The 61,723-nt window shown below is 39.4% G+C and overlaps 2 protein-coding genes and 2 long non-coding RNA genes across 4 annotated transcripts; 1 reads left to right on the forward strand and 3 right to left on the reverse strand.

Annotated features, from left to right (window-relative positions):
• Nucleotides 1-1,917: 1,917 nt before the first annotated feature.
• Nucleotides 1,918-11,071, reverse strand: gpr157 (G protein-coupled receptor 157). Its single transcript, XM_047378283.1, has 4 exons — nt 9,697-11,071; nt 6,399-6,612; nt 4,914-5,108; nt 1,918-3,349 (listed from the first exon to the last, which is right to left on the reverse strand). Exons 1-4 carry the CDS (start codon nt 10,074-10,076, stop codon nt 3,125-3,127), a joined length of 1,014 nt encoding a protein of 337 aa, XP_047234239.1. The 5' UTR covers nt 10,077-11,071; the 3' UTR covers nt 1,918-3,124.
• Nucleotides 11,072-16,386: 5,315 nt separating this feature from the next.
• Nucleotides 16,387-26,322, reverse strand: LOC124873391. Its single transcript, XR_007039512.1, has 4 exons — nt 26,071-26,322; nt 23,673-23,892; nt 21,691-21,893; nt 16,387-17,099 (listed from the first exon to the last, which is right to left on the reverse strand). It is a non-coding gene; the product is annotated as an uncharacterized LOC124873391 (long non-coding RNA).
• An 18,539-nt stretch (nt 26,323-44,861) lies between these two features.
• Nucleotides 44,862-47,976, reverse strand: LOC124874282. The gene is made up of 3 exons (XR_007039749.1): nt 47,841-47,976; nt 45,467-45,571; nt 44,862-45,196 (listed from the first exon to the last, which is right to left on the reverse strand). It is a non-coding gene; the product is annotated as an uncharacterized LOC124874282 (long non-coding RNA).
• Nucleotides 47,977-47,996: 20 nt separating this feature from the next.
• On the forward strand, nt 47,997-59,650 carry spsb1 (splA/ryanodine receptor domain and SOCS box containing 1). Its single transcript, XM_047375571.1, has 3 exons — nt 47,997-48,153; nt 53,894-54,768; nt 58,280-59,650. The coding sequence occupies exons 2-3, from the start codon at nt 54,075-54,077 to the stop codon at nt 58,405-58,407; spliced, it is 822 nt and encodes a 273-aa protein (XP_047231527.1). The 5' UTR covers nt 47,997-48,153; nt 53,894-54,074; the 3' UTR covers nt 58,408-59,650.
• Nucleotides 59,651-61,723: the final 2,073 nt, after the last annotated feature.

Below are 61,723 nucleotides of genomic sequence, written 5' to 3' on the forward strand. Positions count from 1 at the left end.
CAATGGTATTTTTTGTCTCAGACGATGGCATCGTGAGGAGACATAAGAGGGGGGTTATTCATAATCCTACGACTTAAAGAAAACCAAGATCTATTGCAGTAAACAGTCAAAGAGCCATATTATAGTCACTGAGGTTATAAGTTAGTTCGGTGCCATTGTCTGTGATGTGTTTTATTAAGTTTATACCCTCCACTCGGGTCTGTTTTCTCATTTGTTTATGTCCGGCCAAAAGGAGCCTCTAGCAGCAGGGGTCAAGGGAGACGTTCAGGGTCATGAGCGCAGCTCAGGTTACAAGGAGGATGACATGTGATGATCGTTCATGCTTCTCCTGACCACAATGACAGCCATGATGAAGGTGACACGTCACACTGAGGAGGTATTTTGCAACTGCTGCACTAAAATGTGTTGCAACTACCCCGTTACATAAGACGCTTGGAGTTTTAAATAATAGAAAAGCAGAGAAACAGAGCCTGTGATTAGTGCAAAACTGTTTTTTAATTTGGTGTTTTTGTTGTGTTTAAACTGAAAACCTGAAATATTTTAATAAACAAATTGTTTTAAACAGTAAAAAAATATGCTTGGCTATGTATTGCAGAACAAATTTCCACAATAGCTTGGTTTAAAAATCCAGATACTTCATGACCATCTTAAATGCTGCAGCGAGTTTGAGTGAATGAACTCACTTGAGGGAGTACAAACGGTGACACTTATACCACAGCATCAATTTCTGCTTCAGCATTTTATGTCACAACTCATTTTTAGCTAATACTGCTTCTATCAGTTTGTTTTCAAGATTATTTCAGCGACCCTCACAATAATTGACAAATTTGGTTAAGAGAAGCTAAAACTTGGTGCAACTTTGATGCGATGGCATAGTATTACACTAAGAAAATGAGAAAAACACAGAATATTTATTTGATTATTTATTTATTTAAAAGTTTGATTAATAATTATTTTAAAATGCACTTGCTGGTATTTCTGCTACTTTGTTCAACCTGTTTAGAGAACAGGACAGCACATCAAGATAAAAAACACCTGTCTCACTTGAATGTCATGTTCTCTCTTTCTGTCTCACATCATCTTGATAACCCCCAATAAAACCAGAAGTCACTGTTTCCTTAGGACACTCACAGATCAACCTAAAAATAATTGCTTCAGGTGAATGTATGGAAAAACCATTACATGTTCAGAAAGTGTATCAATGGTGATTCTTTCTTATTGTGTTTTATTTAGCCCCTTGAAAATGTACTCAAATTAAAGGGTTTTTTATTCTAAAAGCTTTAATCTTAAGGCTTTTGAAACATCTGACCGGGCATACCAAAACACATGAAAGGCACTGAAAATTTAAAGTGTCTCTTTTTGAGAGAGAATCATACTATTCTTAACATCAAGTGGAAGAAGTATGTCTGTAGCAACACAGGGAGGGTAAAAGATGAAGAGGAATCTGCTACAAAATACTTGTTAAGCAAGAATTAAAGCTTGAAACATGTTTCTAAATATGGGGCTGCCCAGGTGCAGTTGTTAGCACTGCAGATATAAGGTCCAGTGCCTTCTGCACAGTGTGCATGCTCTCCTCGTGCATTCGTGGGTTCTATCCAGGTTCTCCGTTTCCTCCCACATCAAGAAAGATGACGGTTAGATTAACTGGCCTGTCTAAATTGCCCAAATAAATTAACTGTGATGGACAGGTGACCAGTCCATGATGTACCCTGTGTCTCATCCAATGACCACTGGAGATAGGTACCAGCACCCCTCCCCATCCAAGTGTCCAAATATATTATTGGAAAGCAGAGTTTAAAGCAAAGCCCTTGAAATACACCATCATAGCCTACCAAATACTGCATCCAGGTGGTCTTACACACATCGAGATATTTCACACATTGACACTGATGACAATTGAGATATATATTGTGCAGCTCTAGTAAATAGTTAATTTTTTTAATTATAGTGTACAATTAAAAAAATATATGGTGAGAAACAGCAGAAATTTATGACAATAGAAGTACAGTAAGACAAGTATCACACTCAATAGTGTGAACAGTTTTGTAAAACTATGCAAAGCAAAAACCCACACAGACAAGATCTAGAAACTCATCTAGATCTAGAGGTTCATTCCCCACTTTAAGGAAAGTCTTAGTTTTTCTATAAGGCAACTGAAAATAACACTGTGCAAAGCAAAGAAGAAAAGGACTGTGGATATTAAATTGTCCAGAGAAAATACCTGATTTATCTCACTGAGGAAAAAAAAAAGGAAAGCCAGAAGAAAAACCAGTGAAACCAGTAAAATATTTAGCAACTTCGATCCAAACAAGTTAGAAAACACAGTACATTTAAAAGTCTATGAAGTGTTCTTCTGAGTTTCCAAATACTTACAGTGAGTTGGTAAACTAAGACATGGTGCAACATCTGCTGATATCACGTTATCATGAGGCATATTTTTATTCAGTTCAGTTAATCAGTGCTAAAAAACGACCAAACCCACAAGCAGACATGTTACATTTTACATCCCAGCATGATTTTTCTAGTTGCAGAAACATGTAATCAAACACAGATTAAACCACCATGGAAATTCAGTACCAAAGATCCTGCTGCAGGACTGGAATAAGAACTTTTAAAAAGAGGAAACAATATTTCCTTCTGAAAGGTTCAGCTGAATTCAAACAAACCACATCTGCAGTAATGTGTCAAAACCTTCTATGAGGCAACATTAACAGCGTGAAGATGGAAGCTCATGTTAAAGGACAAGGTTTACATTTTATTCAGGACACAAAGTCAGCGATTACATTTTTCTTCTCTTCTCTAAGCACAACCAGCTGCTCAACTTCACAGTGGTAACCTAGTAACAGTACATGATAAATAGAGGTGCTACAGTCAACTGTCCTTAATTTGGTGTAACAGAACCAAGAAACAGCAGAGGAACTATAGGTGAAACGCTGCTTAAGTAAGTATCAGTGAACTTCAGGTAATATCAACCCAACACCGAAAGTGCAAGAAATGTAACAAAGACGATGCAACTGCAGCATCTCCAACTCATGCTTAATGAGGCTTCCTGCACGATAGAAACCTCCACTGCTTCCTTCACCACAGCTATCCAGTCCAAATTCACTCATTACAGAGCGAGGCGTCATCTGTCTGTCTGCACTCGACTGGTGTCTTCTTCTTCTTCTCTCTGAGTGGACGAGTCCTGTCTCGCCTGGTGCCTCTGTGGGGTACCGTCTGAACGCTGCGCCTCTGCTCGACATTTAGAGCAGCAGCAACAGAGCGCAGTGCATAGGCGAGAGCGGATGGGTTGAGTAAACAAAACAAACATCACACAGTTGGCAGCTCCCTGCGAAGTGTTGCCGATACCCTGATGGGACATAGAAAATAACCAGACATTTAGGTTTTTTCTTGCCTAACAATGGTAAAATGTAACAATATAGTGCTTAAAAAAGCCAAACAAGTAAAGTGACAGAGGTGTTTACATTCACTAAATTACTTCTTGGCTTTTAATGATGCATTTGGCCATTCTTTTTACAGCTTTGAAATGTGATGATGTCCTGCCACAGAACCCATAGCTCCACAAATTTTAAACATGGCTCAGTTAAAGGCCATTCCAGAAGCGTGATATTAGCCTGCTCTGTGCTTTGCAAAACCAGTGTTGATGCATGCTTTGAATCAATGCTCAGTTAAAAACACCTAAATGTGTCCAAGTTTCATCCATCTGACCCAAGCTGTCACCCTCACATGAAAGGCAATTGGTTAGAATGGACAAGGAAAACCCAGAAGCCTCAAAATCTCAAGCTTATTGTAGTGTCGTTATCCACAGTGAAGCCACATTAACGTCAGCATGGACTGAGAGAGTACCAGTCATAAAGAAAATTTTTATCCACATGACCAAGCCAAATGGTTCCTGAAGAACTGCTTTGTGATCGGAGGAGACAAAGACTGGGCTCTTTAGACACAATGATAAGAAATATGGTTGGAGGAGTTGATGTAAAATTTTCAAATCTAAAAACAAACAACTGTCAAGCATAGTGGTGGTGGTTACATCATGCCGAGGAGCAGTAGGGCTGCCCAATTTATTTGCAAATATATTATTATTGAAGTATGATTGTACACAATATCATTACTGTGTACAGTATTATAGCAAAGGACTGCAATAAGAATGCATTCAGGCAACTGCGTATTCAACCATGACAGTCGTCCTAAACACACATCAAAACTGGTGTAGGAAAGGTTGAAGCAGGCTGACATTAGGGTTCAGGAATGACTCCAACCTGTATCCTACTGAACATTTGTGAATTGTAAAAGACGAGTCAATGCCAGTTTAAATGAATTGAGCCAGTTCTGATAAGAAGAGTGGTCAAAGAACCTTTTTGATGGCTACAAAAAGTGCAAAAACTGTTTCTCTACAAATTACTGAGGGTCATCTGATCGAGTCTTAGTATGTGTTTAAGCATGTATTGTTCAACCTATATTGATTACCGAAAATCCACACCAAATTCACACTTATGCACTAGTTTTTTCCATTTTTTAAATCATTGCTCATTTCACCCTAGTTTTTTGGTGAAAGATCCCTCTCTGTATCTGTTCAAGGGAATTCATTACAATCCCACAAATAGTATAATATTCATGCTCTTGATGAGTCTGTGCACACTTCTCTTCTTCGCTACATGTCTTCTGTTAGTTCTGAAGAACGGGTTAGGATTGGACACTTCTTTAATCACAAAGCTGGTTTATACAGAACCACAGCTTTAACCACATCCTCTATTACACTCACAAATTCAACAGCTCATCAACTAATGGTGGCACACAGATACTCCCACGCTGACGTGTCATTTGTCAAACACAGCAGACGATAAATGAAAATGACTGAACATGAACACAACTCATCTCCACTAAAAGCAGCCATTTTCACATTTTAAACTCACGTGTAGTGTGACCAACACCGGGTTCTGTCTGACTGGAGAGTCAGCCAGCAGCAGGATGAAGCGCACCGTGCTCCAAATGCGCAGGACGATGAAAATAATGGGGATGAGAGTTAGCTTCACATCTGCCATGGACGAGAAAGACTGCGACGGCGGCCTGTTGGCCAAGATGGGACGGTACTCTGACAGGGCCATGTGCTGCTCCAAACAGAGGACACGGACAAGGGATGACTTACACAAGCACAGGAAATACAAAACAATGCAACGTACCAGCAGAAGCTACGGATCATTTTTCAGGACACAGCAGCAGAACTGAGGCAAATATGATTTTAAAAGATCAGGATTACAGCATTAATTCAGATTTCATAAACTAAAACAACTGCTACAAATCTGAAATGATAAAACCCGATATAACCATAGTGATCTTTTTACAGTAAAAAAAAAAGGTAGTTATTTATTTAAAAAGCAAAGCAAAGAATAGACACAACACCTGATTATGAGGAGGAAAAAACAAAGTGGCTGAAAAATGGTAAATACATGAACGTCTTTTTTTCTGCATCATTGAGACATAAAGTTTGTAATATTCACAATGTCTCATACATGGTCCGCTTTTATAGAACTGGTTCCAAGACGAAGATTTTCTGACAGGTTGCCGTTTAAAGTCGGACATTGGAGGGTCCCTGCTCATGCCTTAGTAGAGCCAATAGTTCTGTCCATCAGTCAGAAGAAGTGAGTCATGGTCACTTAAATATCTGTTCAGACCGGTTTGACATGTTTTAATTACAACTAAAATTACAAATTTACTTTGTTATCAATGTTTCTCCTTTAATCAGGATTCCTACACATTTTTAAAGTCAAAATTCCCTACTTAGTCAAATTTCCAATGTTCTTTAATAATGGTTTGAATTGTTCAATTATAAATACAAAAGCTCATAAGGAATTGTTTCACAGGTTTTAAATCGGAACATAACAGACTACAAGGAGGGATGATCTAACAGATAGAAGAATAGACTGGTGCATGAACGGATTGTTGGATGCAGAAATGCGTGGCTGTCAGATTCAGGAATGGAGTTTTGGATGAAAGGATACATGACAAACAGATGTATGGATGTATGAAAATAAGATTGACAGACGAATGGCCGCATGGACGGACGGTTGGATAGACGGGTTGACTGACAGACGAATGGTCGGATCTGGTTGGATCCAGAAGAATTGACGGATGCATGGATGGATGAATCCCTTTTTTTTACAATTTTCTTTTTTCATATATTTGTTTTTTAAATTCTTAAATCAGATTCTGTGGTCTAAGAAAAATGATGGTAGATCAATTAATAGTGTACCTCTCATCATAATAATTGCTGAAAGACAGTAGATCTAATTTATTCATGATGGACCCCTCTACCTCAGTTTCAGAAATTAGTCAAATGAAATTTAGCTCAGTTTAAACAGAAAAACGTGTATGGGATAGCAGATAGATGGTCCCCTCACTGCTTTGTGGATATGCCTCTTGATCAAGATGTAGAGCACAGGGAGAGTGAGGTAGGCCAGGAACTCCCAGATCTTTCCAGTCAGCAGCATCCACAGGACCCGATCCGGAGCGTGTATCCTGACCCAGCACCAGCCCACAGACACCTCTGATGCATCATAGCCGATCTTGTTGAGACACACAGCGGTGACAGTGATGATCAGAGGAACACCCCAGCTAGAAAACCAAAGCAAGATCCAGTGTTAGTTACCTCAAAGTTCATTCCTTTCTCTTATGATCATCCATGGTGGGTACAAGATCCAAATATACAGCCAAGATACGTGACACCAAGTGAAAGATCATTTCTTTCCTACTAAGATTGATCTGTGTTACTGAGCAAACTGCAGACAGTGCTGCTAGTTTAGTTTTGTATTATAAAACCACAAAATTATTTATACTTTCTGAAAAACAGCATTCACCATCTTCACCTCAAGCAACAGCTCTTCTCTTAAAACACTAAATTGAAAAGATACTTTATTTGAATATTATTCCACAATAAAATAAAGGCAGATTGTTATAAATGCCAAAATGCTAAAGGCTTATAGTTATGTTTCTATGCGTTATATGGATCCTTGCATTATTAAGCATTGCACAAACACAATTAGGACTCCTCCATATGCAAGGAGGCGTACTCAGAAAATCAATTCCCTCCTTATCTCCTCAAAAATCACAGCCTGCTAATGTGCAGAAGACAAATGCAGAGGGTAAAATATTCAGCATGAGATGAAGCAAGGTATAGTGACTGAAGTCCAGTTGACGCAAAACATATTTTCTCATCAGTTCTGTAAACTTTTAAATAAAGCTGTTGCTTTGCATTACAGACGAGTAATAAAAAAATACTCTATGTATCTAAAAGTAACACTTTCTTTGGTAGCTGAATCTGAATAACCCGCCTAGGTTTTTGCACAGATTCCTGTGTCTCATTGGTGCCTTTTGTCCATTTGAATCATTTTTTCCTTTCAAGAAAATAGAGATATAATTTTGTACTAAGATGATTATGATGATTCACCTGCTGTCTAACAAAACCTCAATGTGTGATAAAAATGAAAATGTAAAGTCAGAATATATCTTTGTGATTTGTCCTTGCCTGAAGAAATGGTAGGGATAAACTAGTAGAAACAAAGCTCCTATGAATCTTATACTTCAGCTAAAACATAGATTTAATCTTAACTCAACAAAAATATTTTTATTTCCAAAGCACTGTGTATCTTTTTCATATCAGTGTATTTTGAAGAGGAACAAAAAAAAAAGAGGCTAGGGAACTATCCAGGAGTACAACCCGCCTCTCACGTGACTCTGAACAAAATTAGGCTGAACAGGTTGAGCTCCATCACTACGGAGACCCTGAACAGACCCTGTCGTCTTATTGGCTGCTTCACACAACAAGTCAACAAACAAGAAAAACTTGTTAGGAGCTGCAAGGGACATGAGGCTTTGCAGAGGTTCTCCTTCCAGTAGGACGACACTATACAGTCAGAGATACAACTAAAAGTTCAGATCAAAGTATATTTGTGATGTTGAATGGCCCAGTTAAAGTCCAGACCTAAATCTTAATATGAATCTGCGGCAAGAATAAAAAAATGTTGTTCACAGATGCCCTCTATTCCGTGTGTTTTAGCTTCTTTTTATTTTATTTTATTTTATAAAGCATAACAGGCAAAAAGGTCTGTTTCTAATTGTGGAAGCTAGATGAGACATACCCCAAAGGCCTTGCAGCTGTATTTGCAGCAGTGGTTTTACAATGTACTGCCTGTGAATATTTCGCGTCATTTGTGTGCTGTTGCTCGCTTCATATTCCGCGTGAACTCCGCGTTGCCAAATGGCAACAAACGGCATCGCTTCGCCGCGTCATCAAATAGGAGGAGCTTCTATCTGCTGCTTGCTGGTTTCAACTGAACATGGCGGACATGGATTTCATGGATAATTACGGTGTTTTACCTGTGCAGAGCCGAAAAACGCCGTCGACGTCCCTGGGTTCACCAGATTCTTCAGGGACGTGAACAGTTCAGAGATTACCACCACCTACTCCAGGAGCTGCGTCTGGATGACGGTCGATTTCAGTGGTACTTCCGTCTAACCAGGACCCAGTTCGAAGATCTGCTGTCCTGCGTTGGGAGATTAATCGGCTTCCGGGACACCAACTACCGGCGCTGTATCCCCGCTGCTGAACGCCTGTCCATCTGTCTTCGGTGAGTAAATAAATCTCGGCTCAATAAAAAAACAGCCGATTTCTAATGTCCACATCTCCTAAATATAAGATATTTGTGCCTAAACATAACCAGGCCAGGTCCTTTCTGTACTTGTCTCGGTAAAAGTAATTAGTTGAGTCATACAACTCTGGCTTGCCGCACACCGCCACTATGATCTGGTCCTCCATCTTCACTGGCAACCGCTTCTTCTCCGCTGCGGTCTTTCACCCTACGTCATAGCCACATCCAGTCCCTGATTGGTTGACGCGACGCGAATTTAGGAAAATGTTCAGATTTTTCAACTCGTCCATCGCTCTCGCTCCGGTCCCGCTTCGCTCGGCGCGCCTTCCGCACCGCGTCCTTCGCCACTCCGCTCCTGAACACGCCTCTACATAGGGATAGCATGTAAATCGGCCGCTCCTATCGCAGAATCTGCGTTCGGTGTGAACGCACCATTAGGGGGGCTGAAAAAAAAAAAAAACATGCCACACGTTTCAGATTTCTAGGTGTAAAAAAAAAAAAAAAAAAAAGAAAACCAAAATTTTCCTTCAGATTTACAATTACTTACCACTTTCTGCTGGTCTATCACACAAAAACAAAACAAGCAAGTACACTGACGTTTCGGTTGTGACGTGTCAAAATGTGGAAAAGTTCAAGGGGTGTAAATACTTTTGCAAGGTATTGTAAGTAGATACCTATTAATAATTTTTTACTTGAAAATAATATAAAAATGCAGCATAGCTTGAAATAAATAATAAATTAGCCGGGGTAAATTTTGCCTTATTTTCTAAGTGTTTCCATGGAAACCGTTCGCTTCGCGCTGGAGTTGTTGCGCTTTAGGATGATAAAGTTAGTTTCCGCCGTCCTAAAGTAAAATAAATAAAAACCCTTTTCCTTTTTTTTTTTTTAAACGGAGGAAGATTTTAAGTAGAAGTTTCCCAGTTGGTTCGTGATATTTTTCTGTTTAACAGCTTACCCTAAACTTCCCAACATGCCTCGGGCTGCGCTCGGTGTCTCTTTGAAGCTACTTTTTAAAAGCTAGCTAGTCATATTTATAAAGCGATTTACATACCTGACCAGGTGGAACAACAGTACCAGGCTGTCAGCAACCCTTTGGCTCGACCTGACGATGAACACGTAAAGGTACACGGCGATGGACACGGTCCAAAAGAAACTGCTCGTGTTCGCGAAAGTGGATATGGCTCCCTGAGCGACGCATTCGGGCGAGTCGGTGCGGAAAACACTCCAGACTCCGAAGGCGTAGGAGACGGCCGACAGCCAGTCAGTCACCGAGAGGAAAACCAGCAACCTCCGCGGGGTGGTCCTCAGGTCCGTCCAGATAATGTGTGTGAGGATGATCAGAGAGGAGCCTAGGAAGGACAGAGCGCAGGTACACAACACCACCACCTGCTCAGACAAATACAACTCTGTCTGATTCCCGCTGGCCATCATATTTTAACAGCGAAAACGGGCTGCTAGATGAGAGTTTCCCCTAACACTTCTTGGAGCAGCAAATTTGAACTAGATGTTGTCATGATTTCCCTCAAAAGCAGGCGAAGTTTAAAACTCCCAATCCAGACGAGGCAAACACAACTTTTTTACTCTGCATTTAAGCCCTCCCTCCCCGCCTACGTTTGCACCAACCGGAACCCAAAGCAGAAGTCAGTCAGCTGGCAAAGGGAAGAAACAGGTTTATTTTTGTCCTTAGATTATTTTTTCTCAGCTAGTGTAGCAGCTGTGCTGTCACAGTGTGACACATGACATTAAGGTTAAAAACATATCTAAAAAGACCCACAGATCGAAAAAAGTTAACAAAAATACTTCATATTATCCAAGTAAAAAACTACATTAGAAACCTCTCACAGTTTCACATTTTTGCAGTGGCGCTGCCAAAGGGGGGCCTCGGGGGCAATGGCCACCAATATAACATATGCCATTTTTCATGCCTATTTTGATTGTCCGTCACTCACTCAGACCACTGTTGATTTTTACGGCACATACTTCATTTTTTTTTTTATGTTTTGACTAAAATGTTATGTGGTTCTAGTTGCATTTTTTTGTCATCTATGCTCATATAAGTTTCATTTGACTAAATCTCACCACATTTTTGTCAACGATAGTCATAGAGGAATGCTCATACACCTTTAGAGAAAATCGTTTTTTAACCTACTTGGATATAAATGGAAATAAAGTTATATTTTACAATACAAGGAAACACAAACACTTTTTAAAGCAAGTTTATTTGAATTTTCTATTTGATAAAATAAAAAAAATAATGAAACGTACGCATGTATTCAACATGACAGACAAAATACACAATGTTCTTCATACATGTTTGAATTTCCATTAAATGTTTTTAGAAAGTTTTTTTTCTGGAATCACTATGTTGCTGCCAAATAATTCAGATTAAATGTTCAGACACGTTGAATCAAAAAGACTTAATATGCTCAGGGATTTAAAGTGAACAAATAAATTCTGCACACCCAGGTAACCTACACTGAAAAAAAAATGCATTGGATTTACTTAATTCAATAGTGGACATTGGTTGCACACAAAGGTTTTACTTTGGCAGCAATCCACACTGTTGTGTTCATTTAACACAAAGTTGTTATATTCAGTAAACACAAGTATTTTATGTTGCTACAAAATGATTGAAATGTGTTTGAATAAATTAAGTTCTGGAATCATTTAACTTTTGTCATTTGACTTCAATACAACTCAATCATTTTATTCTAACACAATTTGATTACTTACATTTAACATTAATTTTATTAGCTAATGACACCTTGATAATGTTAATACTTTAATAGCATATATTTCAAAATAAATGTTACTCTAAAAATATACATTATTCTACGTATCCCTCCGCTTACAGGGTACCTGCTCTCAAGCCTGAGCCTTTGGTGATGGACAAAGCGTCTTTTTCCCGCCCCTTACTAGTATGACTGCAGCCAACATTAAATACATGAGCTAACGAAAATGTACTTTGCAGCATTCCATTAATGGGCCCATTAAGTAATCTCTGTACTGTCGGAAAAAATGGCCAAAAACATTAGATGTGCTCCTGGTTGTCCAACAACGCTAGTCAACTACACATCAAATATTTGAGAGCAGATGCTAATTTAGCAGACAGCATTAGCATGGTGAAAAACTACGCCAATAGCTTTACGAAAGCCGTTGCAACAGCACCTAGTATGGCGCACATTATTTATACAAAGTCATTCATTCTGCCTCTTCATGTCCTAGTCTGTTAGATTTAACAAGTTAGGAACATCTAGTTAGAAACATAAAGTTAGCTTGCACAGGAAGTGGCGCATTTAATAATGGCAGCTGAAACGCTGGACATGCCCATTAAACAGCGCAACAAGAATATATCCCTTAAAAACTGGTCTTCGATGTTGCTATCCGAGAATATATTAAATATTGCTGCTTAGTTAATACTGAAATAGATTCCATACTTACCGAGCTGAGCTGCACCGTGCACTTGTTTCGTTGGGGATGTGAAGGAGTCAGATACCGTTGGGCGGGATTTTCTTTTAAACTTTCTCGTTTTAGGAGAGCAATATCGCGAAAGTGATTCACTTTATCCCAAGATGAATTGAACATGTTAAAACACAAACTATGTATATTATGTATTATCTACACAATGCAATTAAATTTTCTTTCAGTAAATAAAACAATCTTGTTAAAGTTAATAAAAGCGTTTACATAGATTCAACAGATGCCAGTTTCCTTTTTTTCAGTGTATGATATAAGAAACGCCTGCTTCTTGATGTTTCTTTAAGTTTATTGTTTTTCTGCAAGCTATTGCTTTAAATTGAAAATCTCTTAATTCTGTTGTGAAATCTGAAATATTGTCATCCACATGCTTTTTGTTTTCTTCATAATGCCAGCATTTGTTTTCCCATGGGTTCTTCAGACCTTAGTGAGAATCTCTACTGGAGACATGTGACCTCCACCTCGTGCTGGACACAAACCGTCATCCACTTCCTGCCGTTAAAGAGGATCAAGTCTCATTGGCTGGTTTTTTAGCTTGCCCTTCCTTTCTGCAAGACTAAAATTAGATCAGATTGCTTTTCATCTCCCACAGTTATATTGGTGTGTCATTTTTATTTGTTGACAACAATGTTAATAATGTTTGTCGTGTTTACCATCATTCTAAATAAGTTTTTATTCAGTTTTTGTCATGTTTTAATCCCTAAAAAAGTTGTTGATTGAAAACTATGACAAAATTATAGTTATTTCATCAAAAAAGGGACAACCTCGTAATAAAGCCCCTGTAATGGCTTTTGGTTTAGATGTACCACCCAAAGATCGGAAGTGGTCCCCATCTGGCCACCCCTTTGAAAACGTTGTGGACACAGACCAGCAACGTTTTCTATTATCAGTGAAAATATTGCGATAGTTTTTATTTTTACAGTTATAATAATACACATTTACTGTACTTCCCCAGATGTGGTGGCTTAAAAAACATGGCAGTTGTTTAAAAATAATAAATAGCCAAAACAACATTAACATTATGAACTAAAACCAAATGCCATCAAAAGTTTTGTCAATTCTTTAATGTATAATGATCTGATCTTAACTGGGTTGGAAAACTATTTAAATCTAACAAAGGTACAAATCCACACATCACTGATCCCACCATGCCATTATTTATTGAATCAAGATGAATCCAAAATTGAAAGTTTGTAACCTTTTAATTTAAGGGGGATATACTTTCTGTACCATTACTGTGAGTAATGAAGTATTTACTGCCACATAGAAACAATATCGGATTGTTTATTTTTCCTTTCACATCCAGTGGGATTTTTTATTTTATACTGCATTGCAAATCCTATACCATCGTCTTTGATCGAATATCACCTTTAGTTTGTTAGGGTTGTTTATTTTATCTGAACTTAAATTGAAAGTGCTGGTTTTATCCTTTTATTAATTCACGGTCTACATCTCCAACCCCTCACACCCAGCACATGCACTATTTGAGTTGCTACCTTTAGGCCATCACCTAAGAGCTCTGCAAACAAAAACATGAAGGCATTAAAAACAGCATTTCCCCACAATCCATCTTATTTAATTGAAATATTCAACTATACATATAAAACTTCCTACAGCGCGACTGTGATTATGGCAGATCTCCCACTGAGCAGCCAGTTCTTTTTTCTTTTTGGTTTTGTTTGTTGTTGTCATTTGTATACCAAATAAATTGAAATACTGGAGGTTTATTTTCCAATTAAAATTAGGACAAGAAATACTAACTACAAATATCTATCTGGCCTGTAAACCTAACTTGACAGAGGGCTGGGAGACTGAAATGATGAGGGATTATTTAAGGTTTTTTCTGAGTAAGCTCAGACCCTGTTAAAATAGCAATAAGCCGCTTGACATACTGTGTTTTATGAGTTCTTCTCTAGGTCTGCATTAGTGGATGATAGGAGTGAAAATCAATAGGGTGATTAGGCAGGCTGGCTCAAACTGCAAAAAAAACAAAGAAAAGGGCTGTATTAAAAAGCGTTTTGCAACTTAAAGGTCTTCCATCAGGCATTGTTTTTAACATAGCTAGAAGTTAATTTACTAAGTGGTGATGCCTTTGGACTTTTTTCTAAAAAGCTCAAAGGATAACCTTCCCCATGCACTGGTCAGATGCATAAATGGATACAGCAGGAAAATGAGTATCACACAACTTGGCATCGAAAGCCAAGAAATCATCTGAAATACGTCAGTATATAGAAAAAATATCCTGCCCCCTATGCAAATTCATATTGTTTAATTTACTCCTAACTGCTGACTTACAAAAGAGTTTCTCATCACCAAGGTATCACACAAGACACATCTCATGATTGGTAAAAGCGAAGTGCTTTCTCGAGAACTTCACAACCATATTGGTGCAAAAACATATTGATTACATTGGTTACAGACATAGTTTCACCATATATCAGCCACAGCCAGGTGCTCCTCACAAGATTTCTGACAGAGGAGTCAAAAGAGCAATGAGAAAAATTGTTCAAGAGCCAAGGAGTACTCACAAAGATCTCAAGACTTTTACTGAGCAAGTACAGGTTTTCCATGAAACAAGAAGTAATAAACTCAACCACCATGGTCTCTATGAAGGTTCACTGCACAAAACTCCACTGTTGAAGAAAAAGCTATAGAGCATTTGGACAGGCCAGTGAAATACAGTCTGGTTAGATGAGATGGAAACATTTACAGGGAAATTCTTCAAGAATCTAAAGATAAAATGAGGTTGGATTTCTTAGCCAGACAATGATCCCGACCTCACAGCCATGGAAACTATCAACTTGTTTCAGGTATAGAAAATAAAGCTCCCCAGAATGGCCCCGTCAATCACCTGACTGAAATCCAATAGAAAGTCAATGGAAGACTAGAATGCATAGAAAAAGCACCAGAACCTTCAAGATCCAAAGACATCAAAATCACACCTGAACAATGCATACATCAAGGCGTCATTACCCAAAGAATATTACCCAATACATTTTGGCAGACATGTTTAGAACTTGGTCTCAGTGTCATTCTACTTTATTACATATAACTATGATTTAACATATATTTTATAGACAATTTACTTTTTATTTCTTTGCATGTGTGGAGTACTTGAGCTGTTTACTAGATCTGGTGTTTCATGTCAAAAGGCCCATTAGATTTATATTTACTGAGAAAAACATTGATGTGTTCAATATGTATTTTCCCCACTGTATGTTCATCCAGAGTTATTTGTGTCTAAAGCAACATTTTGTCCTCTAAATGTAGCCTTTTCAGATATGGTTTGTTGTTCTTTGAATTAGCAGAAAATAAATTTTCTCATTGGAGATTAATAAAACCTTTTGATCCAGTAACGTAAACTGTAAAAAGTAGGGTTGATAATTCTACAATGGCACCCTTTATTTTGGTGTTACTGATATATACTAAGCAATACACACATCGAAGTTTCTTTATTAAATCTTAATTTTACTTTTTTTTTACATTTATTTAGTGCTGCAGTCAACATCTAATACGAAATTAACAATTGGCTGACCTGATAGTCAATTTAAACTGTTAACCGATCTGCAACTGAAGAATTTCACCAGTAAATCAAAAGTACTTGTGAATAAAACAATAACATAAACTGAATTAAAAATGTGCCATCGATAGACATCGTTGGGCCTAAAGTAAAATTTATCCAGCAGCTTGCAGGGCCGCTATGATAACCTGATGACTTGTAACCACTTTGATTAATGAGACGTCTGCTGTTCTTTGTGTCCAGCAGCTGTTAATTATTTCTTGGCCTTGTTGTTGAGGGTTTTCATAGAGCTAGTGTAGTGTAGGAAGGCTGAAAGCCAGAGAAGCAGTGACCTTGTGCGTGAGCCGGAGTTTACTGCTTCTGCATCGCAGCAGCTCAGGAAAGCTGCAACCCCCCTACCCCACCAACCAACCCCCCCTGAGTTGCAGCAGTGCAGCGAAACATCCGGTGGCTTTTTTTTTTTGGAGACTGCAGCAACCACAACATCTGCATTGGAGTCAGAATCGCATGAGCAGGAATGACGTGTTTTTCATTAACATTTGTCTGATTCTTTATGCAAAAACAAAACATCAGAGGAATAAGATAGATTCAGCTGTAATGACTGAGTGAGTCTTTGAATTGATGTGCACATGGTTCATCTGCACTCATTAAGTCTGCTTGTTATCCTAGCAACATCAACTTTTCAGGGGCCTTGGTGCTTTTACACACGGCAAAGTGGTTCACACACAACACAACAAATACATGTGTTATTATGAAACATTTATTTACACCTTTTTACAATTAAAATATAATGAAATGATTTGGCAGCAGCCAATACATTAATAAAATTGACCGAGATGCACTTGCAACTGAAAAAAGGAATCTAGTCCTATTAAGCCATGCACATACTTTTTGACAATAGAAACTAAAAAAGATTAACGTGAGTTGGTGTGGACTTGGATGAACAAAAGCATGCAGAGAGGTTGCTTCCAGTCACAAGATGGCAGCAGACGATCATGGAACTACAGAGTTAAGAGGTTTGATGCCTTGATCCAAATGTAAATGTCGGTAACAGAAAGGCCATGCTCTGTCGATCTGTCTTCACTTAATCCGCTTTTCATTTCAAATTTACAGCCGCAGCCGGGTTCGTTTTGGCGCTGTCTGCCGTGAAAATCTGGGTTCCTCTTTGCATCTCGTGATGATTATTGATCCCAGGGCTTCTTATTGCGAAGAATTTCTGCGGCAGTATACTTGCTGATTGCTTCGTTCTCACTCCTCACAACAACCAGCTAAGACACTGCCAGAGAAACACCCACAGCAGCCGCGGCCTACTGTCCGTCCACCCGTCTGTCCACCTACTTTCTCTCAGCAGGAAATTGGCTGGTTTTAGCTGCACAGTTTGACCTCTTGAGTGTGGCGCTGCTGACGTTTGTACCTCACTTTCCCAGCTTTTCGGTGGTAGGATGTCTCACAAAGACCTACAGAATAAAAGATGTGGAAAAGAAAATGATTGAGTAAGAATTGTTTTAGAAATCACACTTAATTTGAATGTATTTTGGTAGTACCTAAAAAATAAAAGTGCATAAGAAAGTCTGTACATCCTGCTTGTTTCTGAACAGATTCTTCATATCCTGCAGCCTTTTTCTGCAGCATCACTTGAGGTTTGCATAACTTGGGCAAACACAAACACCCCCGAACTAAGAATAGATCTGTCATGACTCATGATTTTGCAACAAAACCTCTGATTTCGTTCTCACCTACTTGTGTGTCTATCTGTTCACTGGAGTACTCTATAACCCGTTGTGTGTTTGACGTAACTGGGGAACAACATCTGAAACAACCCCATCCCCCTTGGTATCGGTTGCGTCCGCTCGCTGCAGAGCTATTTTAGGCCGACTGACCGCTGATGTCTCCGTGCGAGATCTGCTTCTCGGACAGGACAATGGGGATACTGGAGACCGGCGTTGCAGCTGCTGACAAACGAAGGAGAAGAGGGACTTTTCAGTTCTTACATTTGGATCCTGCAGAAGGGTTATTTGCCATCCATCCACTGTACGTCTCTAAATTTTATGAAACAGTTTCGGTTGTATAACTGGGAAATCCAGAGCTTGATTTGTGGTTTTAGCCGCTGGACCTTATCTGATATAAAAAAATGTTAACGTTTTGATGAGAGCGGGCTGCTACATTCACACGCGACATATTTGCTGAAGTATTTTTTTTTTGTCAGAAGAATTCTTCTCATGTCCACAGAGAGGCACAGCGGCTCTTCTTGACCTGTTTTCTGATGCCAAACAGCTGCATCCGTGTCCCTTTGTGTCTTTGTCTGGAGGCCAGACGCCGCCTCCGCTGAGCACATGACGACAGGAATTCCTTCCTGCTCAGGCCTTGATGTAATCCCTAATACAGGGCTGAGGAATGTCAATGAATACGCAGCACTGCTCACTACATGAATGAAAGGCTGCCGCACTGCTTCAGACAGCCGGCTGCAGCGGGAACGGCACAGAGCCTCCACTCATAAAGAAAGACGGTTGTGAAGATTGTGTTTTTAAAAGACAACCCCATCAGATGTCTTGTTTTATCCACAACACAACAAAATATAGTTTATGGTCTTGGAGAATTTATTAATCCAGAAAATATTCAAGGTAAAGAAGGTGGAATTTAAAAAAAATTAATAAATATTGACAAATGGATTTAAGGTGAGGTGCTAAGATTACCAACTCACAAAGTTTAAGATGGATATCCTGAATAAACAACCAACAAATTAGTATGCACTCTACATGGTATTTAGTAGATTTAAATTTAGTTCAAAATAAGTTTACTGTGATGCAACATATAGAACTGTTTTCTATTTTATTTTATTGATCTATGATGTACATTTAGCCTAAAATGTATTTACACCCCTGCCAGATTTAGATTTAAAATTATTTTCATTCAACCAGTACTTTGTTTCTAATAGGACATGAGACAGACATCTCTCAAAAGCAAATAAAAATAAGCAAAAAGCATCGTAAAAGGAGTACCAATTTTGAAAACAATTGTTTGTTTTTCTTTACATTTCATGGAAAAATTAAATGTCAAACATTATTTATACTCCTATCAATAATCAATGGATAAATCTTTATTTAAACCCTTTTTAGAATTGATAACACCTTTGTGCAAGTTTTCATTCTGATTTATCTTTGGTGACAACATCCAAGTCTTTGAGTTTGAAAGGCCTCCTTGCCATCACCCTAATCTTTTGCTCCCTCCAAAGATTCTCTATCAGATTTAAGTCAGGACTTGGTCCCTCCAAAGCATTAATATTACTTCCAGTCAGAAACAAAAAGCATACATTTGGTGCTTTATCCTGAAATTTGACATAAACTGATTGTGGACAATTTTCTCTGGGATTTACTTCCATAAATGTACAACAGTTTTTCCTCAAAATAAGATTTTAATTATAATAATAATAAGTATCATCATTATATGTAGCAGATTATGAAAGAGTGATATTGTTTTTATTATGTCATCTTCTAGAAATGGCGCCAGATATTTTGTGGAACCTCTTCTTTATTGTTTGATAAAATCTCTTGTAATAGCGCAAATTGTAAATCATTAATTAACCATAATCTTTTAATAATTAATCATAAAATAATTTTTATTTATTTATATTATTTTATTTGAAGTTCTTTAATTAGAATGGCCTCTAATGAGATGTTAAAAACAGTATTTATACTGAGTTAGTATGATTTTATAAGCTTTGCCTTAGGATTTGGCCACAGCTCGAAGTTAGTTTACCTGATTTTTCCTTTTTCTTACTTGCTAGTATCATAATATGGAATCTTGCCATTTTTTGTCTGAAAATGCACACAGTTTTGTTTGTGTGTCTTTATGAACGCATAGCAAGGAGACGGATCGACTCAATCATTCATCAGAATGTTTAGCTCTTTTTCCCTGATCTTCTGTGTTTTTCTATCGCAACTTGTTTTAATTCTATCATAAAAAATCCTCTCATTTTAAAAAGTTTTGTAAATGTTTAAAATAACCAGTATTCAGTATATTAGTATATTATAACAATGTGCTTGGCTCGGGTGAACTTCGGTTCAGGTAACCACAGGGCCTCTGCTGCTTCAGCAGCACTCTTGAATAAGTCTACAGTTATGTGACATATCCAACCTACAGGCAATAATTCCTTTCAGGAGCAAAAAAAAAAAATGTCTGCACAGAAACAAACTGACACACTCACACTCTAACCCAAACCAAGGCTCACCTACACCTGACTCCAATGGATCCCACTGCTGTCAGGGCTCAAAATGTGTCATCTATAAAACCAACATCCACCTATCAGCAGCCCCGAGAATTTCATTCCTCATCTCTGGCGCCCCTCGTTTCTCTTCGCTCTACATTTCCTGGTTGTTCCCGTGTCAACTTACAATGCTCCAACAGTCATGCTTCACTGGCTTGGTCCCACTTGGCTCACATAATCATCTTATGGCTAACAATGCTGTTAGTATTTATTGTATAGGGAGATTTGTGTGTGTTGAAGCTTTTAATGTATTAATAACAGGCTGGTGGCCTTTTAATTTAGCATAATCAGAAGTAAGAAAACATTTTGGTCATGAGTAATTATGGGCCTATAGGACATCTCATGTTAAAATACAATGTTTTCCCAGTATTACAGTAATAATGAAAAACTGAAAACAAAAATTTATATCATTAACTAATTGCTTTAATTCAAAACAAAATGCACAATAATTATGACTGCTGCTACATAATCTAACATGTTGACATATATATTTGTTTTTGTTATTTTGCGTTTGAAATCTAGACTGAAACAACAATTTTTAATAAACACCCCCTAATCGTAGCAGTAACTCTTGAGTGCTTATTACAAAGAATATTATCCTTTTGTTGCCATTCTGCTCTTTGTACAGCAACATGTTTAATTTGTCACGAGCCTGGAGTCAGTCGCTTAGACGACACGCCACTCTTCGCTTGTCTAATGTAGTTTTAAAACAGAGTTACCATATTATGAGTGATGCAGTCTTTTTTGTGACTGGAAATATTACCAAACACCTGACTTTTTCTCTTTTTATAAGCTAGGAAAAAGTGTAGGAGCTTTTTTCAGCCAGCTGACCAGCATTCTGCAGCAGTAGGTGAAGGAGGGGTAGTTGTGTGTTACTCTAGGCTTAAAACAGTCAGACACTTCCTCTAACATCACAAAAAGAGAACTTATAACTGCAGGGGCAGAATGATGGAAAATTAAAGATAAATCTTGGTATGCCTTTAAAACTGGTAACCAGTCCATGTCTAGGTGTGAATAAATTCCTTCTACTTCTCCAGACAGGAGCAGGTTAATAGTTCATTTGTCTGCACATGGTGACCACCACAATGAGTTACCAGAAAGCAGACATCTGGGTAGGCTCATGTAAAACTCACGGGTCGTAGTGCACCGGACACTGAACAGTCATCCCCTGAGTCACTGAGGGGTTGGTGTATTCGTGTTTCCACAGGCTTCTATGTGATTTTACTGTTGAGTTTGTCAATAGCGTGATTGCGAGTGACAACGTGGAACGCCTGCCCAGTTTTATCTGCGTCTCTGTGTACACTGTACTGTAATCTTGCAGAAGCGCTGACGACACTTCTCTTTTGAGAGTGAGAGCACTTTTAATGTACTGTCACATCTAAGTAAAAACTATACAGTTTGTGTAGGAACTCTTCCCCTTATTGGTCCTGGCTTTGTAGAGGAGATGCTGCAAATACCAGATTTTCTCTCCACGTCAGACTTCAGCAGGCCACTTTGTAATCTGTATAGCTGTCCTCTGCATTCAGCAACCTCTTCCCTAGTAACCAAGACACTTTCACAACACCGAAAGCTGTCATTTTTAATCTTAATCTTCTATATTTAAATTTAGGCCAACTTGAGGCACTGATGTAGCTTATCTGAGGGCCTCGAGTCGGCATTTTGACTTCCCTGTGCTATAAAATCTAAAATACTCCACAATTAACTGCCTCTCTGTGCAGTAACAGCAAGCCAAGTGATTAAAATAAGTTCTAACATTAAAGTCAGAGGCGATTATTCACACTCACCAGGGAGCAAGGCAGCGGCAGAGCTCCTCCATCCACCCAAATGTGCAGGACGCCGCAGGGTCACTTCATACGAGGTACCAGTTGACCACCAGCTTCTTCTCTTTCTCTCTGTGGGTTCTCTTTCTGTGTGTCTGCTTCACCCAGACAGCACAAGTCAAGACATGTTCCAACATGCCACCAGCGGTCGAACCCGGTGCATGAGCCTAGACCATAGAGGGGGAGGAGCGGAGGATCAGAAAGGGGGAAGCCCAGAAAGGACCCAGCATGACTCAGCCTCCTTCACAGAGTTAGCATAGCTTTCACTTTACAACACTTTAACACATGATGGGGAATCTGCTCAAGCTGACGACATGACACAGCATACAGACAGCTGAGCATAAATATGTCAGAGCAGAGTTTTAATAAACTGGGCCGACTTGTCTTATTATATTTATGTTATAGAAGGAAAAGGAACATTTACCAGCATCCTGGTTGTGTGGTTTGAAGACTTTTTAATGAGATGCTGAAGGATGGTAATGTGGAGCATAGAGTGACACTGCGCTCCCCTTCCCCCACTTGCTGCTGATCACTGCTAGTCAGCTAGCTGAAAAAAGGCTGCTACTCTTTTCCCTTGCTTACAAGAAAGAAATTAATCTGTCTGAAAATATTTCCAGTCTCAAAAGACATGAACCCTCAAGCAGATAGGCTGACTGCTGAACCAGCCAGGGTCTCTGCCGGATCATAAAAAGAGTGTTATTTATTTTAAAAAGTCCTAAAAAATACCCAGGGTGTGAATTTTTTTTTTGCTTAACCATAGATAAATACATTGTTATATTAACTTTTGCTTTTTTGTTTGTTTTACTCGGAGAGGTATTAAATTGAAGTATTAAATTTAACTTACATACATCCTGCCAGCTAATATGACCTTGCCATACTTGCTTGTTACAACATAAAGAGCATAAATCTATGTTCGTTTATGCACATAGATGGGGAGTTAGAGCGGGTGCCCCAAATACAGAGGCTACAGTCCTCGAGGCAGTCGTCTTGGCTTCAATTCACGACCTTGAGACCTTTGCTGCATGTCTTTCCCCCCTTCTCTCTCTTCCCATTTCCTTTCTGATAACTGTCAATAAAGCCACTAGGGCCAAAAAATGTTTTGATAAAAGCTATAAATGTCATTAATAACATTGTTATAACTATATTAATCAATATTTTTATTACAATAAGAGTTTTATTACTACAAGAGTAGAAATAATTGTTGCTTATCTGTTATTTAATAAACGCAGGTAGGTCCTGTTACACATTTTTGTTTACAATTTTTATGTAAGCACCATCAAACTGTTGTTATTTACTCAAGGTTATTATCCCATGAAAAAGTAATTTCTGCCAGTGCACCAAACTCTCACTCTTTATTGTTTGAAGCTGAATGCATAACATTGAAAATGCAAAAGTTAAAAGATCATAAATGTACCTTCAGTTCTGTCTGCGGCAGTTACCAGAAGCTGTAACTGGGCACCAGCACAGCTCACTAATGAAAGCTGCTGATTCATGAGATCACATTATACAGTATCGCTCAATGGGTCACATCACTTACAGATGAAGCCCATCAGTATAAATTATAAAACTGAAATCCAAGGGAATGCATCAGCAAAGACTTGAAATCCATGTGAAATATGAATGCTTACTTTGAGCAGCAACATTTGTTGGATCTGAATTTTAAAGCAATTCATTAATGTAGCGATGAAGAAATCTTCCGTCCGATGGATCAAAGAGATAAATTTGTGTGCAAATGTGCATTGTGTGCTTTTTAGCCACTCATACGTTGAACTGCGCTAAATGTGCCAGGTCATCAGTATCCACGAGTGCTAATTATGTTGAGTAGCTGGGTTTTTTTTAAAATCTACTAGAGGAGGGGTGATGCCAGTTCATCACTGCTGTTAGTGGAAGTTGATCACTAGGCAGATTCTGGCTTCAGTAGCAGAAGCCAGCTCAGCAAAACTCACCTGCTACAATATGGTCTGAGTTTGGCTGCCTGAGCGTCTCTTAAAGTAGTGTACTATACATCTGCGGCGTCACTCTCTGCTGCAGCCCATCAACAGGCCGATGACCTTATCAATGAGAGAGCAAAGTCACTACGATGCTGCACCCAGAGGCAACTCAAAGTGCTTTGAGCTGTGCCTTTAGCTTCATCTTTGTCCCGCTGCCGGCGACTGGAGATGAAATCTGTGAAAATAGCAGAAAAGAAAAACATTGCATGGATTTGGTGGTGTTAATTTATTGACAACCATAATGTAGCACTGCACTCCCAGGGTAGATTTTTGTGAAAGTGCCAACTGTCAATTTATGCAAGAATTAACTTTTTTAACCTATTTACACAAGAGTAACATATGGACATCCACTGAGCGAGGCCACTCAGGAAATTATTTTCTGTTGTATGAAAGTCAAATCTACGCATAAAACCTGAATTTTATTGCCTGTCTTACCTGGGACTGCAGTGAGGCCTCACTTTTATTTCTGTCAGTCAGAGTTCCTGGTAAGGGGGTGGAGGATGGCAGGGGGGGTGCAGAGGAACCCCTAGCCCAGCAAGTTCAAAGCTTGCTGCATTGATTACATCATCGGAACAGGAGTGCTGGAATGGGACAATGCACCATCGGGGGTGAGGAGGGAGGGTGTGTGTGTGTGTGTGTGTGTGTGTGTGTGTTTGTGTGGGGGGGCAATTCATCTGTTTCCTTCTGTTCTGTCTCTAAACTCGGTTTCATCCAGCACTATGCAAGACGGCCTGTGCTGCTTCAATTTGACCACCGCTGTGTCACGTGAGCGAAGGAATCTCTGACTAGTGAATGATGGTGCTGTGTTGCATCTCCATATTTCTGTGTGTGTGTGTGTGTGTGTGTTAGTGCATGTGTGTGGGTGTGCGTGCGTGCGTGCGCTCTGCTGTGGGCCAGCACTGCAGGAGTATAGCTGCTGCAGGACACTGCAGGATCGGTGTTCTGCTGCCTCCTCACTGGCTCTTGCTCTCTTCTCTCTGTTCTCTCTCAGGAAAATTGCTCAAGGAGGATGGTGAAAGCATGTGCTGCATACTTTTTCTGAGGGGGGGGGGGATCACTGAGGTGCAAAACATGCAGTGAGACACTTTGTCGGCCAACTGTACCAGTGAACATGACTACAGTAGGAGAAACTGGAGACTAAGAGAAAAAGAGGAGGATGGAAGGAGAGGAGACTGGTTGGGAGGTAGGGGAGGGGGGCAGGGCAAGAATGGAGGTGCAGGAAACATCAGGTGAGTGCGGCAGTTTCCTGTGCTGGCAGTGCAGCATTCATCCCAGTGAGCCGGTGTGCAGGAGAACTGCAGATGTTCCTGGCTGATGTGAGGCTCAGAACATAGCGCAGCACTTTAGTACTGTCTGCTGTAAGTTCTACAGAGAGCAATCTAAAATCCGTGTTGTCTTAGTACAATTACCTAAAGTGAACTCACTCACCCAAGCATATAGTAAACTGACCCGGCTTCTCTCAAAGCTTGCATTTTAATACTGACTCACATTTTAAACATGCATCGCTTCGTAAAGCTTGTTTTACCTTGTTTTACAGCCTCTCAAAGTTTAGTGAAGAAAGAGAAAAAAGACTGACTTTTAAAATTTCTGAGAAACTGCTGCAGCAAAATGATAGAGTGTAGGAGTATTTCTGCTAAGAGTAATCTTAACATTTCCTTCTATAACTGGAAACTGTATACTTGTTCTTTGTCAGTGTGAGCATGATAAAGTCTTCGTAAAGAATCTAACATTCTCATATAGGACATCAGAGGAGTCATATTTGCACAACTTCATAACTGCACCACAGCTTCCCTGTCCCACACAGGCCACTGTGGCCTCATTTTCATCTTCCTACTCACTACCTAGACTCAGTCATTGTTGCAGATCTTCCTTACAAATTCCAAGTATTTTAATCACAATAAATTCATTGTGTTAAATGTAAACACAAAGCTAGCAGGTGACAAAATGGAAAGATGGAACCAGCAGAGTCAGCAAAGATAGAAGTCTCCACTAGAGGAGCGAACTCTTTGCATCCCGGTAAGTTTTCAGTGCCCTTGTGAGAAATGGAGTCCCGTCGAACAGCTGCTATCTGACAAACCGGGTGCTATTTCCACCCTGTACTATGTGTTAAACATGGATGATGGAGCAGTGGAGCCTGACTGCTAGCTGAGTGGCTCTGTCTGGCTGGCTGCTGCCTGCAAGTGATGAGACAGAAGCAGCCTGGAGCTTTAGCACTGCAGGCATGCACACCAACATGCATATATCAACTCATCTAAGGCTTATTCAAGGAATATGCTACGCTTTTCAAACAGGAAAATACCTAAGGAGATGAACATGCAAGGTAAAGCGGACTAGAGGAGGATGAAATATTTACCTACAGAAGAGTCTGGCACTGCATCACACTGGAGGAGGAGAGGATGAAAACTTCTCTTCACTCTCTCTGAGCCTCTTGGTCACTGGTGATGTGCTTTCATGGCGCGGCAAAGTTGACTGCAGCACTGCCTCCTGAACAGAATGACATTGTTTGCACTCTCTCTCCCTTTACTCCTCCTCCTTTCTCCGGTGCACGCTTGTTCCTCCTCCTCTTCTTTGCACGCTCACTGGCAGCACAAACTGCACAGCTCAGCAGTGTTCCCCCACTGCCGCAGCAGATCCTGCATGAGCTCTGCGTATCTGAGAGGGATGGGACTTTTAAAGGGGAACGCAACCTCCAGGGTCAGTCGGTGTGCACATCCTCTCCTCTCCTCTCCTCTCCTCTCCTCTCCTCTCCTCTCCTCTCCTCTCCTCTCCTCTCCTCTCCTCTCCTCTCCTCAGCATCCCTCCTCCTCCTCCTTTTTCCCACAAGAATCATCAGTGTAAAGGACTCCTCAGAACAGAAAGACCCCCTTTGGGCAAACATAATTCATCATCCACTCTTACTCCTTTTAACACCCCAGCAGGAAGCTTTAAAGGTATCAGGATGAACAGACTCCAAAAGTAGCTGTTCCTGAAAATAATATTAAATAAAAGGAAGTAGATTCATATGACATACTTTTTATAAAAGTTATAAAGGGGTTTATTTATTATTATTTAAAAAATATATTTAATTAAAAAAGAGTGGTGGGAATGTTTTCAATGGTCTTAAGAGGTTTCTTTATATTTCCTTTCACAATTCTTGGAAGGATAGACGTCTCAGAAGTCTTCACATAGAGTATGGAAGATTAGGAAGTGTTACATCATCCAAACTAACCTGATAAAATGTATTTTGGACTGATGTACTAGCATTAACTAAGAATCGTATTTGAATGACTTATGTTGATGTCACAGAATTAGGTGCTTAAATCAAGCTTAACTGTTATTTGAGTAACAGTACAAAATTCCCCTCAATGGATCAAAATGTCTATAAACTCCAACTACCTGCCTTTCTTTACCCATGATGCAATGTTCTACTGGTACCATTCTGCAGTGCACTAAAAAACAGAAAAATCTTGGCCAACTGAATTTGTCTTTTATAGATTACAATGAGAGTGAGATCATCCATCACTTAGTAAGGCTTTGAGCATCACTTTTTTCCCAATGATGTATGTTCTATAACAAAGGTCTTTATCAGTGGTTCGATTCCCTGCTCTCAAATGATGATATTTGGACACCGTGCAGATAATGGTGTCTCCATTAATAATACTTCATGTTTTAGGCATTAGCGTCTTGGCTGTTTTCCTGCAGCAGTGCAGTGCTCTCTGCTTCTCACTGCAGGAGGTTTCTATTTTTTCATAGCTTCTTAGTGCCTTGGCCCTCAGGTAAATGCCTTGAGGCTCTATTTCCTGGAAATAAAAACACGATAGCATCATTTATTTCAAGTTAACCCTGATCCCATATAGTCTAGGTTTATGCTTTTCTCTTTAAAGCTCATTATTTGTATATTATATGAAGGCTTTTCCCCTCAATTAGCTTGCAGCTTCACCCTTGTGAGATGTTGCACTGGTGGTGCAGATTATTGAATCAGTAAAACTCTCACAAAATATTGGGGATTCAGCTACATGAGACTTTCCATATCAAAAAATGCCCACATGAATCATCAGCCATTGAGCAGGGATGTTAGAATAGGAAAATGTTGTATCATGATTCTGTTCAAATTCATCGGCTATCAATCTGATCCTGGTTTTTACAACTGTATTAAAAATATGCTAAACGTATTACCTAATGCTTTAGCATTAAAGAGTAATGCTAAAGCATCATTATTATTAGTAGTACTAACAGCAGGACTAGTTGTAATTTTAGTGGTGGTGATTGTAGCAATATTTGTAAGCATTTTACTCAGTCACTTTGACTTTCTTACCATTGCACACAAAATGTATTCTCCATGTATCTGTGTGAAAGGCCACACACCATCATGTTTTAGAGCCAGAAAATCAAAAAATCTTGAAAGTATAAAAAATAAATGAATAACAATCACCCTTTCTATTTGTTTTCCTTTTTTTTTTTACTCTACAAAAAATGCAAATATGTTGAAGTAAGCATATATCAATTTTGCTACAAAGGCCATGTGTGCAGGAAATGTGGGTAAGCTCTGTGGAAGTAAAAGGTAAGGAAAATTGATTTTGTCCTCAATAACAAGTTGATACTGTCTTTTATTATCTTATATCACAGGCAGACCAAACACACTAATATGTTATTTGAAGTTCAAAGTGCAGAATATATATTCAAGGCTCATATCGCTGAAGGTTTATAGGAAAGCGTCTCAGATCATCTACTGTATTGGTGCTTTGAACAAAATAGAAACTTCTCAGGCTGCTTCTTTGCATTAAGTCTTGTATTTTTAAAATTGCTGTCCTGCCAGCTACGTATTAGCAAGCTCAAATGCTGATAGTCCAAAAAATCTGACATGTTGGTAACAAGTTAAACACATAAAGCAGATCATTCTAAGAAATCTGGATAAAAGTAACTTACTTAGCATTAGCCGATAGGCTTTCCTTCTGAAAACACTGAAGACAAAAACTTATTTTAAGACCTGTTTTTTGCTGTTACAAAGTCCAAGATGTATTGTCGTCGAATACCAAGAGTTTTTCATGGTTGTAATCAAATACAGTTTAATAGTAATTTCGGTTTTAAATGATAATACTAACTGTGCAACATTCTGCTTGGTAACCTTTCAAACCGGGAACTGTGTCTTCTCTATCATGCAGCTGATATCCATATATATTTAAAATTGGCTGCTGCTGGTGCTGCAGAGTCCTGCCGATTCCAAGCTCTCTGCTGCTCTCTGTGACTCCATAGAAAATGACCCCAGCAGCACATCCCTTACCCAGCCCATGCCATGCGTAGTAATGACATTCCTTTTAATGAATAAGGCATGAGGAGTGGCCCTTTTACATGTCCTATTAGATTACCTCGCTATGCTTTACCTGGCTAATGTCACTTCAACACCTCTGGTTCTCTTGACTTAATATTACCCATGGTTAGTGTACCAAAAGCAGCTTTGTGGAAATAAGAGATAGGGGTCATAGATTATGAGTCATCTACATGCACTTGCTTGTATCTATACGTACAGTCATATTCAATAAATCAGAATAATCATCATAATTATCAGAAATAAGGCTCGAGAACATCACGTGTGTAATTAATCTACAGGTCCTTCTCAAAATATTAGCATATTGTGATAAAGTTCATTATTTTCCATAATGTAATGATGAAAATTTAACATTCATATATTTTAGATTCATTGCACACTAACTGAAATATTTCAGGTCTTTTATTGTCTTAATACGGATGATTTTGGCATACAGCTCATGAAAACCCAAAATTCCTGTCTCACAAAATTAGCATATTTCATCCGACCAATAAAAGAAAAGTGTTTTTAATACAAAAAATGTCAACCTTCAAATAATCATGTACAGTTATGCACTCAATACTTGGTCGGGAATCCTTTTGCAGAAATGACTGCTTCAATGCGGCGTGGCATGGAGGCAATCAGCCTGTGGCACTGCTGAGGTCTTATGGAGGCCCAGGATGCTTCGATAGCGGCCTTTAGCTCATCCAGAGTGTTGGGTCTTGAGTCTCTCAACGTTCTCTTCACAATATCCCACAGATTCTGTATGGGGTTCAGGTCAGGAGAGTTGGCAGGCCAATTGAGCACAGTGATACCATGGTCAGTAAACCATTTACTACTGGTTTTGGCACTGTGAGCAGGTGCCAGGTCATGCTGAAAAATGAAATCTTCATTTCCATAAAGCTTTTCAGCAGATGGAAGCATGAAGTGCTCCAAAATCTCCTGATAGCTAGCTGCATTGACCCTGCCCTTGATAAAACACAGTGGACCAACACCAGCAGCTGACACGGCACCCCAGACCATCACTGACTGTGGGTACTTGACACTGGACTTCTGGTGTTTTGGCATTTCCTTCTCCCCAGTCTTCCTCAAGACTCTGGCACCTTGATTTCCGAATGACATGCAGAATTTGCTTTCATCCGTAAAAAGTACTTTGGACCAGTGAGCAACAGTCCAGTGCTGCTTCTCTGTAGCCCAGGTCAGGCGCTTCTGCCGCTGTTTCTGGTTCAAAAGTGGCTTGACCTGGGGAATGCGGCACCTGTAGCCCATTTCCTGCACACGCCTGTGCACGGTGGCTCTGGATGTTTCTACTCCAGACTCAGTCCACTGCTTCCGCAGGTCCCCCAAGGTCTGGAATCGGCCCTTCTCCACAATCTTCCTCAGGGTCCGGTCACCTCTTCTCATTGTGCAGCATTTTCTGCCACACTTTTTCCTTCCCACAGACTTCCCACTGAGGTGCCTTGATACAGCACTCTGGGAACAGCCTATTCGTTCAGAAATTTCTTTCTGAGTCTTACCCTCTTGCTTGAGGGTGTCAATAGTGGCCTTCTGGACAGCAGTCAGGTCGGCAGTCTTACCCATGATTGGGGTTTTGAGTGATGAACCAGGCTGGGAGTTTTAAAGGCCTCAGGAATCTTTTGCAGGTGTTTAGAGTTAACTCATTTATTCAGATGATTAGGTTCATAGCTCGTTTAGAGACCCTTTTAATGATATGCTAATTTTGTGAGATAGGAATTTTGGGTTTTCATGAGCTGTATGCCAAAATCATCCGTATTAAGACAATAAAAGACCTGAAATATTTCAGTTAGTGTGCAATGAATCTAAAATATATGAATGTTAAATTTTCATCATGACATTATGGAAAATAATGAACTTTATCACAATATGCTAATATTTTGAGAAGGACCTGTAGTTAATGTGTTTCACTTGGTGAACTGAGTTACTGAAACTAATGAAGTTTTTATTAATATTCTAATTTATTGAATATGATTGTATGTGAACCTCTTTCTGTTTGCTCCTGATCTGAGAACTAACTCAGTGCTAGGAAATGCTTAGCTAAAACAGGGAACAGCATTTTGAGACCTGGTGTCATGGCATGAACTGTGACAAGTAAGATCCATCTGAGGAAGTAAAGGTTATTTGTCATGTGTGGACTTGTTTGACACATACAGAAAATGGAGTTAGGCCAACCATTGGCTGGTGAGTTAGTATGTGTCCTTTTTTCCTCTCTCTCAGTGTTTCTCTGTTTTTTTTGTGATTCACAGCTCATTCCTCAGCTCTATTGATCTGTCCCGAAAATATAATAGACACATTGATTCACAAGCTCAGCAGCTTGCTTGGTTTACACATCAGTTCAGGCTAATTCTCCATAGTCCTCAGTCAAGATGAAAATTGCTTTGACTGACAATTGACTCCTTGCTCTTGGAAGGTGTAGATTTAAAAGTTGTTTCGGGAAGATTTTCTGCTTCTTTACGTTTGGCAGCATGTATTTTTGTAAAAGTAAAGAAATGGTTGGGAAAATTTTTGGAAACATGTCAAGGCAAAAATATGATCAGTAAAAACTTCCAGTAAAAGGACAACATTTTAAACATACACCAAGCAGTGCAATAACTTAGGAATATTGTTTAATAGAAATAAACAAATTATTCAAATGGTAATTGTAAAGCAATTTTCTTACAAAGTTACAAAGTGCCCTAAAAAGACAGGGTGAGATTGGTTAATGGGCATCTACTAGGGCAATGAAACAAGCCCAGAGATTTTAATAATGCCCTATATTTGCTAGAATACTGTACAAATTCAACTTAATGCAAATATGAAAATCAGATATTACAGCTGAGAGAACCGGGATGGTGTGTGATGTAGAGGTAGAGCAGGCATCTCATATTTGTAGGCTATTAATCCTGGATGCAGCCATCCAGAGTTTGATTCCCAACCTTGAGAGCTTTTCTGCAAGTCTCCACCCTTTAATCTAAGCCTGTTTACTGTCAATAAAGGCCATTAAAAACCACAAAATCTTCTAAACCAAAAACCCCAGAGGGCATTACAATCTTCATTTATGTGAATATTTACATTTTAAGTTCTAAGAAGGAACTACAGCAAGAGCGCATCTTAAAAAGACTTTGAACTGCAGAGTAGCCAGTTTGGCTCTCGGGTAATGATGTACTTGTACCTTTTGCTAAGCATGTTTTGGTGCAAGCTTTCAACAGCTGCCTATATTATCTAGGTACAACTTTAAGTTAGTGTGTTAAAGCTGTCGACACACTAAGGTTTGTGCTTTTTGATCTACATTCTGGAAAGGGCCTCACAATGTTTTTGTTTGTTTTACTGTGAAAGCCTCAGATCTTTGTTAGAAAACATTAACAAACAATATCATAAAGACCAGGGTACAAAACCGGGTTAGGTTATAAACACCATCTTCTCAAGCTTTGAACACAATATCAGAAACTAGAAAGAGTATGACACAACTGCAGAACTACCAAGACATGGTCGTCCAAAAGGAAGCTGTCTGAAAGGGATGTTCGGGTTCTAACCCGGATTGTATCCAAAAAACATAAAACCACGGCTGCCCAAATCACGGCAGAATTAAATGTGCACCTCAACTCTCCTGTTTCCACCAGAACTGTCCGTCGGGAGCTCCACAGGGTCAATATACACGGCCGGGCTGCTATAGCCAAACCTTTGGTCACTCATGCCAATGCCAAACGTTGGTTTCAATGGTGCAAGGAGCACAAATCTTGGGCTGTGAACAATGTGAAACATGTATTGTTCTCTGATGAGTCCACCTTTACTGTTTCCCCCACATCCGGGAGAGTTACGGTGTGGAGAAGCCCCAAAGAAGCGTACCACCCAGACTGTTGCATGTCCAGAGTGAAGCATGGGGGTGGATCAGTGATGGTTTGGGCTGCCATATTATGGCATTCCCTTGGCACAATACTTGTGCTAGATGGGCACGTCACCGCCAAGGACTACTGAACCATTCTTGAGGACCCTGTGCATCCAATGTTTCAAACATTGTATCCTGAAGGTGGTGCCGTGTATCAGGATGACAATGCACCAATACACACAGCAAGACTGGTGAAAGATTGGTTTGATGAACATGAAAGTGAAGTTGAACATCTCCCATGGCCTGCACAGTCACCAGATCTAAATATTATTGAGCCACTTTGGAGTGTTTTGGAGGAGCGAGTCAGGAAACGTTTTCCTCCACCAGTATCACGTAGTGACCTGGCCACTATCCTGCAAGAAGAATGGCTTAAAATACCTCTGACCACTGTGCAGGACTTGTATATGTCATTCCCAAGACGAATTGACGCTGTATTGGCCGCAAAAGGAGGCCCTACACCATACTAATAAATTATTGTGGTCTAAAACCAGGTGTTTCAGTTTCATTGTCCAACCCCTGTAACTCCAAGTAAATCAAACTTCAGTGAAATCAAACTGTCCACTTAGGAAGCAACACTGATTGACAATCAGTTTTACAGGTGTTGTGCAAATGGAAAAGACAACAGGGGGAAATCTTTGGCGATTAGCAAGACACACTCAATAAAGGAGTGGTTCTGCAGGTGGGGACCACAGACCACTTCTCAGTACCTATGCTTTCTGGCAGATGTTTTGGTCACTTTTGAATGTTGGTGGTGCTTTCACACTCGTGGTAGCATGAGACGGACTCTACAACCCACACAAGTGGCTCAGGTAGTGCAGCTCATCCAGGATGGCACATCAATGTGAGCTGTGACAAGAAGGTTTGCTGTGTCTGTCAGCGTCGTGTCCAGAGCCTGGAGGCACTACCAGGAGACAGGCCAGTACACCAGGAGATGTGGAGAAGGCCGTAGGAGGCCAACAACCCAGCAGCAGGACCGCTACCTCCGCCTTTGTGCAAGGAGGAACAGGAGGAGCACCGCCAGAGCCCTGCAAAATGACCTCCAGCAGGCCACAAATGTGCATGTGTCTGCACAAACGGTTAAAAACCGACTCCATGAGGATGGTATGAGGGCCCGACGTCCACAAATAGGGGTTGTGCTCACAGCCCAGGACGCTTGGCATTTGCCAGAGAAAACCAGGATTGGGAAATTCGCCACTGGCGCCCTGTGCTCTTCACAGATGAAAGCAGGTTCACACTGAGCACATGTGACAGAGTCTGGAGACACCGTGGAGAGCGATCTGCTGCCTGCAACATCCTTCAGCATGACCAGTTTGACAGTGGGTCACTAATGGTGTGGGGTGGCCTTTCTTTGGAGGGCTGCAAGGCCCTCCATGAGCTCGCCAGAGGTAGCCTGACTGCCATTAGGTACCGAGATCCTCAGACCTCTTGTGAGACCATATGCTGGTGCGGTTGGCCCTGGGTTCCTCCTAATGCAGGACAATGCTAGACCTCATGTGGCTGGAGTGTGTCAGCAGTTCCTGCAAGATGAAGACATTGAAGCTATGAACTGGCCCGCCCGTTCCCCAGACCTGAATCCGATTGAGCACATCTGGGACATCATGTCTGGCTCCATCCACCAACGTCACGTTGCACCACAGACTGTCCAGGAGTTGGCGGATGCTTTAGTCCAGGTCTGCGTGGAGATCCCTCAGGAGACCATCCGCCGTCTCATCAGGAGCATGCCCAGATGTTGTAGGGAGGTCATAGAGGCACGTGGAGGCCACACACAATACTGAGCCTCATTTTGACTTGTTTTAAGGACATTACATCAAAGTTGGATCAGCCTGTAGTGTGTTTTTCCACTTTCATTTTGTGTGTGACTCCAAATCCAGGCCTCCGTTGGTTAATAAATTTGATTTCCATTGATGATTTTTGTGTGATTTTGTTGTCAGCACATTTAACTTTGTACAGAACAAAGTATTCAATGAGAATATTTAATTCATTCAGATCCAAGATGTATTATTTGAGTTTTCCCTTTATTTTTTTGAGCAGTTTATATACTCAAAGAGAGTAAATACAATGGCACACCACACTTTTCAGATTTTTATTTTCAATAAATGGTATTGTGACACAATGTCCTGTTTGGGCAAAAGGGCGGATATGAATGCTCTGCAATACCGAACCGTGATTCCTGTAAATTGTGGAATATAAAGACTAAGCCTTATATACTTATACACTGAGGGACAGTGTACACTGTATATATACATTAAAGCACAGCACGTCTTTATTAACTGGCGTCTTATTGAACACTAAGTGGAAATTTTAGTTAAGGAAGACTAAAATATTTCTTCCTTAGTTATGTGTCTGTCTGAAACTGAACAATGTAAGATGAAGTGAAGCCTTGTGACATCCATGTGATAGTAAGAATTTCTTTCCCAAAATAGACTTGATAAATAGTCTTATTTAGACCCCGGGCAAAGTTAATGTTAAAAACCTCAATGGTTTATCTGGTTCATACTGATATGGTCTGAGTGGCTGCAACAATCAAAACACTGTGTCTATTAAAATTACATATCCCTAATTATTATTTGTTCTGCTTTTTTACACTGAGAAGACATCTTCTGTTTTCATCTTAACGTGGTATTTTTGCCACTGGGATTGTTCATCAGTGCAGTTTTGAAAACTGGGGAAGACACAAAATTTCTGTTCTGTGCCTTTTAAGAAAGTCTAATAGTTTAGTAGAGGTCGGGGCAGTGGTGGTGGTGTGGAGATTCCCACTGCTGCCTCACAGCAAGAAAGTCCTTAATTCACGTCATATCTTGTGTTTGTATTGGATTTCCATGCTGTAATGGGAATTCTCCAGGCTTTCAGTTGCATCTGGCTATCCAAAAAAACATGGATATCCTTGGCTAAAATAAGGGGCTATGGGAAAATATGAATGAAATTATAGAGTTTTATTTATTTGGTCCTTACATGATAAATTATAAACTGCTTTTGTGGAAGAGGCACTAATTTTCTCTCTAAGTGCTCTTGAACCTATGCAGCAGTTTCCTCTATAGGGTCGAGCCTGTTTATACTGCAGTGTTGCTCGAGGGCATGAAGATTACAGCTGTTCAATATTGATTTCAGCCTGGCGTCTTCAGTGTAGGAATGCATTCGGTTTCTCTGAATCCTCTAACCATATTAACTCTTGGAGATTATAAAATCTCCACATTCTTTTTAACTTTAATACTTTAAGTGTTCTTAAATGGTTCTATCTATTTCACTTCACATCAGAGTGGTAAACTTGTCCTGAACCTTTTTTACTTTGCACCTAAAAACATTCAACTGCAGCTTTGGTGTATTAGCATAATTCAAAATTGTTGAATGGTGCATACCTTGTTGAATGGTAATTGTTACACTTGAACAATTAAAATAGATAAAGCTCTTATTACAAGGGTTTTAAACATGTTTAATGCTAGATCCCACTTTCAATGACTACTACAGTCTCAAAATTATTTAACCTCCTAAAAAAATATTCTTCATAAAAGCAAATATTTACAAATCAGGTGTGGTCTATCTCTGCTGCCAACCTGCAGCTACACCATTGTGCTCCACGAATGGATAACACCCCAGCTTCTCGTTCTCGTTTAGGTGGCTGTGTGAACGCTAGATGCCAGCCAACAAAACCTTTATTCTAAAGGATTTTTTCACCTCTTGTGGCCCGGATCTTCTATTTATAACCAATACATGGATGACCATTGGTGAGTTCAGTGTTTTTTATGGATTTTTGCCTCTGAACTTATCCTGCTTCAGCTCTACGAGGACGGCAGGTCGTGGATGAGGTGTAGCCACTGTTTACAGGGAGAGCAATCTCTGTAAACGGGTTACACCAATATCATCTTACTTTAGCTTCGAGGTGAACTTGTTTGAGCTCGTATCTGCCCTCCCAGTGCTGTTTCATTCCGACCTCCAAAATACAACAGACTTTCTTGCTGACTTTGCAGATCTTTTGGCAGGAGTCCTGTCTGAAGCACTTTGATCAATGGTGTTGTTTTTAAAGTGCTTTATAAATAAAATGATGTAGTTTTGTTTTGTATTGGAGACACCATGTTTAAAATTAGTTGTGTTGAGCTATTCTTGTTTGATTTGATTATTGGACACAACTGCTACTGTCTGTATTCTGATAATAAGCCTAATTTCCAGTGCAAGCGTATACCCAATCTTAATCAGGACATTTTCTTAATAAATCAATTGTCTTTTTTGTAGGATTATACAGTCTAAAACACATTTTGTTAATATATAAAAGTGCTACTTCTTTATCTGCACTTTTGTGTCTACACTATTTTAGTGACCGTATGAGTTTAAATGATTTTTAAATTACTGCGATTGTTTTCTTATGTATTTAAGGCACCATTATAAGACGAGCTGGCATTAAATTTACTTAGATTAATTGATGGGATCCTGACTTTGCAGAGGAAGATCTGTCTGTCTCTGCACCACTGCTTCTTTGCTGACCCCATTTTTTAAAAAACTTAACAGGATCCTCACAGGGCGAAACCCGTAACAACAAATCAGATCAGAGGATGGACTGTACACGCAGATTCAGATTTTGAACTAGATTTTGAGTTCTATAAAGTAATTTCTCCCAGGATCATTCACAGGGATATTAAACATCCTGTTCTAAAGACAGACATGAGAGATATGAAGTTTGGGACATCATCCGTGCCTCCTTCAGTGTGAGATGAATGGTGGTGAAGCAGTGGTGATGGAGAATGGCTGAACGTCTGACAGCTGGCTGCTCGGTCACCACAACAGCCCGCCTGCTTCTGCAGCAGCGCCATAACAAAGCGAAAACACAGATCAGTCATAACTCATCTCTGTGATCGTGGATCGAGCCGTCACAGAATTTCTGTAACATTTTTCACGCAGCCCTTTGATATTTTTTAAGATTAAAAACAAAAAGGCAGCCATGAAAGTTTTGTTTTGTCTTTATTTACCCTCAACAAAAAATGTCTTTGCTGCTATTCATTGGTGCATAATTAAAAGAAACAAAGCAACTTTAACAGAACATCTTGGACCCAGTTATTTATTGTGTTATTTGTGCACAGCAAAGCTGCTGAGCTGCTTATTTCAATCGTTTTTTACTGCTGCATTGTGTTCAGCTTGCTTCTTGGAGAAGTGCCGCATATCCTCGACAGCAGATCGTGTCATTTGTAGAAGTGTGCTGACTCCTGGCCTACATTCACCACTGCCATATGTTACAGTCAAAAGCAGGTAGAGCACACAGGGACAATGACAGAAAATGCACAGGCTTCTCCAGAGTGGCTTGTCGATGCCTGTCTTCCTCTGAAGGTATTCAGCTGCTGCAGCATCTCTAAAGGGGGGGATTCCTGACTCATGCACTGCTTTCAACAAAAACCACAGCACCTCTAAAGGGCTGCATGTTTAATAAGCAACTGTACACTGAAAGATCTGATTTACATTCAGAGGTGAAGTTACAGTTCACACTTTTCCAGTATCTTTTTACCAAATGTGACTTTCTATGTACAAATATGGTACAGTTTTATTTGAACAGTGCTATGAAAAGGCTTATTCTACAAATGTCTTCAGTTTTTACTTTCTGTCACATCTTTCAGATCATCAACCAAATTTCAATATGAGGCAGGGATAGCTTAAGAAAGGTCAAATAACTTATTTGGGGAACCCATTATATGAGTCCCATTATGTCTGGTATGAAACTAACACATTGCAGTAAAGGAACTTTAAACATGTTGATGGTAACATGATGGTGATGTGATGTTTGAGGCTGCTTTGCCTCGTCAGGCTCTGGAAGATTTGCCATGATTGATGGGACTACGAAATCGGCTCTCTGATCGAATATCCTGAGGGAGAATGTCTGGCTATCAGTGTGTAAACCTAAACTCAGGCACACTTGGATTTTACAGTATAACAGTTACTCAAAGCTCACTACTAATTCCTACTTCTGAGTGTGGCAAAACACAAAATTAAGGTTTTGGAGTGACCTATTCAAAGTCTGGACTTAAATCTGACTTGCTTTTGCTCGATCCTAAACAGGCTGTTCATACTGGAAAGCTCTCCTGTGCATTTCTGCAAAGAAGAGTGGGCAAAAACTCCTCCAAATGGATATAAAAAACTCATTACCAGTTACTGCCAACACTTGATGGCAGTTGCCAAGGGTGGCACAGTCAACTGGGGACAATTACGTTTTCACATGAGGTCATTTAGATGGCTCTCTTTCAACTAGTAAATTAAATCATTATTTAAAAACTGCCTATTGTTTTTGTCTTTTTCTGATATTACAATTTGTTTGAGGATCTGAAACTTTTAAGGGGCACATTTCTTTTCGCAACACATGATGAGTTAAATCAAACCACAATTGTGTATTTTCAATTTGCAAGTCAGAATGTAAACCCTTAAAAAGGATGATGTACAATTTTTTTTATGAAAATATGCTGTTTCTAAAACTGAAATAGCTGGGATTCCATTTCATGCTGCTCAAATAGAAGTACTTCACACAAGTATTGGAAACTTACACTACTTACACCCACAGAGGTGCACAAGCAAGTATTTTTTGGCCAGAGAACACTGTACATATGCCTAAAATTAAAATAAACTTCTTATCATGTTTGCTGTTTTGTACTGAGGAAACTGTGTGGCTCATGCTGTGTTTTAAAGATTCAGTAGGATAGAGGGAGGAAAACAATACAGTTCTTGGTGTTTTCAGACTCTGTTTTGGTACTTTTTTCTTAAGGAAAATATCAAATATCAATAGACCTGAGAAAAAATACAAGTGACCCAGCTAGAAAATGCCACCTAACAGAATTAGAGATACCAGGAAGTTGGCTAGTCACAGCAAATGGCTGATTGTCAGCTTGATTGGCCAGCTCAGTGAGGACCAGTGGATCAGAACCTCAAAAGAATTTTAGATCAACTACAACTACACCCTTCTGCGTGGATGTGGTTCGCTACACACCTCAAAACTGGGTGTGGAAGAATTTTAATAATCTCTCAAAGTAGCCTCCACAAAACCCTGGCCTCAACACTGGTCTGTAGAAGGAAAAAATGTAATGAAAAAATAACCAACCTGAATCATGCCAGAAGCTTTTTAATGGCTGCAAAATGGATCTGGTTCACTCAAACCTTTAAGCAGACAAATCCAAATATTAGTGGGAGTGAATGTATATATTTTAGATTGCTTGGATAAATTTCACCCTGTGTGAAAAGAAAATCCACGATATATTTATATTTGTGCACCAAATTGTTTTTAAGAATCTTAAAATCCCAAAATTAACATTCAGCCATGGTCCACATATACAATATAAATTCTTGATACACTGTAGACGCCATCCTGCAGGTTTGAGGATGACCAACGCACCAGATTAATGAAGCTGGATGGTAAACTCCTGCTACGTCAACCAGCAGAAACAGTTCACTTTACTGCTGTGACGTGACAGTTTTTAAAGCATAAAATTGAAATTTTATTTAAAAATCTTACTTTTTCACTGTAAAGACTGTTAGAGGCATTTGCTTATATGAACAAGACACATTTCTGATCAGAGTTACCACGTGTATATGGAAAGCCTCCTCTGCCCACGGCCCAGCGAGGCTCCTCATCCACCTGGGACCCCTCCTGGTTGGATGAGGTGTGCTGTTCCACTGCTGATTGCCTCTCCGTGTTTCAGCAGCAATGCACCATTCAACTATGCGGGCAACTTGACAAATGAGCAGCAATCTGAGCAGTGGGGGGATGCTTGTACTGCACCACATCCTGTCCCGTCCACATCCCTCTACTCTGCAGTGGTTCACCTCCCTTAACAGATGTGCTTTTTACCCTATCCCAGGAAAATAACCAATGAAAGTCACATCAGAAGAATATGTGCTCAGTACACCCCTGCTGACACATGTGTAGAGAGTCCATGAACCTGCACTGTGTCCTTTTTTGTGGCAAAATATTGCCTTTATTGTACATTTCACACCGACTATATTATGAAAGTAACTGTATATAAAGCAACTATTCATGTCAGATATTTAAAAACATGTTAAATAATTTTTTTTTGCTTATACAACAGTCAGGATTTTCTTCTTATTTTGTTTCAGTGTAAATACATTGGATCTCAACAGTATACACACCCCTGTAAAAAAAAAAAAACATTTTTTAAAATCAAATATTTCCAACTTTAATATAACATTTACTCAAGACAATCCAACTGAGAAAAAAAACCAACAAATCTGTTCGGAGGAGCGATATAAAAATAAAAGACGTGCAGTAACATGGTTCCATAAGTGCGCACACAATAAACTAATACCTTGGTGAAACACCTTTTCAATTCATTTCAGCATTCGGTGTTCACACATGCCGTCAACTATGGTAAATCTGATAAATCTTAAATAAATCCAGCTGTTTCAGTGGGATTTTCCTGAAATTTGTCCTTTTCCATACTTGGGCCATAGCTTTAATTTGCAGAGGTTACAAAGGCTCACAATGATCTAATTGTACAACGGTATCTATACAAGGTATATGCAGTTGAAACTCTCTCTGACTTGCAAGCTACCCCTTTTTCCTCCAAATGTAACAATTGTCATTATGGCCAAACACTGAACATTTTGTTTCATCAGACCACAGGACAAGCCTCCAAAACTGAAGGCATTTTCACATTTAAAATATGTTTTTTTTGTACTGTATTGTGCTTTTGGAACATTGGCTTTTTCCTCTCTAAGTGGCCTTTTAGCCCATGTAGGTAAAGGACTTGTTTCACTGTGGATACACTCTCTTACCATCTTTAACCAACATCTTCACAAGTTCTTTTGCTTTTGTTCTGGGGTTCACTCACACATGTTCTTCTCTGGGACACAAAACCCATCTCCTTGAAAGAGATGGTGGCTGGAAAATCCCATCATGTTTTTCCTTGTTATTGTTTGAACAGATGAACGTGGCAACTCCAGGAATCTGGAAATTGTCACGAGGATGAATGAAACATGTGGAGGTCGTCAATTCTCCGCACGATATCTCGGTTGATTTCTTTAGATTTTTCCATGATGTTGCACAATGAAGCAGTGTGTTTGAGGTGTTGCCGTAAAATACTTCCACAGGCACAATAATCTTAGTGCATGTAAACTGCTGAATTTGACAAAAGTAAGAAAGAAATCTAAAAATGTCTGTCTCTCATTCTGGCATTTATATAATATACATAATTTGGGGAATCTTAATTTGCCTAAAATAGGAAAAGTCGGTGAGAAAAAAAATGAAGATGTCTAAAATATATATTGACATAATACATGTATGTAAATATCTGGTTTCAGCTGTATATACATCACAATACATCAACGACGGTCATCAATAATTGAGGAAAATATGGGACCTAACAGATTTTTCCAAAACTAATGAAAACACAAGATGGACACTGGTCCACAAGGGCAACATAAGAGTTACAGTTACACTGAAGGAGCTGCAGCAATTTCCATCAAATACTGGTTGTGTTCTAAGTGTGTCCTCAATGTCATTGTATTCTTCATATGTCTGGACCAAGAAGTAGGGATTGGATTTCTTCCAATAAAACAATATCCAGGCCTGGTTAAAATCTCTCAAAACCTCTTGGGAGAATGTCTTATTACCTGATGCAACCAAACTGGTACTTTAGGGTCACAGTTCTAAAGGATATTTTTTAAACAGAAACAGCATTGCATATAACCAACAGCAATGCTCCGGGGTCACTTTTGTTCAGATGGAACCGAGGTTAGTGGCCAAGGTGTATGAAATTGTGAACAGTTCGAAATACCTGTCAGTTTTGACTGAAAATGCAGTTTGCTACAAAGCTGTCCTCTTAGTTAAATAGTACATTTGTAACATTATGGTGTCATGGTCTCAATTTCAATTCAATTTCAAAGTCTCAAAAACCTGCCGCTTAAACGGGGGTGTTTACACGTTTTTGTGAGCCGCTGCATGTTTACTTTTTGGACCATTAACTCAACAATTTTAGCTGAAATATTTGCAAATATTTTATTGTATCATGGCATTTTTCATGCTAACACAGGCCTTACTGCAATTTCTGCTTATGCACAGCTTTATACGTTGTGATTTTTATCCATAGATTTTTACAGCACATTTATTCAATTTTGTTTATAAGTTTTACATGGTCTTCTAACAACTCTTCTATAAACATGAAATTAAGTATGTAGACTTGAACTGAAAAAATGCAATCTTTCAATATTACACATATGATAAATCCTTACTGCAACTTAACTGTTACTGACTATAATAATGAAAATATTACATAATATAAAGTAACCTTACTCAATGGGCTTCTTAAGTCCTACTATACAAAATAAAAGTGAATGATTTTCTCCTTCATGCCCACTGTGCTAAGAATAGGCAAAGATTATGTTTATTGCTGTGTAAGGATTTTTCTTTTGCAGAGCTGATTTGTGGAGGTCTTATATTGCAAGCACCCTGAAACATAAGATGTCTTCTCACCTATAGCATCAATCTGTTAAAGTGCTCAACCGCCAACAGAACCAAAGAGTTGCAGAATAATAATTTTCAAATTGTATTTGAAGATATTTACAAGAAGAAGCATTGGTTGGTGATGTTTGCTTCAGTTTGGACGCTGAAAGTCGGAACATGAAGTACTTAGCAGCTAAACTAGTTCACCGGCTTACCACTGCATTGGCTGCAACTGCATCCACCCACCGGTCTTCCTCAGAAACTGCAGCTGGGAGCAGGAGAGCAGCAGTGTCTGACGCAGCATGCTATCATTCACCTTGACTGCATGCGCAGCTCGAACTTGCCTCCGTTGCAGCTGTCAATGCATATCTCCATTCACCCCCACCACCCCAGGCCTCCATCCCCTGTGGAGGCAGCACACTCTGCCAGCCGTGGAGTGGGACGTACTATCGATCCTGCTGAACTGATGGTTTCTAAAAGGGAGCCAGTAAGCATGTCTGTTTGCCCCTCCTCCACTGAGGAACGGCCCTGAGATATCACCGAGCTCAGCACATTGCACCATCTCCGCATGGGAAAATGGGATTTTTACCAGCAGATGAGCTGAGTGGAAGGTAATTTAAGTCGCAAAAGCTATGTTCCTAACGGAGGATGTAAAACGAGCCAAGTTACCTTCAGAAGCCTCACACATTGGACAAATAAGGTCATATTTAAAGGTCTCTCTTAATTTAGTCCCTGTCAAGGAGAATTTACAGGACATATGTGAAAATAAGCATGAGGGACTGAGTGAAAAGCCAGTGAATGGGGAAACTCATCAATGAAGCTTTCAGACGTTGATCATGGCGTGTGTGTGTACCTGGCTGCTCTATGTTGGGAAGAAAAAATATCCTGAATGTGTTCAGAGACAAGAGGTGGTATGTGCTTCAAAGCAGCCGCTGGATGGCACTAAAGTACTCAGTTTTAACAAACCTCGCCTGAATTTTGCTGCATTTACTTTGACTCACAAATTCCTCCACATTTGAACCATGGCAGCAACTACCACATACACGAATTTAACTGAACCATTTACCTGAATCATTTACTTGGGGACACTGTTATAGCTGATGATTATATATGAATATTGATTTCTGTTATGATTTCCTTGTTAATGAACAATCTTGGAACAGTTATTGCTTGTTAAGATTTGAGTCTAAAAGACAGGAAGTGATTGTACTGGTTGTCCAGAACATGAAGGTTATGTGCAGGGTGGATCATTCTGTTCAGTTAGGCAGGCAGGTAATTAGGTTTCACCAGCTATGGGAGCTCAAGGTATTGGGGTTTTGCTGAGAAACTTTTTTTTTTCTTGCGAATAAACAAAATGTTAGATTGTCATTTGCCAGGGAGGCATGAAGGTTATTAAAAATAGCATAATCCGATTAAAGGAAATGTGCAACTGAGTGGGATCATTTTAAAAATGTGCAAAATGTGCATTTATAATAATTAAAATAATTTAAAAAAACTAAAGCAAACATACATAAAATAAGATTTAAAAATAACTAATATCCCTTGATAGTTAATCTGTCCTTTCATTTATTTGAATTTGCTCAATCTTTTTAGATTCTAGTGTATTTGGTGCATTCACCTTATTGGAAATTAGCAGTGGCTGAAAACCATCTAACTCTGCTCTGATTGGAAGGAGTTGGGGAAGTCAGCGGGAGGCAGGGAGATGAATGCAGCTTTCAGGACCTCCTGTCAAGCTGTGGAAATGTGAAGGGACCCTTAGGCCTGAGAGCATGGCAGGCAGAGTCCTGACTGGTAGATCTGGAAGATGTCATGTTGAATATTGTGCTGGTCCTTTAAATTGGTGCAATAGATTGTGTCTTGACAAAGGAAGAGTACTGCTTAGGATTTTTCTGATGGAAGGAAATGAAAAGGCTGTTTGGGGCAAACATAGCAGGAGATGTCTGCCACAGCTGTGCAGTCAATATATGACTTTAATAGAACCCTTCTGAAAACATGTAGGACAAAAGATAGTAAAGAAATTCACTAGCAGATTAAAAACAAAGTCATTGACATCTATTAGACTAGAAAGTGTTACAAAGCCATTTCCCAGGCTTATTGGAAATGGCTGCAAGTTGTCCACGGTGATATAACATATCGTATTGAAAAGAAATGCCACTCACAATATGGCGGCGACGTTGACGGTACGATCCGGAAGCCCATGCCGTGTCTACACCTCCCCAACGGGGTTGTTTCCGTCTCACTTCCGGGGCTCCGCCGGATTCATTCTGCAGCCAGAACAGAACCCTCTCATCGTTAAATCGGGAAAAGACAACACAAAATCAGAAAATTATAGACCCATTGCTTTAACATCAAATATATGCAAAATAATGGAAAAAATGATTAATAATAGATTAACATATTATTTGAAAAGCAACGGGTACATTACTAAAGTGCAAAGTGGTTTTAGAAAAGGGAAAAATATTAATGACCCAACGTTGTGTTTAGAACGTGAAATCAGAAGAGCGCAAGTTAATAAAGAAAGTGTAGTAGCTGTATTTTTTGACATAGAGAAAGCTTATGACATGATGTGGGTTGAAGGATTACTGATTAAATTAAATTAAATGAAAATTACTGGGAAAATGTTTTAGCTGGATTCAAAACTTTTTAACAAATAGAACTCTTCAAGTTAGAATAGATCAAGAAATGTCAACAAAATATGTCATAGACATTGGAACACCTCAAGGTGGTATTATAAGTCCAATGTTGTTCACCATAATGATAAACGACGTATTTTCAGAAATTGGAAAAGAAATAGGATGTTCACTTTTTGCTGATGATGGAGCCATATGGAAAAGAGGGAAAAATGTAAGGATAACTGGAAAGAAAATACAGGCTGAGATAAGAAGGATAGAGGAGTGGGCTTTTCAATGGGGATTCAAGTTCTCAGTCAAGAAAACAAAAGTTATGGTAAAAAAAAACAAGAGAGGAAATAACATTAAAATTATATAATCAAGAATTAGAACAAGTTAAATGTATAAAGTTTTTAGGAATATGGTTTTATGAGAAAATCCTATGGAATATACATATTCAGAAAATGATAGATAAATGTAAGAAACTATTAAATATTTTGAGATGTTTGTCTGGCAGTGACTGGGGAGCAGACAGGGAAGCTTTAAAACAAATTTACACAGGATTGATCAGCTCAAATATAGATTATGGAAGTATTATATATGGTTCAGCAGCAAAGACGCACTTGGAAAAATTTAATATTATATAACATCAAGCCTTAAGACTTTGTACAGGAGCTTTCAAAACAACCCCAACAACAGCACTTGAAGTAGAAATGGGAGAAATGCTGTTAGATTTGAGGAGAACACAATTAGCAATAAATTACTGGATAAACTTACAAGGCAATAACCTGGGTCATCTAACATGAGACATCTTGAAGCCAAAAAATTAAAAAAGAGACAAGAAGTTTTGGATGGATCATTAAAAAATAACAGAAGAGTTTCATATACATAATACAGTAATAAGTCCAATACTGCCAATAGCTGTTGTACCAGCCTGGATCTTACCAGAAGCACAATTAATGACATATCTACCATATGTCATTAATGGAAAAAAAAGAAAAGAACATGCATATTAGAGTTGAATACAGTACAGGAATATGTTAACAATTATTATCAATACCTTCAGATTTATACAGATGCATCAAAAACAAATGATAAAAAGGAATGGCATTCTTAGTACCAGAATTTCAAATAAAAATAGGAAAATGAATAACAAATTTTTTATCAGTATACACAGGAGAAATATTGGCAATACTTTTAGCAGACATAAAACCTTTAAAAACAATAACTTGTTCAGATTCAAGCTCAAGCTCAGTATTATTGAGTTTAAAACTTAACCATTCAGACAGCAGGCCAGACATTCTACTAGAAATACAGCAAACTTTATTCAGGCTACAAATGATGGTTTTATCAATAGTATTTTTTATGGGTTCCAGCACATATTGGGGTTAAAGGAAATGAGATGGCAGATAAGATGGCTAAGAAGGCAACACAAAATCATATCAATTTTACAGTACATTTAAGTAAATAAGGAGCAAAGAGCATCATCAAACAAAAATTGAAGGAAGAATGGCAGAAAAGGTGGGATGGAGAAAGAAAAGGAAGATGGTTTTATAGGATCAAAAAGGCAGTTGGTGAAAAAAGAACTGGAAGAAGGAGCAGAAAGGAGGAAAGGGTAATAACAAGACTAAGATTAGGACATACAGGACTTAATTATACACTGTTTAAAATACATAAACATAATACAGGACAACGTGACCACTGTGGGATGGATGAAACAATTGAACATGTTATAGTGTCAGAAATATGAGCTGGAAAGAAGAGGTATGAAGAGAGAATTTGAAAGGATTAAAGAAGAGTTTAGTATAATAGATTCAGTACAAAAGAACATAGGGAGCAAACATATACAAATTATTTAAGATTCCTAAAAAGAACAAAACTATTTGAAAGAATTTGATTATATAAGAAAGATATTAATCCATACCAGTCGGTGGCGGCAATGCACATCATAACGTTATTTGCCAACTGCCAAAAAAATAACACAGAAGAAGAAGAAGAAGAACCCTCTCATCTTTACTGCAGAACGTCACGGGGAGGTACTAATCTGCTGGTGCAGCTGGGAGCATTTTACCACGTGATTCGAGTGATGTCAGAGCAGTCATCACCATTTCATCTAATTCATGTCGGGGGCTCAAATGGTAAAAGGTGAGACGGCGGGGAAAAGAAGGAAAACTACTATGAAGTAGACGAAGACTGACCCGGTTCTCCGTTGATCTCCGCCTCACAATTCAAACAAGGTCAGCTTTCTTTTGTGTTCGTGTAACCTACAGACAAAGCGAATGTTTTGTTTTCGGTGTTCCTCTCTTAACATCCTAAATACATAGGAAAAACAACGGCTGGCTGTTAAGCACTCTGCGTCCCCGAGCGTTGAGCGTAGAGATAAAGTCCCTGTTTTGTCTTTGTAGTCTCTAGATAACATTAACCGCGTTTTGTTGCTGTTTATGCTAATCACAACAGATTTGTATTGCAGTTTTTTTTTTTTTTTTTTGTAACGAACCGGTTTGGTTTCAGGTAAACGGTTAAAAAGTAGCGAGGTTGTCAACCAATGGTCCTTAACGTTCGGGTGACTTGACGTGGAAGTTCGTCGAACGTTAGCTTGGCCTATGGGTGCTTGTATGGAGATTAGCTTTCTTTTAAAACGGCTAACATGACAAACTCAGCGGTTAGTAGGCCCACGGATGGCCGTTTACTCGCTTACCTGAACTAGTGAGCTTTAACAAGACAAGTCAGAATAATAACTTCATTTATAAACAACATTTCAAGGTCTTACGTTAGTCTTCATCAGCAGGTAGTACTGACGAAGACTAACTTAGCTTCTGCTAGCTTTTTTTTGTTTGTCGGGAGGTGAGTATCCTAGCTTATTTAAAGTTGAAGTAACGTGTAGTAAAATGTTTCGAGTTTTAAAGTCAACCAAAGTTTAGAAGGCAGGGTAAACGTAGCAAATCAGTAAGCTCACACACAGCAACTTTACATAGCTAGACAGGACCGTAAAGCACAGTTTTTCAGGGCCAAATGTTAGTCTCATATATATTTTTTATGGAGTTGTAAGAGAGGATTAAACAAACTAAAAAGAAGCTAAACAAAACTCTCTCATACTGTTGGGCTTGCAGTATCTTATCAGTGAAATCAGTGGAGTCTTTGATGTGAGCTGTACTGAGGGCTTGATGTAAACATCCCCAAACTTAGACAATAGGGAACACAAAGGAAGTCTGCATTTGCCACAATAGGATGAACTGGAAAATGGAAGTATCTATTCCAAAAGGGATTGGAGAGGGGGAGTGGTACATTTAAAAAACAAAATCATATTCTTACATTAAAAATCCTATTTTCTTTAGCCTTATCTTGATAAAACATTTTGTGTCCTGAAAGCTGAGTAGCATGCAGAAGGTTTGTTCTTCTCACTGATAAAATGATTGACTTTGGTAAACTTTTAATTATATCTGCCAATCAATAATCTGCCTAAGTTGAACTGGGCACAGTCTAAATTGATCCTTATATGCAAAACAAATGTTTTCTTCTCTCAGCAAATTCAATGAGCCCCTCCTTTTGCATTGTAATCAAGTCTGAACCAAACCAGGGGCCCCGGTCAGTCCAGTCCAAGCCTGGCTTTTAGCCCGCAAAAGAAAGCGAGCCACAAGCCAACCTGTATTACTTCTGTTTGTATTTGTAATAAATTACAATTTAAAAAGTGGGGACTCTTTAATTTGTTATGGTTCGGGTTTTTTTTTTTTTTCCCAATGAAAGGAATAATGGTAAAGTCCTGACTCAAAGGTTTTGCAAATTACCATGTTTCATCCTGTGTGAATGCTGGACAGCCAATGAAAGGGAGATAGTTTACATTCAAATGCAGGCCACTCGTTGCTGGCTTTTTCTAACCTCCTGTTTTCCAATAAGTGAGGAGACATGACCCATTTAAATGGTTGTTTACTTGCATTAGAAGAAGAGCCAAGGCGGTGCTCAATGAACTCTTGTCTACAATTTAATTAGAGTGGCCTTCCCAGCAGCATAATTTTTCACATTACAAAACGCTCTGCACTGTGGCACTGCTGTACAGTGAGACACAGAATGACCACAGGATACCTGAGGCACCTGCATACAAATCCCTTTTAGAATACTATCCTACAAATATATGGGTATTTTGTTGTAAAGCAAAATACAGTTTAACTTTAAAGCACAATTTTGATCCAAAGACGTGTTTAACCTGAACCGTAAATCTCTGTAATAAAACGGTGCAAGTGCCATGTTACATCCGGTTTTTGATGGAAACATGAAAAGGTATATTTTTGCCAGAGATATTGAATGCTCTTTTACTTGGATGTGTTTATGAGGCCATCACACCACCTCTTATTTCTGGCGCATCCGTATCTTTCATTTTAGTGGAATATTGTTGCCCTCTGGAGGAAAAGTAATCTAACGTTTCGTCTTGGTGCTGCTGCTATTGATGTAATTCAATTTTGCACATTTTAGAAGGATTTACCTTCTTGGTTGTTCTTGTATTCTTACCTCCAAGTCCTCATCAATTTTCTTTTTTTTTTCTCTTTCAAATCCAACTTTGTGGCATTAAATCCTGAATTGTCTGGGTCACTATATTAAGTGTTGTCAGGGCTATTTGATTAGCTGTTAAAACTATTACCATTATGTTGCAATTTGTTCTAGTTTATTAAAAGAAGCTGGAGAACCCAGACGTATGAAAGCAGACAACTAATCATTACGTTTTAAATCTTGTTTCTCTCCCATATTTGTGCACTTTAATTTGATTATATATGGAATAATGTAATGGAGACATGCCTCAAAAGACAATTATCTTTTTCCTTGTTTTTTTTGTAAATTCATATAAAACATCCAAATATAATAATGAAATTTTCAATTGGCTGAAAGTTGAGAGAAGCTAGTGTTGTACATTTCCTCCTGGAAATAATACAAAGGTTTTGTGTTTTTTTTTTACTTTCTATAAAGCAGTAGTTTTTCAAAAAAATAGAATTACAAAAATATATAGGGAATTTTTAATTTTAAAATGGTAAACTCAAATGAGAATCTATAATATGTAATTTTTATGTTGTACCATCTGGATAATTTGTTGTAATCGATGAATAATCAGTTCAGGACTGTCTGTTTGGGGTTACACAGTGGTGGGGTTATGAGGCTACAAAACTGTCCTGTGACCAGCTCAAATACTATAAATCAAACACACAAGTTGGAACCATTCCTCACTTTAGTCTCCTGTTTATGAAGTTTTTGTTCATGTCAGCTGGAGAACTCTATGAATGTTGTTTAAAGTTAAAACGACTCTTTCTGTTTGTGTAATCAGTCTATTATAGTTCATCTCTGCTAACAGACGTTAGACTGTTGGGTAACAGAAACTTGCTGATCTTGTTTCTCTAGGTTAGTTGTATTGAGCCGATTTAAAAGGTAAAAACAACGCCAAACGGTCCAAGATTTTAGAGATGAACCTGAGGAAATTTCATCCTATAATCATCAATTGATGTATCATGACGATGGTTCGCCTTCCATAGCTTTCTTAAGGCTGTACAGTAGCAGAAACAAGTTTTCTAAGTAAGTGTCTGAGTATGTCTTGGGACACGGTTGTCCTAACATGTTTTTCTCTCTCTAAGAATCACATGAGAACAAAGGCACTTTTGAGGCCACTTGCAGCCCTGCAGCTCCAAACGTTTAAACCAAGTTCAATTGAAACATGTAGTTTTTTGTTAGATGTAACCATTTCCAACAAACAATGTTTGTATTTTTTTGTTTATGTTAGCTGATCAGGATAACATTAAAGATGTACAGAAAAGTCTTTAGTGTGAAATTATTAATGACTGAAGACCTTGCCAACTACTTCGAGTATCAATGATCTGTTTAAAAGTCAAATGAAACACAGAAGCTGTTATCACCTTTACACTGTATTCCACAGAGGCATGTCAGCTTTTTTGGCAGGCAGCCACTTGACTTGAACTTAAAGAAAAGTTCACATATTAGAGCAAAGTTATTTTTAAGTCCTTTGCCTGGTTTTGACATGTATTGTGGTTGATCCAGATGTAATTGAACTACACTAATGGCATCCATTTACACCTGTCATTTAAATCCATCCTGGGTCAAATGCACCTTGTGGAAAAAAGTATGTAGCCACATTATATGTGGGTTGTTACCTGAACAATTAACAGGTCTGCTGATGATGCCTTCAGTCACTAGCGCTACAGTATCAGACATCAGGCCGACTAGGTTTCAGCCGGGTCTAAATTTCCTGGGTTTTTCGTCTAGAAACTCTTAAAGCTTACGTTAAGATATAATGACTGAGACAGTTAACCATAGATATTGTGGCATTTCTCAAAGCAGCATCAGCAGAGACTTTAACCCATAAAACCGTAGTAAAACCATTTATGGCCCACTGGCAAACCTTTATTAATGTACACGCCTACTGCTGCATAAATGTGACTGGATATTTCAGAGATTTTGCGCCTTGCACGAAATATTTTAAAATGTGAGTTCAGCTGTATTGTGGATAGTGTATTTAATAGCTTTAGGTTAGCTGGCCGCAGTGGTGATGTAATGCTTATCTTTTATTTAAACCAAGAGCTGTTCAGGTTATATTTCTTTAGTTTGTCAAGCTGCCTTGTTTGTTTGGTGGTCTGAATGTGTCCCAGGATGAACTGCCTTCAGACTGCCAAACTATTGCAGATTAAATTGTCCCAGGCCACCCCAAAGAAAACCATCCTCAGTGCTTCTTGAGGAGGTTCACGCCTGGATTTAGCGCTGTCCAGATAACATTGATCACTCATGACATATGTTACTGTGAGGAAAGGATGGGTGAAAAGGATTTAAAGTTTTATCACAGTATTTTATCTGGTGTGATAACAAAAGTGACTAAGAAATATTTACAAAATTTTTTTGGCAGCTGTGTGGCTTTGACTGTGTGTTACCACAGTCAAAGCCACACAAACACAAGTACTCCTTTATTTAAAAAAAAAAACACATTTCAAATGGGCTTCTTCAAGAAACCTGTTGGAGAAGTGTGCTCTCAAAGAATCAACAGTGGTAAAAATAGTTAATGTAACAATTCTGACAGTACTGTTTGTTTTTGGGGTTTCAGACATCATTAATTAGATTTTATCATTGTCACGATAAGTCAATATTCTTATCAGAATAAGAAAATTTTCCTCATGACGGAAAGCGATACAATTAAATGACCATCCCAGCTGAACAGGCCGTGTTTGAACCTTCTCACCTTTCTCATGGAGCCATCTGGATTTGGAAATGTTTGAAGTCTTTTGGAAATATCAGTTCAAAGGTCTACAGCCAAGTGAATGTGTTCAGATTAGGGGTGCACCGATTAATCTGCCCCGATTTCCTTAAATTTGGATGATTGGCTGATACCTCCATGTGAAAGAGTTTTCTTTTTCTCCACCGATCCTATCTATCTCCACAAAGATCTGAAAATCACCAACCGTCTCCTTTTGCTCTGTCATGTGAGAGGGCTGACTGACAGACACCCCCTCCCCTCCCACCAGGTCACGTGTGCGGTTCGCAACTGTTGACAACATAAGATTGGAACATTGAAGGTGTGTTGTGACCTTTTGACCCCTGAAAGTCTTGGTTATAAAGAAAATTGGAATCAGCAGGTCAAGCTTTTCAAAGATCGGTGATTGGCCAGAAAACGGTGCACCTCTAGATTGGATTGCTGTTTTTATAAGTAATGCCAACCCCGCTTGTTGAGAATATTACATGCTAAAGACGAATGCTAGATTCTATAGCCATTTTGACTTGGTTCTAAAATAATAGCAAATCCCTTGTATAAATGATGACCACTCACAGCAAGAGGGTTAGAGAAATATTTTAAATGTTGGTAATAATATTTTAACAAAAATTCATGCCACAAAATTCTGTTCAGGGCACCTATACTCCTGATGCTCACATTGAACATCTGCAGGAAAGAAAATCTTATTGACTTGTTTTGTGTGCTTTCATGTCTCAATTGTCCAGACTGGCCTTTAACACCTCAATTTGGTGGTCTGCATCAGACACAGCACAGCCAAGTGGCATCTCAGGCTGCAGAAGCACGGCGAAGGGGAGGCTCTGAGGCTGAATACTCCCCCCATTGGTCTTCGAGGCGGGGGGAGGAGGAAGAGGTGGTCAACGAAGAGCTGCTATACCCACCTGGAGCATGGGGCAGAAAGTCCCAGGTGGCATTAAAACTATTGACATGCGGGATCCGGCGTTCAGTCCCCTAACATTGGAGCTACAGGCCCTGAGTCACACAAAGCCATCTAGACTAGACCTTCTGTTGGACATGCCTCCCGCCAGCCTGGACACCCAGATCCAGCATTCGTGGCACAACGATGACCGCTCACTCAATGTGTTTGTGAAGGACGACAACAATTTGGTGTTCCATAGGCACCCTGTGGCGCAGAGCACAGACGCCATCAGGGGACGTGTTGGCTACACCAGGGGACTGCATGTATGGGAGATCAACTGGGCGATGCGGCAGAGGGGCACGCACGCAGTGGTTGGTGTTGCAACGAGCGACGCACCGCTGCATTCTGTGGGCTACACGGCTTTGGTGGGAAGCAACTCTGAATCCTGGGGTTGGGACCTGTGCAGAAGTAAACTCTACCACGATGGCAAGAATTTCCCTGGAAAAACCTACCCAGCCTTCCTTGAGCCAGACGACAGCTTCATAATACCAGACTCCCTCTTGGTAGTCCTGGACATGGATGAGGGCACTCTGGGTTACATAGTGGATGGACATTACCTTGGTGTGGCCTTTAGAGGACTCAAAGGCAAGAAGCTGCACCCGATAGTGAGTGCTGTGTGGGGACACTGTGAAATACGAATGCGGTACATAAATGGGCTTGATCGTAAGTATAAAATTTAAATGTCTTAACATGTTGCCGTGAGATTGTTTGTAGAGGTTTTATAGCCAGAGGACTTATTGATGCATCTAAAAAGGCTTCTGTAGAGCACAGCAGGGTTATTTGTAAAATATTTTCTATACTGGCCCTAATTCAGAATTACTGCTATGTATTTTGCAGTTTTGATCAGTTATTTGATCAGTGACTCGCCGTTGTGCCGTAGGGATTTGTGTGTCCTTATGAAGAAGAACTTTCACAGTAAAGACTGATCTTCAAGGGACCTGCCCTACTGTCACTTACTGTACTTTGGCTCAAGTGGTAGGTTGGGGAGCCTCCTGTATAGATGTTAGTAAAACATCGGGAGGTTCTGGATGTTCATGAGCACAAATTGACATTGCTCAGTATCACAGTGATTTATAGAAGACCAATAAGGCCTATAAAAATTGAATAATCCCATTTTTGCTTAGCTTTTGGTGTAGAAACATCCGTGCACATCAGACCCTGTACTCCCCATCTGTCCCAAGTGTTTTGTGCTCATTAGATTTTTATGTCCGACTCTAGTGACCCTAGTTTTGTGCCCGTGCAAGAAAAGGACCAAAGATAATCTCTTATTCACAAAAGCTAGCTTCAGTTTGAAGTGACAGTTTGTCTTTCTCTTAGCTTTAGAGCTAAGCTAAACCCATGCTTTAAGACTGAGGCCATTTCCAGACTCCGAGTGCTCCATATTCAGAGGTAGATGTGTAGCTGGGATTGCACAAGTAAAGCTCCAATACTGGCTTGAACTCTCATATAAACCCACACCCTCTTAGTTGCAGTTAGTTTTCCTCCTACTCATCAGGACAATGGTTTCAAAGGCTTTCATCTGACAGCTTGACTGATGGATCCTACAGAAAGTTTGCAGCTGAAAAAAATCTCCCTACTTCCTGGATAGATTTGGCCACTGGCGCCAAACTTAGACATAGTTTGCATGTGTGGGCCTTACCCCTGCGGGCGATGCACACTACAGTCTACTAGATGAGGTGTTTTGTCTCGTGTTTAAATTTCAAGATGTCTTTTAACTGTTTGTATTGCTTTTGAACACAGGAGACTCATTTCTTTTAGAGTCTAAAAGCATCTCGAGTATATGCATTATATACGTACTTCTGTCCCAGAAGTTTAGATATTCTGTAATTTTTTGTGACTCCACCCCTTTGTGAATTTTTTGTACTTTAAATAGTCTTCATTTTATTTGCAAGCAGGCATGGATCATTGTAAGATTGTCATGGTATGATAGCATTGGGCCTAAATGTGACGGTTTCAGTTTTAATACAAATATACACAATTTGATCGAATATATTTTACTTAAAATTGGCAATTATTCCTGCTGATGCTAAAATGAAATTATAATTGTACTGTTATTCATGATGTAATTAATATTTCGGTTTTCACCCTTTTTATCTAGTAGTACTTTAAAATTGCTTGTTGCAAAGACTATTTTTTTCCTGATCTGCTCTGTTAGTCCAAGAAGTTAATAATCCCCGAGCCCAAATAATTAATTAAAGGAAAACTAGGTTTTGGCTTTCTCAGGAGCATCTGTGTGCACATTGTGCAGAATTATCATGCAACTACAAAAACAATTTCTGATCTCATTTAATTTGTGTTTGTTAACGGAATAATTCAACAAATTAAAATATGCAAATAAAGTCTCCCAGCCAAGGAGTCCTTCAGTTGATGATCAGCCTGTTGCGTAGCAGCAACCACAGCCTCCCAGACACCGCTTAGAGAAAGGGACTGTTTACTTTCACCATAATTAAAATCAATAAAACTCCAGTTCAAGAAGGGACCACAAGTTCTCATTAGGTTTTAGGTCGGGTGAGAAAGGGGGCCGTGTCATTATTCTTTCATCTTTAAGGCCTTTGCTGGCTAGCCATGCAGTGGAGTACTACCATGCATGGGGTGGAGCATTGTCATAAAAATCTGTCTTTTTAAAAAGATGCGGATTTGTCTATCTATCAATACTCTTCTAATAAAACAGGCTCTACGTTTTTGAAGTTTGATTCCTCGTTCAACCAGAAAAGGTCCAACAAGCAAATGTTTAAAAATACCAGCCCATTCCAGTACCTCACTCCCACCATACTGGCGTCTGAGTCAAAGTGGACTTCTGTGCCAGTTATTGGGTATGTCAGGAGTCACTCTCATCGGTCCATAAAACCTTTGAAAATCTGTCTACAGAAATTTCTTGGCCCGGTCTTGAACCGGTGTGTCCTGTTCAGTTGCAATGATTGGGTTTCAGTTGTCCTTACTTTAGCCATGTCTCTGAGGACATAGCACCTTGTACATCTGGACACTCCAAGTAGGTCATAGTTCTGGAACATGTCGGCACTGGAGGATGGAGGAGAATGGGTTCCTGGGAGTTCCACATTTGATTCTTCTGAAATCTTCAGTGGTTATTTCTAAACAGAACGTATGATGGTGCTGTGAACACACCTCAATATCAAGGCAGTTTCAGAGTGCTGCATCATTCTGAAAGACTTGGTTTTTACTATTTAAAGTCAAATATTTTGGGCCCATTTTGCCTGGGGTATAGGAGCTGCCTAATAATCATGCACAAATGGTAAAGTAACACAAGTATTACAACATGGTAGATGGTTGGAGGGTCATTTCACAGTCAGGAAAAGTCTGGAATTTGTATTTTCCAGGTCTGGAGAAGTACAGAAAAAATAGTGTTGTGGAAAAAAGGAATTTCAAAACATTATTCCATACTCCCTTGTCTGAATGTTGCATCCATTTGTCTGTCAATCAATCTGTTTGTCCACCATCCATCTAGCTGTCTGTCTGTCTATTATTTTATCAGTTTGTTGCTCCTTTCACCTATCAGTTTGGTAATCATCTGTTCATCCACTCATCAAGATGTTTGTCCATTTCTATCATCCATCTTCTGTTTGTCCATCATCCATCCACTCTATGAATTCATGGCAGATATTACTGCGGTGGCCAGGATTAAAATATAAAACATGAAGAACTATAGCGAACTTTTGTGCTTATAAATTAAAAATTGACTCATAAGGACAGACAACCTTTGAAATCTGAGTCTGGAAAAATGTGGAATTATAAGATTTAAAATGTGTGGAAATCCTGCAGTTTCCTCCTTGAATGGAGCAAGTAGTGAGATACTAAACCAACATGTTGCTAATGCCAACTGTAGCTTGTCACCTCACTACCTTAGCAAGAGTGATGGGTGGTACTTCTTTAGTTTCCACACCATGACGGTCCATATTCTGGCCCAGTTGTTTCCATCCTGAACTGTTTCAACCAGCTTAGTGAAGGTCCCTCCTTTTACCCAGATGATAGTTTAGTATATATATTTTTTTTAAAGTGAAACTTTGTACTGCTAACAAACCCATTCAGATTGGCAGTTTGTTGTTTACACTGCAACTATTCTCATTGATTGTTAAATGTGGGTTACAGAAAGCATTTGCACATGTCTCTGCAAACTGATCCCATTCCTAACCTTTCTCCCTCTTGCCTCTCCCCCTAGCTGAGCCTCTTTCGCTGATGGACCTATGTAGGCGTTCGGTGAGGGTGGCGTTGGGAAGAGACCGGCTGAATGAAATCCACAGACTTCCCCTGCCAGCCTCTCTCAAGAACTACCTGCTCTACCAATGACGAAGCTGACTGACAACACACTCGGCACTCCCTTGTTTCTTTCTCTGGGATCGTCCTTGGGTTTAACTCGTTTGGCAGCATTACTGAAGCCTCCAGGACCGATTCAGCCACCTGTGTGAATCAGAAAGTATGCTTCTGTCAGTGGCAGAACTCCTCTTTAGTTTCTTATCCTGTTTTTATGACTCTTTTCAATTGTAATCTTTAACTTTATAAAATCAGGAATCACTGAGTACTATGCACACACTGATCCAATTGATGCCCTGACAGTCACCATGTTGGTGAACCCCTTCAAGCTAAGTTTTCTTCAGTTATGCATTCTTGTCTTGTAGCGTTGGAAATCTGAATGAAATTGTGCTATGATGTCACTGAGATGAACACACTGAGCTGAAAATGTTAACACAGTGGTGCACTGCTGTTATCTGGCCACAAGATGGCAGTACACTTGCATCAGTCACAAATTGAGCATTATAAGATTCTGGGTTTTAGAAATAGTTTTTAAATATATATTTGCTGTTCCCATGACACAGGAAAGAGATGGCCATTTTATAGAGAGCTCCTGGCGTACTGAATCCGTTTAAAAGCAGCACAGACCTCACTGCGCTCAGGTTTTCCCTGTAACATGGACGTTTCTGCTCAGCTGCAGCAGTGCGGGAATATCATCAGCATTCCTAAACAGAAAGATAATGTCACTGTGATTATTTGTAGCATGCACCGGCAGGAAACTCTTCTCAACAAACTCTTTTTACCTTTTTTGTCGTTTTATTAGTGCAGTAGTTTTCAATCTTGTGCGGTTGAGGCCCAAGAGCATTTTTAAACTCCCATAATCTCCATGTTTGAGCACTGGTTTGCACAAATTAAAACAAAGAATGGAGGAAAAACATGTAAATATTGGCTGACTTTTGGGCCTCACTGGCAGATAACTGAGAACCATTATGTCTTGTTTGTGTTTATTAAATGTATAGCTGGGGGTCAGGGGTCTTTGGAAGCTGGCTTTGTAGGTGCCTGACATGATAAACTTTAGTTTTAAAGCACCATATTGACAGAAAGCGACAATCTACAGCTGCACAAATGTAATAAAAGTAGGTTAGATTGCCAACAGTTTTTCAAATGCCATATCATAAACTTGTCTGTTTTTAAATGTGTAAGAGTGGTACACCTTACTTTTCCTTGCTTGCTTCCACTTGGTTTGTATTACTTGGTGTAAATGTGTTTGTAAGTATCTATTAAAGATTATTTCACATTATTTGTGTTGTTCATTCTCTTGCTGGAATAGACTTGTCATTTTGTTTGCTCAGGCTATCCTCTTGCGTACAAGCAAACCACTGCTTGAAAAGCGACTTGTGTTCAGGTATGTGTGATGTGGTAAACATTTAAGTTTCTTGTACAAGTTATGCGAGTGTACCATCTAGGAAGGATGATTGAAAATAACCTTTTGAACAGGATCAACTAAAAGTGCACTGATTTCAGAACAAATATCACAGATCACAAGTTTTGTTCAGCATAATTTTTTTTTTTTACACATTTCTTGACTTGGGTAAACGTTTTAGAGTTCTTTAGGGCCCATACTAATTATACCAGCTTCCTAATTCACTTATGCCTTATTCTCTGGTTTTATGCAATCATTTTTGTGTCCTAAAATGTTTATTACCAAATGTCAAGACAAAAAGCTTAGGTTTAATAACAATGGCTACATAAAAGGCAGGATAATGTGTTATCTGTTTGCCATCATGGTTTACACTGTAATAAAAGTCAGCCCTCATTCATTTCCCATGCGATAGTTGGAATTTCTTGTGGAAAAGTTTTGCATTATCAGTCTCCACCCATATGAGGTGTGTTTTCACTCTTTCTGCACCATCAGCTAGTGTCAGCGTCATGCTGGTGGGTAGACGGCTTAGTTCAGGTTCAGCTTTCATTTTATTCCCTCACCACTGAACAAGCAAGACTGTAAATGTCAGACAAAACAACGGCTAGATCTACGATTTTTTTGTTTGCGTGTAAAGTGCTTTAATCATAGGCCTCATCTTTACTGCATCTGAGATACAATGCTCTTGAAAGTTGAAAACATCCCTGTGATGATGCACATATTTCTGAAACCTTTACCACCTGAACAAAATTACAGGTCCTTCTCAAAATATTAGCATATTGTGATAAAGTTCATTATTTTCCATAATGTCATGATGAAAATTTAACATTCATATATTTTAGATTCATTGCACACTAACTGAAATATTTCAGGTATTTTATTGTCTTAATACGAATGATTTTGGCATACAGCTCATGAAAACCCAAAATTCCTATCTCACAAAATTAGCATATCATTAAAAGGGTCTCTAAACGAGCTATGAACCTAATCATCTGAATCAACGAGTTAACTCTAAACACCTGCAAAAGATTCCTGAGGCCTTTAAAACTCCCAGCCTGGTTCATCACTCAAAACCCCAATCATGGGTAAGACTGCTGACCTGACTGCTGTCCAGAAGGCCACTATTGACACCCTCAAGCAAGAGGGTAAGACAAAGAAAGAAATTTCTGAACGAATAGGCTGTTCCCAGAGTGCTGTATCAAGGCACCTCAGTGGGAAGTCTGTGGGAAGGAAAATGTGTGGCAGAAAACGCTGCACAACGAGAAGAAGTGACCGGACCCTGAGGAAGATTGTGGAGAAGGGCCGATTCCAGACCTTGGGGGACCTGCGGAAGCAGTGGACTGAGTCTGGAATAGAAACATCCAGAGCCACTGTGCACAGGCGTGTGCAGGAAATGGGCTACAGGTGCCGCATTCCCCAGACCTGGTCTACAGAGAAGCAGCACTGGACTGTTGCTCGGTGGTCCAAAGTACTTTTTTCGGATGAAAGCAAATTCTGCATGTCATTCGGAAATCAAGGTGCTAGAGTCTGGAGGAAGACTGGGGAGAAGGAAATGCCACAATGCCAGAAGTCCAGTGTCAAGTACCCACAGTCAGTGATGGTCTGGGGTGCCGTGTCAGCTGCTGGTGTTGGTCCACTGTGTTTTATCAAGGGCAGGGTCAATGCAGCTAGCTATCAGGAGATTTTGGAGCACTTCATGCTTCCATCTGCTGAAAAGCTTTATGGAGATGAAGATTTCATTTTTCAGCACAACCTGGCACCTGCTCACAGTGCCAAAACCACTGGTAAATGGTTTTACTGACCATGGTATCACTGTGCTCAATTTGCCTGACAACTGTCCTGACCTGAACCCCATAGAGAATCTGTGGGATATTGTGAAGAGAACGTTGAGAGACTCAAGACCCAACACTCTGGATGAGCTAAAGGCCGCTATCGAAGAATCCTGGGCCTCTA

Source organism: Girardinichthys multiradiatus, chromosome 1, assembly GCF_021462225.1.
Source record: "Girardinichthys multiradiatus isolate DD_20200921_A chromosome 1, DD_fGirMul_XY1, whole genome shotgun sequence".
NCBI classification, from domain to species: Eukaryota; Metazoa; Chordata; class Actinopteri; order Cyprinodontiformes; family Goodeidae; genus Girardinichthys; species Girardinichthys multiradiatus.

Excerpts from the sequence above, each read along its gene's own strand:
- gpr157 (XM_047378283.1), bottom strand. The coding sequence starts at position 10,076 with ATGATGGCCAGCGGGAATCAGACAGAGTTGTATTTGTCTGAGCAGGTG. Across the intron at positions 6,613-9,696 it reads CTGTTGTTCCACCTGGTCAG|CTGGGGTGTTCCTCTGATCA; the intron begins GTATGTAAATCG and ends TTGGTTTTCTAG. Across the intron at positions 3,350-4,913 it reads CGGTGTTGGTCACACTACAC|GGTATCGGCAACACTTCGCA; the intron begins GTGAGTTTAAAA and ends ATGTCCCATCAG.
- spsb1 (XM_047375571.1), top strand. The coding sequence starts at position 54,075 with ATGGGGCAGAAAGTCCCAGGTGGCATTAAAACTATTGACATGCGGGAT. Across the intron at positions 54,769-58,279 it reads GTACATAAATGGGCTTGATC|CTGAGCCTCTTTCGCTGATG; the intron begins GTAAGTATAAAA and ends CTCTCCCCCTAG.